Below are 72089 nucleotides of genomic sequence, written 5' to 3'. Positions count from 1 at the left end.
CTGTATTTGGTCACTTCTATTTCTGGATGGTTACGCCTTCAGTAGCCCCCAAAATTAATTATTCTATAGATGTCTTATTTCATTAGAAATTGATGAAAAGCGAGATATTCCACCTTTCGCGCTGAGGATGGTATAGCAGCTTTTTTTTTTCATCTTGTATTTCATGATGAACATAATATGGTTCAATAAGTGAAAATTGCTTTATCATAATAGGCGACATTAAACATGTTCAATCTATCGATCTATTCTGAAACTGATTTTTTTTTTACTTGAAATATCGATGGAAGGTAAGAACTTCTTCACTTTCAGTGAGAGAGGAATTCTAACAAACCACTTTCGCTCGAAGAGAAGAGGATTAGTAGAAAATTAAATTACATCCCATTTATTTTCTAAGGAATAACGCATTTCTGAATTATGTAGCGCCGTGTCGTACTTGACTCTATAGGTAACTTGATGTGCTTTTTAAAATTATTTCTTTAACTCGAATCACAGTACGTCAGCAATCTCACCATATCATCTTAACATGATGCCTTCTCTCCCCCTTTTCAGATTGCATTTGAAGATACCTTCACTGAATCAGAAACAGCAAGAGGATTCGATTTCATGAAAGATGTCAACAGCTCCATTTACAAATACACTCACGTATGTAATGATGATGATGATGATGATAACAATAACAATAGTAATGATGATAATTGCACTATCTTTAATCATTTATCAAAACATCTTTATAACGTGGATAACATGTTCACCGTGGATAACACTAGCTGATGTTTTTAAACACGGCCCTGTTGACATAAAAATATCCACAACATAAAAAAATGCATGGTGATAAGGATAATAATGATAAAAGTATGTAGTAGTAGTACTAGTAGTAGTAGTAGTGGTGGTGGTGGTGGTGGTGGTGGTGGAAGTAGTAGTAGTAGTAGTAGTAGTAATAGTAGTAGTAGTAGTATAGTAGTAGTAGTAGTAGTAGTAGTAGTAGTAGTAGTAGTAGTAGTAGTAGTAGTAGTAGGAGTTAGTAGTAGCAGTGGTAGTAGTGGTAGTAGTAGTAGTAGTAGTAGAAGTAGTAGTAGTCGTAGTAGTCGTCGTAGTAGTAGTAGTAGTATTAGTGGTAGTAGTGGAGTAGTAGTAGTAGTAGTAGTAGTAGTAGTAGTAGTAGTAGTAGTAGTAGTAGAAGTAGTAGTAGTAATACAGTAGTAGCAATAATTATCTCTCTCTCCTCTAGAAGCTTTTTTCATTCCATTTCCTTTGCATTCAATGCCGGTTTTTTTTTTTTTTGACGAAGAATAATCAAGTTTCCCCTTCATATTCTTCACTTTGTATATCACCCATCTATATAGTTCGCGGTGTATGCCACCCTGTCTCTGATCGTGGCTCCATTCATGACGTTCCTCTGGGGCTTCGTCTTCGCTGTCTCTCACCTTTTCATCGTCTGGTTCGTCCAGCCAGCCATCAAGAACACCTTCCTCTGGTTCCGTATCTGCAGTATGTTGGTCTCGGCCTCGGTTCGACTCTTCTTCGACCCATGTTTCCGGTCGGCCTCCTTGGTCCTCTCCGGAATCAAGGGCCGGTTTCAGATGGAAGACTCCGAGGTCACATTGAATCTGAAGTCAAGCCAAATCCAGAATGTCTGAGGCGGCCGGATCACTGCATCACGTATATGGCAAGCCATTTGACCCATAAAGGCGATAAACTCAGTTTTATATATCGCCGAAAAACCTAGTTTTTCGATCCAAAAACCTAGTTTTTCAATCGAAAAACTTAGTTTTTCGCCGATAAACTAAGTTTATCACTTGAAAAACTAAGTTTATCGCCGAAAAACTAAGTTTTTCATTCGATAAATATATTTTTTTTTGATAAACTTAGTTTTTCAATTGTGTATCGAAATTGACAAACCTACTTATTCGAAATTGAAAAATTGATTTAATCAAAATCAAAATTAAAAAACTAAGTTTATCACTTGAAAAACTAAGTTTATCACTTGAAAAACATAATGATTCGCCGATAAACTCAGTTTTTTCGCCGATAAACTAAGTTTATCACTTGAAAAACTCAGTTTATCTAGAAAAACTCTGTTTATCAGTCGAAAAACTAAGTTTTTCAAGAAACTCTGCTTTTCACTCGAAAAACTTAGTTTATCGGTGATAAACCTAGTTTTTCGCCGATAAACTTTTTTTTTTTTTTTGAAAAACTAAGTTTATCAAATAAAAAACTAAGTTTTTCAGCGATAAACTTAGTTTTTCAATTGAAAAACTAGGTTTTTCGGCGATAAACTGAGTTTATCGCCTTTATGGGTCAAATGGCTTGCCATACACGTTCCGGAGGCAGGCACCGGGGGCGCAGGGCCTCATCACCCATTTTCGCATTATAGTTGTAAAAATGATCATGAACGCTTATATTCCGATTAATCTTTGCACCTGTTTATATACCGTATATAAAATTGATAACGATATTAAAAGCTGGGTTAATTTATACTCGTTTTTGCCTGAGGATACAAAGTGCTGCTATTGATATACCCACATTGGAGTTATAACTGAGGGTTAAAATCAATATAATTAATTCCGTTACAATAAATAGGTTAAAGGAGCTGCAATGTATGTGGCGTTGAAAACGGAAGCCGATGTCCCCCCCCCCCTCTTCTGGGCTCTTATCTACCTCTTCCCATCCTCGCCCTTTTTTCATGCTTTTCACTTCTGCCATCACCCCCAACCCCCGCCCCCCACTCGATCAGTGTTATTTAGGGTACGCCTATGCTCGTTCCCTCCCTTTGAAAGCACCCCTTATCTCATGTCTGCCAAAATTTCTGACACCCCCCCCCCCTTTCGCGGGCTTTTCCTGCCTTGGAGACCCCCCTAAATCCGGAACACTGCTCAATGTACCCCCTATCTCAGGTGAGCTTTCATTCCAACCCCCTATCTCAGGACAGACAACCCCCCCCCCCTTCATCTCAGGTAAGCTGTCATTACAATAGAGGTTTCCTGATGTCATGGTGGAGGACAAAACAATAGCAAAACCATGAAAACAATAACTTTTCATAGTCTGATGCACAGGTTTTTATCGTTTGTCCTCCAATATGGCTGCTTGTGGGAACCCATCATACCTTAGGAAAGATTTTTAAATTTCTCAGGAGTCCAAAGAGAGAAAAAAAAACACCCCCTTTTTAAAGAAATCTCCGGGTGAAAAGTCAAATACACCGTCTTTTTTTACAATTCGCGGGCCGGACTTGTACCCCCTTACCGGACATTTTGGGAACACGCATGCGGTCCCTCCGACACCGGAGTGGGGGGGGGGGGGCCCAATCATTCTTAATTCTCCCTGGAAAGCACGGATCATGATATATATGCAATGTTATTGAAATTAATAATAAGTGAAAAAAAAATAGTTCGTAGATATATCTACTTTAATTTTTTTAATCAATATAATGACTAAATTATATAGTCATCGATGTAGGCCTCGAGTTCTGTAAAAAAATATATATATAAATAAATTCAACACTTCAGTCTATTTCATTGGGATGGGTAATAGCTAATCTCTCATTCATTATCGTATACAGGATGAAATTTTATATTTTTTTCTGTGAACGTTATTTTTGTTAATATGTGAATATGTGAATTGACGCCAGAAACGGCTATATGAATACGATCGCTTGGGGCGTGCTGCTATTTTTCTTGTAGTGGGAAAATGTTGCCCGGAGATATCTTTTATCTCGTTTTATTTCGTGATACAAGCCCAATGACGTGAGTAAAATTGCTTGATATCGAAATTAATTATATAATATTGACTGGTCTTGAGGGGAACATCAAATATATTGCCAGCAAAAGAATCATATTGGCCCGAGTCTTTAGACGAGGGCAATATGGGTCTTTTAAGGGCAATATATCTGATGTTCCCCGAAAGAAGTGCAGTCAATATTTTTATTATCATCCAAATCAGATATCTAGAGCAAAAATCATGATAACAGTGATATCTTTTAAGAATAGAGTTCTGTTGTGTCATGATAATATCAGTGTCTAGGCTCTGCACTTTACCATTATGACGTACTTGCAAGCGCCCAGATCCAGCGTTGTCTTTATTATGACGTAGATCGTTGGTGCGCGGAACATTATGAAGCGTATCACTTCATTCGCATCCTCAAAGGCCCGGATGTGAGACCAGGGAAAATACAAAGGTATATTTTGCGTCGTCTCTGCATGCAAAGTCAATACGCGCATTGAGACCGAGGAAAATACAAACATTATACCTATCCCTTCCTGATAATAATAAAATACAGGGAAATACGGTTTTGTAAATGACCAGCTCAGATGTCTGATACGGGTGATAATAAGTTATATTGTCTTTTCAACCGAGTGAAAGGATTGAATATGAAATGTGTTTACTAACATTATGAGTCAAAATTATTCCGTGATTGAGTATTTTGAGTTGTTCACCCAAAAGGCATGAGTGTACATACATGACTGACATAGATAAGATTACGTAATTGGAAAGTGCGGTCGTTTTACGTACAGTGGTCGTGTAAAGAATCATGAATAATATAAGGCCTTTGGGCACACGATGAATGCATTTTTTCTTATAAGAAAGAATTGTTGAAGGTGCTTAATCCTTTTATCAGGGGCACAATTACGTTTGATATGCCCTTAAATGATGTAAAGGTCATTTACAGTAATTTGTTGTTGATGTGAATAATTATGTGAACCTATAAAAATTAGGCAGATGAGGCGTTATTCATTTGTTTTTTGTTGTGAAATCACATAAAAAACATAAATATTACTTAAGTTGACTAAAGTTTATCCTGGGGGCCGGGGGGTGCACAGTGCCCCTCACTTTTTGAAGCACTGGAAGAGCCCTTTTTACGCAAGAAAATGCCCCTTCACGAACGCGCACTGTGCCCCTTTCACCTTAGGAGGACCGTTTTATGTGTTACCAAGTGCCCTTTCTCGTATAAGTGCAAATTTTTAACCCAAAAAATGCCCCGGCCTCGCACTCGAACGTGTTCTGTGTCCCTTTCACCTGAGAAGGACCCGTTTTATGTGTGAACAAGTGCCCCTGTATCTTCTTGTAAGCTCCTTTTTCGAATCAGTGCCCCTTTCTACCCATGAAAAGTGCCCCTCACGAACGTGTTCTGTGCCCCTTTCACATGAGAAAGAACCCCGTTTTATGTGCGCCCTTTGCCTTCTCATATAGATGCCTCTTCTTCATATTAGATAAGTTGTACGTTCTATAAACACCACTCTGTTCGTGCCCGATGAGCGCCCAGTTTCTTTATTCAGCGTTCTGCTTTCTTCTGCAAGTGCATCCTTTAATCGCATAATCCCTTTCAAAATATGATTTGCCCCTTTCGCTACTTCTTTTTCTTTTGATAAGAAATTCATCCCTTTAAACCTCTTATTGAATGCCCCATTTTAAGACGCCCTTATAAACTTTTGATAAACGCCCGTTTTCTTTTGTACTTTGTTCAAAATGTTAAGTCTTTTAATGTTCTGATGGCATCCCTTTTCATTTGGAACAAAGCAGTGTTCCTATTATATGATTCTTGAAAAAACCACCTTATTTTAAATGGACCTTACAGCCATTGCCCAAAAAAATTGTCGACAGGAACAGCCCGCGTTTACAATACTTGGGCAAATTCCCATAAAGAAACAGCATCATTGGTTATGAAACAAGAAAACAATATTCTCATTGTTATATGTTACTATTTATAAAGGAAAAAAACTTGGAAGAACAATCCTACTTGCCTTAACTTTCATGAGTCGTGAGTGGGGCACATTAGTATTTTACTTTGTTTTAAGATAGTGCCCTTTTCGAAAAAATAGGTGCCCTGTTTCCCTGTGCCGCCCCCTCCCCCCCGCCACTTTCAACCTCGCTCCGCCGCCCCTGTTTTATAATTTTTTTTTACTTGCACATTAATAAGAATAATAATAATGATGATGTCGATGCTGCCGCTGCTGCTGATGATAATGGTGATGATGCTGATCGTGTTAATAATAATAACACTAATAATACTAATACTGTCTAAATTGACGACGACGATTGTGATTATGATGATGACGATGATGATAGTAATGATCGTGATCATGATGACAATGATGATTATGATGATGATTATCATTATGATGATGATGATGATGACGATGATGATTATGATGATGATTATCATTATGATGATGATGATGATGACGATGATGATGATGATGATGATAGTAATGATCGTGATGATGATGATGATGATGATGACGATGATGATTATGATGATGATGATGATGATGACGACGACGACGATGCATGATGATGGTGAAGATGATGATAATGGTGATGATGATGATGATGACGATGATGATGATGATGATGATGATGATTATCATGATGATGATGATGACGACGACGACGATGATGATGGTGAAGATGATGATAATGGTGCAGGTGATGATGATGATGATTACCATGATGATGATGAAGTTCATATTACATGCATCATTACTTGGTGCAAATTGAAAGCATAGGATGAATGTTGTGGATTGGTAATAGACAGTTATAGTTTTGCGGTTGCGCACAACGAGCGATATGGACTAGCAGAATAGAGACAGTGGGTGGTATTCGGATTATGATAATAATGATAACAATGATAATAATAATCCGCTTTTATATAGCGCTTAATACATCGGAACGACGTGTCTAAGCGCTTTACAGATATATTATTACCCCGGTCATCGGATTTATTGGATGATTTATCCCTAGTCTAAATTATAATTTTAAATCACACTTCTATGAAATGCTGGAATTCATAATATATCTTCCATATTCGTGGCAATTCCAATTTATCAATTAATTCATAAATATTCATTTTATATTTGTATTTTCCTATTCCCATTACACGTTTGAATAAAAATGTTAACTATTTTTTTAGCATGATAACAATATTTGTAATTGATGAATAAGTTGACAACTAGCACTCCATAAAAATGTGGTCTAAGTTAAACCAGGCTTAACTAAACCATGGCTATCCGAATATGGCCCAGTTAGTTATTTCTACGGTATATAACGTCAATTTGGAGCAAACGGGAATTCCTGCCTCTACACACCCCACAATCTGCACCTGCATGATGGAGGTCCGTAATGACTAAGAATTCTTGCCAATTTTTGCTCGCTTTGCTAAATCGCAACTTTTTATACATTTTGCTCGATACGCCATATTTGGCCCCCTTATGATTTTTGGCTCATTATGCCACTACATTCTTGCTGAAGGAAATATGGCTGAGATTCGAACCCACGACTCTCTGATTGAAAGAAGAGAAACAGAACCACTAGACCAAGATGAGCGTTCACTAAGTAATGACAAAGAAAGGGTGGAAATGTACGTGCCCCCTTAAATCCCATGTGATTTTTTTTTATAAGAAGAAACTTAACGGTGGGAGGAAGGCAAGTTCGATTAAATTGAAATTGAGTTGATTTCTTGTCAAATAAATGAAAGTTTGTTTCTCGGCGATGACGGAAAAGGATGTGCACATACTAAGTATGCAACACGTCCTGTCATGTGCAAATGATGTCATATCACAATCAATATTTTTTTAAATATTCATTTGTAATATTTTGTAGTTGCCTATTCTAATAAAAGGACAATGTAGTGATACAAAACATATCCGCTTCCAGTGGTGATGCTACGGGGTGGGGGGCAGAGCGATCACCCCTCTATGGTTTTCCAAATGATGAAAAACAAGAGAAAAAAGGGAAAAGAGAACAAGGGCATAAAATGTGAGGTATAGGTCGCGTAAATTGATATCTTCCCTGACTCCTTACGCCGACCCTGTCCACATAGAGGCACCCGATCGCGACCCCCCCCCCCCCATACACATATACACAACAGTCAGAAGAGAAACAGCAACTCGAATCAGGTGCGATGCCAGGATGATTTGGGGCCAAACATTTGCTTAAAGGTGACGTCATATTTACTCTTCACCTTTCCTTCTCATACTTTTTTTTTCTTTTTTTTTTTATCTCTCTCTCTCTCTCTGTTCCCCGGGCCCCTCCTTCTTCACTACTTGAAAATCATCTGTAATTACAGATCGAGCATACCGATCTTAAGCAAATAGGAGTAATGCCGAAAATTTGTAAACAAATTATAATTTCCTCCTATTAAAGCCTCTTCATTTACTATATATTGTCCACGGCGGACGGCATTCGGATACTAATGAGTCGGAAAGAAGAGGATCGAGGTTTTTTTTTAATTCCAGTTCATTGTGGCTTAGCCGTGAACCAGAATAGCCTGGTGGTTAAGTCGCTGCCCGGAAAGCAATAGATGGCAGGTTCGAATCCCACTGGTTCCAATTTTTTTCTGACTTATGATTTTCATTACAGATCGAGCACACCGATCTTAAACAAATAGGAGTAATGCCGAAAATTTGTAAACAAATTAGAATCGAATTCATTGTTTTGTAATAAACATCTTGCAATTTTTGCTCGCAACTTTTTTACAATTTTGATCGATATGCCATAACTGACCCCCTCGTATTTCTGGCTAATGACGCCACTGCATTCTTGCTGAAGGAAATATGGCTGAGATTCGAACCCAGGACTCTCTCATTGAAGGAAGAGAGTCAGAACCACTAGACCCTAGACCATAATGAACGTTCACGTGGTGCCATTATAAGTTTCTTTCTTATATATCCTTTATGTTTTTTAAATCAAATCCCTTTAAGTAACATCATCCCTTTAACAATAACTGGAGCAATAATACATTCAATAGGGAAATCACTGCCAGGATATCAAGTCCAAAGTGCTCCGATACTAAATTCCACGTGAGCCCGTCGAGAGTATGACTATTTCCTCGTAATCTTTGTTTATATTCATAATTATCATAAAGGATTAGGCCTATTATCCAATAATGCATGGCCTCAATTTAAAAGACAGGTTACGGATTGTAGCTGTATTAGGGTGGTGATATCAATTCTGCCGACTCCTGGATCTGGGGGATCTTGATTTTGGAAACTCACCCGTTATACACTGTCAGGTTAGTATATTGACTAAAGATTTATCACTTCACGTTTGTACTAGATATAATGTCTTTATGATATGAGAAAAATATTCGTGTATATATCATGTAGATTTGAAAATTATCGGAATCATATTAGGAACAAGAAGTGAAGTGTTGCGGCGGTGCTAAAGAGAAACCCTGATCAATCCAGTTTGAAGACTGAGCGGTCTTCTCAGTCTTTACGGGAAGATATCCAACAATGATGCTACATGTAGTCTAGTTATGATATACATGTATAATGAAGAGTAACGAAAAAACAGAAGAAAATTGAATATCATTGATACTCAAATATTAATCATTTATGTAAAGCTTGCAATGGGTGTAACAATATTGAACGTAACATCTTAATATTATATCGAACAGTGTTTAAGCACCTACCAATCTGATTTTATTGTTGTTGTTTTTTTGAGCTTATAGTTCACTCCTGGTACATGAAAACAGATCGACATTTAGCAGGCTACAATTCCAAATTTAATCCGTTCGGAAGTATGAAATTGGATGATTGATTTTTTTTTTATTATAGACTTTGCTATATCATTGCACCAAAGCAAATTATCATCAACTTCATTGTCATCATCATCATCATCATCATCACTACCACCACCATCCCCACCACCACCAACAACCAGTGTTGTAGTGCCTTGATGCTTGGCCTTGGCCTTTAATAAGGCGCCTTAAGGCCTATTTTATCAAAACCTTGGCCTTGAACTTTCAAGCCTTGGCCTTGAGAGGGCCTTGGCCTTGGCCTTGAGGATTTTGAGCCTTGAAATTTCAATGCATTTTTTATTTTGTACTTTCATTTGTTTGTATACAAGTAATTATAAATGTTTTAATTGTTCTGTATATTCAATGACACTAATGGTCAATTCTACCAGTCACCAGTAACAGCAGCAGTATAGTAAGTGAGCTAGCAGGGTCATCAATTGTAATCATTAAATCACCATTACCAAGAATTATCATCACATATGTAATAAAGAAAACAGCAGTGACGAAAAATAACATTATTTATTGGTAATGTGTTGTAATCATGACTAATGATGATAAGGACAACATTAATAATAATGATAATAAAGACAGTAATAATGATTATGATCAAGAGTATAGTGCTTTGATGACAGGAATAATTCTGACAGATCTGACTGCAATTTTGACATCAATTTTCATTCTTTAAATATAGCTAACTCTAAAGAACGATTTATATCAAGGTTGATTTCTATTCCATTAGGATTTTCCTTGTATTATTTTCTTTGGCCAACAAGAATGTTTTAAGTCTTAATGATATTCTGAAAAGATTTGGTAAACTTGAACACAGTCTTCAATTAAGTCATATCCAAATGGGCTATGTAATGGCATGATGAGCCAAAAATTTTGAGAGGCCAAGCATGGCATATAGAGCAAAATTTCTGCCAAAAAAAATGAAAGTGATTGAAGCGAGCTAGCGACCAAAATTCTTCACCCTCTTGCTATAAGAAAAGCTAATGATAGATTGTGACAATATGTTTAGAAAATAATATCACATTTACTCCACCTTTTCCTTTCCCTTTTCCCCCTTTTCTAAGTTTATTCTTGGTGGTGGAACTTTTTTTTTTTTTTTTTTTTTTTTGGGGGGGGGGTTCTGATTTATTTTTAAACAGGCGAGAAAGAGGAATGGGAAGAGAGAGGGAGAGGAGAAGGGGGAGACACATGTAAGGGCGTAAGAAAGATGGGGGTGGCTGGTTAGGCAGAACATACTGAAAATTAGTTAATAATGATAGGCAGTACATCTTTTCTAAATTGTATACATTTTGTTTTGGGTCAAGTGTCTCAGATTCAAAGGAAATTTTTTTTACTTCTTTTTAATCATATATGGTTCGACAGTGAATTTCATTTCTCTACAGCTTCAAGGAAATAAACAACGTGTTTGTTTTTGTGTCAATATGGTTTCAAGAAATAATAATTAACAAAAATAATAATAAATGATTGATAATTATTGATAATTAATTAAATGTTTCAAGAAATAATAAAGATTTACCGTCCCCCGCCCCATTGACCAAAAATCAAGTTTTACAACTTCAGAATTGATTTTTCTTTTCAAAACCGCTTGTGCGCTACGCTTTCTCGCTGAGAAGTAAAACCTAAATCAAAATATCTATCTTATCAATTGGAAATCACTTTAAAAAGGCTTTGCTCAACTTAATTTCTACAAAACACACAGCTACTTCACGCAGTTGATAATCTCATTTTAAAAATACATGTATCTGTTTGCACCAAAATGCCCATTTTGATATATAAGTGCCTTTTTGGCTTTGAATCCCCCCCCCCCCAATAAAAATAGGATCTGCCGCCCCTGTCTCAGGGAGTGGAGAAAAAACATACGTTGAGAATGCCAGGATCAGATGACCGTGGTAATAATCATTATTGCAATGTAAATCGCCTAGAAAAATAATGTATTAAATGTACAAAGGTAAATATATATTCATTTTAATATGTCTAAATCTTTCATGAAATTATTTTCTTTTAAATGTATAAGGGTGAACATTTTTTATCGCTCAGTCCGCTCGCTTCGCTCACATACATTTTGCCATGTGTGATGTCTGCCACCTAAGCATTGTTAGCTAATTGTTCTGTATATCGTAAGTTTGAAATGCCTTGGCCTTGAGGTTTTCAGGCCTTGGCCTTGGGTTTCCATGCCTTGGTCTTTGGTATTGAAGCCTTTGCCTTGTGTATCAAAGCCTTGGCCTTGGAGGTTTGAGCCTTGACTACAACACTGCCAACAACATATCATCGTCGTTATCATCATCATCATAACCACCGTCATCATCATCACCATCATCGTTATCATCATAATCACTGGCATAACCATCATCATCACCATCATCGTCATCATCGTCATCATAACCATCATCATCACCATCATCATTATCACCACCATTACAACAATCACAGTTATCACAACCTTTAACATCACTATCAGCATCTTCGTTTACCACACCATGCACTACCACTATCTTCGTCACCACCATCACCATTCTTCGCCATCCAATCACCTTCTTGTAATAATCATCGTCGTCATCGTTGTCGTCATAAATTCAGAACCCACTGGAGTAAAGAGTGATAAAACATCGAAGCGATGGACCAGCCCATCAATCCGTACATAGGCCCCCAAGGCACCAACCCACCGGTACCTCAATATGGTTCCACTGTTGATAATAATTCGGATCTCACTCCAAGAAGTGCAAGCTCTGTTCATGTCATCACAGACGACGACAACAAGGAGAATGAGGATATATACAAGTTTACCCCTCATGTTCCGGTATTACGTGTTTTCAGTTTTCCTAAAAATTTATTGTTGTAGGCCTGTTTGTTGTTTTTTTTCTTCTTTTTTTCTTCTTTTTTTAGGGGGGGGGAGTTCTTTACCCTGTAAGAGGAGAACGAAAGAAGAAGATATAGGGGAAGAAGAAGCAAATGATAAACATGATAAAGAGGAAGAAGAAGCAATTATACTTGCTTTTTCCTTTCCGGGGGGGGGGGGTCTCTCTTCCTATAAGAGGAGAACAAAAGAAGAAGATATAGGGGTAGAAGAAGCAAATGATAAAGAGGATGAAGAAGCAAGTATACTTGCTTTTTCCTCTTTATTTTCTTCTCTTTTCTTTCTTTCTTTCTTTTTTTCTTTCGTTCGTTCTTTCTTTCCTTCTTTCTTTCTTTCTTTCTTTTGCTTCTTCTTCTTTTTTTTTTTCCTTCTTCTACTATTTCTTCTTTTTCTTCTTCTTCTTCCTCTTCCTCTGCTTCCTCTTAAAAATAAAACTATAATAGATACATTTTAATTACATAAAAAAACTTCGGTGAATTGTAATAGGGGTTCGTACTCCAGGATGAAAGTCGTTAGACTTTATGAATAAATTTCCTAATAACCCAATTTGAAAATGTGTATTTTTGGTTAAGAATGAATTATATAAATTCAGTAAATATCTCAAGAAAGAATATCATATTTCTTTCATGTTGATAAAGCCTTTGCATGCAAAAGACATAATAGACAAATAATGATGTATAATGTGTTTTTTTTTAATGTAATTTAAATCGTCTCTCGTTTTTAACATTATCCATTATTTTCACTTTCCTTTTCCTGTAGGTAGCATACGATGAGACTTTCAAGGAATCTGGTTCTGTTATGGGATTTCCTTTCATGAAAGAAGTAAACGAATCGATTTTCAAATACACTCACGTAAGTATGATATCATATCAATAACAAACTTCTAAAATGAGTGTCAAATTCACCCATTAAGGAGTGAAGTAAGACTAAAGTTGAAATGAAAATGATTACATTTTAATCATTTTCGAGTGACCTCATTAATCGCCCAAAGATATTCCCTGAAGTCAACAGAACTGCATAATATGTATTCACTATAGAAATTCACAAAGATTTACAAAATCTTGATCAAACAATGATGACCTCGCAGAAATGACTCGGTCGAGAGCGGATCATCTCTTTACAACAGAGCTGCAATAATTCGACTGATGCTGCAGCATGCTCGACATAGCAGCCCATTTATTCCTATCGAATCCTATGTCATGTGCTGTGTCGTAAACAGAATGATCATCTCACGATCTCATTAATATTTTTACACAATCTGTCTCTTGTAGAATCTTACTACATAACCCAACAGAGGCGGGTCTGGGGGGGGGTTAGGGGTTTAAATATCCACCTCGGGCTCCCTAGAATAATAATTAAAAAATTGTGGGATCAAACTCTAACTCCCCCTTCCCTGTTTACTAGACTCGCACAAGCAGGACAGTGGCGGATCTACGGTGGGGGTAGGACGCATTACGTCGCAGCTCATCTGTATTGGGTCCAACCAACTTGTCGACCCCCGCCCCCCCCCCCCCCCCCTTAGCAAAAAGCTAGATCCGCCACTGCGTAATTGACATAATGATGTCTCTGCAGGAAAAACAAGTGTTTTATATGTCATTATGATACATCAAAACCGTTGTGCTGTTTTGACAGGAAACAAGAGCAGTTTTGATGTGTTCCATATAATATGGCTTGAACGTTTCTTCATGGCACAATTTCAAAATCGTGTCCACTTGCTAATTAATCTACGGCGGCCTTACGGCGAGTCAAAAACAGCCATTTTATTCCTTTTTGCTTTTTTTTGCTATTAAAATTATTATTATTATGATTATTGTCAAAGTTTAATTAGGACACTAGTATTGGAATGCGATGCGTCCATGCGTACAATGATTCGCTGTCGCCCCGGGCTGTCGCTACGTCAGGGGTGAGCGTTATTCGCGCCACGTAGGCAGAATGCTAAAAGCCGTGTATGGAGATTTTTTGTCAGAATCCAATTTTTTCCGTTTATTAGCCGTCAGAACCAAGTCACTACAAAGACCAAGTCAACGCTGTTCTGCAGGGTTTTTACACTATTGTTTCGACGAGATAAACTCTCATCCTTGGTAGGCCTGTGATACTAGGCCGCCATTTGTGGAACCGGTTTTGTCTGCATGATCAATGACTGGAGGAAATCTTCCTCGGCACTGCGAGTGAGTTAATTCGACCACCCCTTTGAAGACGTCGTAGCCCACGATAGGCTGGACAAGACTGACGTCATGCCAACAGCTCAAAGATAATATTAAATCATCCACAGACTGCTAACCTGTATGTATTTATCGCGAATGTGACTCTTTAATACTGCTATTAGTTTATCAAGGATTGCTTCATACTTCGAAAGGAATTCATCATAAATTGTATATTATATTTTCTTTTGTATACAAAGAAATTGCAACGAATTCCAAAGGTCATATGTTTGAATCATTGTAATCTTTGTGAATCTAAATCCTTGTTTAAAGGTTAACCTTAATGTTGAATTGAACCACTGTGAATTATCGAGATATGTTTGTTTGTTTTGATTAAATTCACCAGGCATATTCTATCAGGCGCGTAGCCAGGGGGGCGGTGGGGGCGGTCGCCCCCCCCCCCCCCCCAAAAAAAAAAACGCCCCCAAAATGAAAAAAAAAGAAGGGGAAAAGGAGAAAAAGAAAAAGCGAAAGAAGGAAAGGGAAGAAAGTTATAGCTTTGTTGTTGTTTTTTCCTTCTTTTTGGGGTCAAAAGAATAAAAACCTAAAAGAGACGTTTTCCTCTCTTCATACAAAATTTTGCTTCCGCGCTCTGCGCGGGAAAACTATATTAAAAAAAAAATTGCCATTCCCTTTCGTTCCCACACTTTTTTCTACTCCGTTTTTACCCTCCCGGTTGTGGGAATCGTATATTCTTGCCAGAAGTTATAAAGTATGCATGGGTGCAAAGAGTATGAAAAGGTTTTTTTCATATTGCATTGACACAAAATTTTGGCTCTTCACGCTCACTCACGCATGAAATTTCAATTCGATTAACACTCCCCGAATCCCGAAATGCTATTTTTCTTCCGCTTTTCAGCAAGTAATTTTGGCAAAGCATCTGCTCAAAGGGGGGGGGGGCATTAAATTAGTGCCGTGCTATATAAAAAAAAGTATGTACGATACTAAACTTTATTCTATATCGCTGCACACCCATCTCCTGTCTTGTTTTGCACCATTGACTTGAAATTTTGATTATCTCTGAAGTTTCTTAAAGAAAAGGAAGCGCTTAATATGAGCGAAATTACAAAAAAAAAAATTCTTCAAAAATAAATCACAGAGGTTTCCGTACTTCGCGAGCATGGGAAAGGAAAAGTCCCTCTTCTAGCTTGCACCATCCCTTTCACATTTCGAGCTCTTTTTTCTTCTTAATCGAGTTATATATAATCTAAGAAATATCAAAATTAGAACAGGTTAAAGTTTCCGAGAAATTTCTTTAAAAATCTGAGCCTCAATGCCATCGCGGGAAGGAATAGGGCCTATTTCCATTCTTTATATACCCGTCTTCTACTCAGCTTTGCGAATTGAGCTAACAAAATTTAATGTGGATAAACTTTTTACAATCAAATCTGATGTGACCAAGGTAAGCACAATTGTAGGCCTATCATTTCTGTTCTCTATTTATATAAAACGTTTTAAGCTTCCGCGCTTCGCGCAGTAAGAGGAATTGTTTCAAATTCTTCAATCTTTTCCCATTTTTGGGGCGCTCATAATGTTTTTAGAAAACTATTTTTTGTAATCACAGCAAGTCAATATTCGAGTTGAGGGTATTAAGGACGCCTTCTTTTGATTTGAATCTGATGAGATATCAAAAAATTCGCGCACCCTCCCCCTAGGGAGCGCGCTCTTTTAGTGTTCGCACGCTTCGCTTGCACTTACCGCCCCTCCAAAATTAAACCCTGGCTAGACGCGGTTGTATTCTATTATTTCTCTAAAGAGTAATAGAGATGGTAAATGATTTTACCTAGCTCATAATCACTAAACAAATCTACAGACTTATTTAATTCGTGTTTGTATTTCCCGAGACCAGTGGTGACAATTATTATTATTATTATTACTATTATCATTATCATTATCATTATTATTATTATTACCATTACTATAATTGCAGTTCGCCCTGTACGCCACTCTGACCCTCATCCTCGGGCCCATCTTCTCCTTCGTCTGGGCAATCGCCTTCGCCCTCTTTCACGTCGTCATCATCTGGCTGATCCAACCCGTCATCAAGTTTGTCTACTTGTTGCTCAGGATCTCCAGTCTCCTCTTCGCTCCAAGCATTCGACTATTCCTTGACCCGATCTGGATTTCGACCTCCTTGGTCTTCTCCAACATCCGGGCATTGTGTCGGCTGAACAATTCGGATATAACCTTAAACATGAAAACCAGCCAAGTTTAGCGCCCATTTTTCAAGGCTTTGGTGAAGGACCATGATTATGCGCCAGAATCGTCCAGTTCCAATATTACAACAGTGTATCGTGGTCATTGTTTAGCTTTTTTAATATGAATCTTTAGAATGTAAATATAGCATCTATGTAGCACCATTTCTCGGTAGTGATTTATTTTCATTCAAAATATTCTTTTCAACACTTACTTCACAAATATAGAAATTGGATATATTAGGAGCTATAGCAAGATATTGTATCCTGCAATTTTCAGCCAGTTCCGTGCTTGAGAAGGAATTTTATGTAGGCAATACAAAATTACACAGATATTTTAGTTTGATGGGGTGCCCGGTCAAAATATATTTGGATGTAAAGTCGGTAGATTTAGCCAATAAAGCACATTTTTATTTTGTGTCCTATTATTGTAACCGTTTTAGGGCACTGTCATATTGATATGAATTTGAATAGAGACATCGATTTTTGTGGGGGGGGGGGGATTTATCAAAACTAAAGGATAGGCCTTTATAGTAGCGTAACTCATATTTGAGGGGGCCAGACATGGCTTATTGGGCAAAATGTCTTTAAAAGCTACACAATTTTGACAAGTTTGCCTCGCCTGCAGCGGATAGAGCGAGACTAACGGCGCCGCTTTTCCAACGGCGGTTGCGGTGTTGTCAACATTGAAATCGTAACCAAGGTTAAGTTTTTTAAATGCCATCATAACTAAAAATGTATAAAGATCTAGTTCATAAAAATTGGACATAAGGATAATGAAATATCACTGATCATCTTGCATTAGTTTCAGTTCACATGACCACGGTCAAAGGTCATTTAGGGTCAATGAACTTTGGCTATGTTTTGGTTGTCAACATTGGAATCTTAACCAAAATTAAGTTTCTGAGATATTATCATCAGGAAGTGTATGGATCGAGTTCATGAAACTTGGAAATATAAAGATAATCCAGTATCACTGTTCATATTGCATTAGTATTAGGTCACATGATTAAGGTCAAAGGACATTTAGGGTCGATGAACTTAGTATTTATCACATTTAGGGTCAATGAACTTTGACCATGATCGGAGATTTTCAAATGTCTATATTTTCAAAGTGCATGGATCTATGGCATGAAACTTGGACACAAGGTTAGTCAAGTATCACTCATTCTTTTTCAAGAGTTTCAGGTCACATGTTTAAGGTCAAAGGACATTTAGGGTCGATGAACTTAGTATTTATCACACTATGAATGGTGTTTTTGTGAATCTTTTTTTCATCCTAGTTGTTTCCATATTTAACACTGCTGGTTAATTAAATCGCGTAATGCAGGAGAGACTGCCAGAGGCGTTCCATTTATTAATTTTATTCTACTTTATTTATTTTTATTATTATTATTTTTTTTTTTTTTTGGGGGGGTAGATTATGACATGATATTCAGAGAATATTATAATATGTCACTCTTTTCTTTTCCTTTCCTTCATTCTCTCCTTTATTGTTCTCAGTCGTTTAGATCCGGGGGGGGGGGGGTCTATATGTCCCCAAGCCCCCCTTCTGTACGCTAGTGGGACTTGACAAGGCTTCCATCATTACCTGGGACGTGAATTTTATCCCTTCAACATGTTTAATTCGTTGTAAATTAATGCAGTTTCCTAAAAACAGATATTGACATAAAAAAATTGGGCGAAACGAGCGAACTATAAACCGATAAGTTTTAAATCAGCGATTAATGATGTAATAATCATGACTGTAAGAAGGACTTATCGACCAGACATTAGAATAAATGGGATAAAAATGTTATTGCTAATGTACAATGCAACAGACCTAATTAAAAAATGCCTAAATTTAGACATTTTGTGTGTGTGTGGAATGCGGGGGGGGGGGGTGGGGCTTCAGCCAACCACCCCTAAACATTACACCCATGAAGTTCGGTAACACGACATTTGGTAGGCCCCTATTACCTATTTGATATCCATAATTATAATATATGTATATATAGAGATTATAACTGTTAAGCAATCTATAATTTCCATGACAAAATGTTCATCTATTTGAATCACATTAATCATACGGCCTATACAAGATATATGCTGTAGTGTATAACATAATGTATAAATTTCTTTTACGTGTTTTTTATTTTAAAATATACAAATATGATTGGAAACATTTTAAGATGGTGTTTTGTCATTTTCTTTTTGTAGTGATCAATCTACAATTGTTAATCATTACATCGTTGTTATAATCCACCATGCCATTCGCACGCACACTTGCAACAAATACATACAGATTCAATTTAATGAAGTTTTACTTATCTTTGATAAGTCTCTTCTATTTAGCTAAGTTCAAGTTTAAATACTTTCTCAAATTGTTGCATGAATTATGATTGCCATGCTTTGTGATACATTTAACTTTGTAATATTGTGTTACTTTCTTTGTATTTTGTGAACGGAAAACAATAAATACAAAATAATACAAAATGAATTTCACTGAACGAATGACAAGTCACAAGCTCATAATTTCCTTATCACTTATTGCTTCTTCTGAAATTTTTCTCGGTTTTTACCTTTAAAATAGCTTTCTATATATGGTTCGGTTTCCCCTAACCCAGGGAGCCCAGGGGCTTACCGTGTATTTTACCATACTCACGGGACTAGGGTGATTTATGGTCTAAATATTTCTCCAAATGAATTGTGAAAACAGAAATTATGCACTTACCACGATTATATGGATGAAGGTCTAACGAGTGGCAGTTTCCTGACATCTGGGCACAAACTGGAACCTCAAAAAAACGAAAAGTTCTCTCCTTCTACCCCAGTCTCGATCGGCCATTTTGTTACAATTCATAACAACTGGGTTAGGTTTCCCCATGCAGGATCCAATGCTTATAGGTCCACTAAAGACAAACTAACTTTCATGCAAAATATATCTTACCTCATCCAAAAGAAATCAAGCATTAATTTGATAATTTTTTTACCTCCCAAAGAAAATGAATTTTGTGAAAGTGCAATAAAAGTATTAGGCATAATAAGTTGATCAGATCGTAGAGTAGTTACACCAACTGATCAAAATATATTCAAATAAAGATAAAACCCTTTTTTACAGTTTAATCTTAACAATAATGATCAAATTAATTTTTCTTGTATTGTGAATAATGTATCATTCCAAAAATCGAATTCGCTAAAATTTTAGGGGTTTTCAAGATTGAAGATTCAATAATTCTATACACAACAAAAAAAGTAAGTCCCCCCTAAATCAAATTACTATAACTTTTGAACGGAATTATTTTGAGATATGATATTTCGTAGGTGGTTTTCTACACTCATTAAGCAACTCCTAGGAGAAAATGAAATTGATCGGTTGAGTCATGCATGAGTAATTAAAGATTGAATTAAAAATGAGCATTTTTGAAAGTCACAAGAGTCGTTTTTCAGATTGTGCAAATACAAAGTTTGGCAAAAGTTGTTGTTAGGTGAATTTTATGGTGTTAATGCTGTTTTACTATCCATCATTTAGCCACTCCACACACAATTTTGATATCGTATGTTCATGGTTGAGTGAGCACAATATTGCGGGGGCCGCAGAAGCAGGGTGGGGGGGGGGGCTGGGGCCCCCAACTTTTTTCCAAAAGCATGTACAAAAATGAAAAAATTACCACACGATTGTGATTTTTTTTTTGCATGGGCAGCCCCCCCCCCCCACTTTTGGCTAAGCCCCTCCCCCACACTTTGAAAACCTTTCCGTGGCCCTTGTATTGTGACGTATCATCATAGGGGTTTTTGGTAGTATCCTTAACAACTTGTTAGGTCATATTAAAATTTGAAAATGTTGGTGGCTCCCACGATTATAGGCCCCTCCCCCATTTTCAAATTCTGGATCCACCCCTGATTTGTCCATAAATCAAACTGATCATGAGAAACTGTTAGGAAAAGAATACATTTATGCAGTATAAAGAGTATTCATTCCTAAGTTTTCGAATGTGCTCGCTCAACCATGAAAATGTTAAAAGTTCGGAAAGTGTGTGGTGATAGAAATGATGGATCCTAAAAACAACAGCAGTTAAAGTCACATTTGAAACCCAATTTGCCCCCAATATTCACCATATCACCCTTTAAAATGAGTCTGTGACATTGAAAATACAAATGTTCCCACTTTGATGCGTGCTCACTCATCCGTAAATAAACAAATCGATTTCATTTTTGCACAGAATTCTGCCCATACGTTGATAAACATTACTGCCAAATGACATTGCTAAAGACATCCTTGAAAAAAAGTTCCACCATATTGAATAAGGGGTTACTGATTCTTAAACATATGCACCCATAATGTACACAAGTCTATGAGAGAGGAAGTCAACATTTTAACAAATATGAAATAAGGGTTTGTTTCATGGACTGTTTTTGTTACTTCTGCAAACATTTATTTCATGAAACTTTGCACATGGCTTCAGAGTAACACTATCCAAAAGGCGCGCACACCAAAATAACAATTCGATACGGCACAGAGTGGGGCCAAGGCCTTGAACTTTCTTCTCATTTGCATAATTTTCGAATATTGTGTGCTCACTGATGCATTAAACATCGGGATTTTCATAAAAATCAAATCAAATGAACCATGCAAGGAGGTTTGTGACATATATCCATAGTTACAAATTGTAATTTTTCCAATAACGCAAAAAAGAGCTAATCACATTCCACGTGTTCATTCAAGCGTGAATGTTTAATTAAACGCCTTTGAATCATTGAAGCATGTTAATTGGTCATGAACATAACGAAAAAGTTGATAAAAGATCAGTTTCAGTTACCAAAATGAAACAATACTTGCCTATGATATTTGAAAATCATATTTCTTGTTGTCAATAAATCTTCATTGAACCGTGAAACGATGAATATTGTTGGAGATACTCTTCCCAAAAATAACTGTCATCATATTCTATCATTTTTATTGATAAAAATGTGTGAAAAAAATCCAATTATAGCAAATTTGGACTTGTGTTTATTCAACCGTGAAATTTAGCCAAAAAGTTGTATCGTCTTTTAGAAAGTACCTTTTATAAGTCTTCTGACTATTTTTCATGATGAGAATGTGGAATCAGTTCCAATAAAATGGATTCAAAGTCATGATATTTGGCTTGTGACTTTTGAAAAGTGACATTTTTTCCTTCTGACGGTGCTCACTGAAGCATGACGTAAAATATGTCCATAACTTTTACTCAGATGGTAGCTTATAAAATTACCTACACGCTCATGTAAAAATATATCACAAACTCGCTTTGGTTCGGAAATTATTGATGTTTGTTCAAGGGGGGACTTACTTTTTTTGTTGTGTATATTTCGATTCCATCAACAAAAAAACAAGTACAAAAATATGTTTAAAATGTACATGAATAATAAAATTTACCATAAATATACCATTTACCCTACTCGATATCTTGTTACAATCAATTATAGCTGCCCAAACCCAAAACTGAAAACAAAAAACGTTCTTTCTCTTATATTGCAACCAAACTTTTCAACTCCCTACCACTTCATAATCAAACACCTCCTTCCCTCCAAATCGTCAAAAGACGTCTAAGACAATACCAGAAACATTGAAAAAAAATCCTCAGTAACCATCCAAAACGATCAGTGTCTTATGTTTTCTTTTTTTCCGTTACTTGAATTGATTGTTGTCCTTTACACTTTGTCTTTGTATTAATTATTTTCCATGTTTTATATTCATTTCATATATTTTTTCTATGAAATGTCATTATTTATTTTCAATCACTGTTTTTATTTCTGTATGTGTTATGTTACTATGTTTATTTGACAGGGCTCCCCTGAAAAGCAAGCCAATTGGCTTGAACAGGACAACCCTGTCTTTTAAAGAAAACGTGATAAATAAATAATTAAATGATAAATATATAACACATTCTACATAAAAATACAGAGGGTGGCTTTATTATTTTTTGAAATAGATTGAGAGCTTCGCAATTTCACCACAAAACATAATACATGAAAGAAAAATAAATGAAAACTATACACCGATGTTAATCTTATTATAAATATTCAAGAAATTGTACAAAAAACCCCAATGTATACATATTCACTACCCCAAAAATTTAGAAAATATATAGTTACATTATAACACACACAGGCGAGAAAATATCCCCGGTTAACCTACATTAATATTCTTTTCCTAAACCATTGATGAAAGCTAATTTACAATACATACAATTTTTTTTTGCGATTTCGTTCAAACAATAATCCATGGATAAAATTTCAAGTTGATATATTCATACTGAATTGAAACTGTAAATACAAGTCTTTATCTAGACAAACGAAATGTCTAAGAATATTTACATACTTGGAAAATCTTAATTTGTTATAATTTTCAACTTGATTCCAATGTTTCTCATCAGATCAATGAATTTGTGATCATGCATATAGATATTGCATATTTTAAACAAACCGAACACAACCATTCCATTTCCAAATATAATAATCGGAAATTTGTAACACTGATTTGCAGATAACTTTTGATTTTGGCTCAACACTTGTATGAATTTTATGCATGAGTACTTTTAAAAATGCGTGGATCGAGGAATTGCAGCTGGTCAGAAAATCTTGGTCGTGAAGCGCTTCCGATAACTGGAGATCGATGACCACATTTTTTTTGGGGGGAGGGGTTCGGTTTTTTTTTTTTGCTTCTCAAATTTCCCCTTTCTTTCATTTGCCCATTTTCTTTACTATCCTCCTTGCTTTCCAGACAATTAGTGAAAAACACATTTCATAATAAAATTGCCCCACCCCCGGTCAGTCCTGGTTCTGCGCTTGGCGCCTGATCATGAATATACGGCCCATACCCTATATGAGCTGGGGGTTTTTTAACAGGAATTTCTGCACTTTTTGATCAAATTACGAATTGTAACAGTTAAATGATAACAATAGATAAAAGACATAATGCACTTAAATAAAAGCAAGTGTTAAATCATTATTTTTAAAAATACAGGGGCCAGCTATAGGTAAAATGCTTGATGGAATAGCAGAAAGGGGCTACATGAAAACCGTAAAAAAAGTCACGGGTCTATATTATAAAAGTGACGTCACTGTTTGCAGTCTGACGTTTGTTCGGGATCAATCTAGCAGCGAAATTCGGAAGCAAGGGTTTTGAGAAAGTTCAGGTTTTGGATATTAGATTGTGCACTGTTTTGAAAATATGAATGCGAGAGAAGGGAACGAGCCCCCCCCCCAAAAAAAAAAAAAACAACAAGTGGAATGCCTCTGGCCGTCTCACCTGCATCACGCGATTCAATATAGCAGCAGTGCTGATTTTGAAAACTACTATAACTCGCACAAGATGTTCAGTGATACTTGGTTACTCTTATTTCCACGTTTTATGAACTAGACCAATACACTTATAGAGATATGATGGCAATTCAACAAATACCCCCAACGTGGCCAAAGTTCTTTGACCTTACATGACCTTTGACCTTGATCATGTGACCTGAAACTCGCACAGGATGTTCAGTGATACTTGATTACTATTATGTCCAAGTTTTATGAACTAGACCAACACACTTTCAAATTTATGGCTGTAATTCAACAAATACCCCAATTTGGCCAAAGTTCATTGACCCTAAATGACCTTTGACCTTGATCATGTGACCTGAAACTTGCACAGGATGTTCAGTAATACTTGATTACTATTATGTCTAAGTTTCATGAATCAGATCCATAAACTTTCAAAGTTATGATGGTAATTCAACAGATACCCCCAATTCGGCCAAAGTTCATTGACCCTAAATGACCTTTGACCTTGGTCATGTGACGTGAAACTCATGCAGGATGTTCAGTGATACTTGATTAACCTTATGTATAAGTTTCATGAACTAGGTCCATATATTTTCTGAGTTATGATGACATTTCAAAAACTTAACCTTAGGTTAAGATTTTGATGTTGATTCCCCCAACATGGTCTAAGTTCATTGACCCTAAATGACCTTTGACCTTGGTCATGTGACATGAAACTCAGGCAGGATGTTCAGTAATACTTGATTAACCTTATGGCCAAGTTTCATGAACTAGGTCCATATACTTTCTAAGTTATGCTGTCATTTCAAAAACTTAACCTCAGGTTAAGATTTGGTGTTGACGCCGCCGTCGCCGCCGCCGCCGCCGTCGCCGTCGCCGTCGGAAAAGCGGCGCCTATAGTCTCACTCTGCTATGCAGGTGAGACAAAAATGACAATAATAATTCAACGATTTATTATTAATTATAATATAAAAAAAACTCGTCCGTAGAAACAGATGCTATGGGCCAGATAATAAAAGCGATTCAATGAAATTCATGATGCTAAAATACATTAAAATGGTTTAAATACCGAAAGTTGTGAAAATTCGAGGAGGGGGCAGCTATAGCAGCCCTAAATCTCAATCAGTATGCCTATGCGTGCCGTTCGGTTTTGTTATGATACTCAATGAAAGGATTGGTTTGACCAGGGAACGGATCCCTGGTTGTTGATGTATAAAGCTCTGTTTGGTTCTCGAGATCGAGATCGAGAGATGGGCGATGGGCCTATACGATGACAAAAGGCCCTAAGCATTGCCTGTCATCCAGGGGCTGCGGAAGCGAGGGGGGCTGGGGGGCTTCAGCCCCCCCCCCTCCCCCCCCCCCCGCTTTTTTCCAAAACCGTGTACAAAAACGTAAAAATGACCAAAGGATTGTGATTTTTTGCATGGTCAGCCCCCCACTTTTGGCTCAGCCCTCCCACTTTGAAAACCGTTCCGCGGCCCCTGTCATCATCTTCATTCAATTCAACGTCAGCTGAGCCTTGACACCGCGTTTGCTAAGCGGATCAAAGCATTGTCGAACACAAGGCCTGTACACCATATGGCAAAGCCTGCAGGCGATGTAGAACGTCCTATAGCAAGGCTGGATGCACCACACTACCCCGTGGTTGACCGATGCGAAAAATAACGCCCAGAAAAACGCAATCATCGGGGTAAAGACAAGGGCGAGGAAACCGTAACACACCAACTGGAAAAGAATCAAGAATAAAATAATGAAAACATCATTCGATTCCATAGACCAAAGACTATTTATGTCTGCGAATTGGAACCACAGTTTAATTCGTCCGTCGTTCCAGAACTGACGAAAGAGCGCAAATACGCCGTTTGTCTAGAGCATGGACCTATTCGTAATAGGTCCATGTCTAGAGTCACTGACAAAACTGCAGTTCCGATTCACCGACCCTCGACAAAGTTTTATTGAGATTTGACTTACAACGCATTTGCTGCATTGTAGAACCCAGGACCAAAATCCAATTGAAACCAGTTGGATTTCCAACTGGTTTCAATTGGTTTCAATTGGTTTCAATTGGTTTCAATTGGTTTTAACTGGAATATAACAATTTCCAATTGAAACCAATTGGAACCAGTTGGGCAACTGGAAATCCTAACTGGAACCAGTTGAGTTACTGAAAATGTCTTCCAACTGGAAATGACTTCTAACTGGAACCAGTTGGGTAACTCATGGAAATCCTAACTGGAACCAGTTGGGTAAATGGAAATCCTAACTGGAACCAGTTGGGTAACTGGAAATCCTAACTGGATCCAGTTGGGTAACTGGAAATAACTTCCAATTGGTTTCTAATTGGAAATTTTTCCAGTTATCCAACTGGATCCAATTGAAACCAGTTGATTTGCATATTATCTGCCAATATGTACAGATTGACGTTTTATGTGATTTATCATCATTTACAATGTATCTATTCATTTCTTTTCATTCTCATGTGCCACACTTTTTAAAGATAAGTTTTTAATACTAAGCAGTGAAAACCATGTTCATAAATATTATAGATTGTAATTACAATAGATTAAAAGATAATTAGTACACCACTAACTGTTACCAAATTACATCAAATACAAATACTAGTACATATATTCGAAGCTCTTCCATATAACTATATATGTATGAGAGTTTATATTTTATCTATGCCCTTTACTGGTATTAATAGACATATAACAACGCTTCTGTGTTGGCATGAGCACTAGTTAGTACAAATGTTAATTAAATTGTAACTAATTAAGTTCATTCCAACTGGAAGTTCCAATTGGATCCAGTTGAAACTAATTGGTTTCAACTGGAACCAGTTGCCTCCAATTGGTTTCAACTGGAACCAATTGAAACCAGTTGCCTCCAATTGGATTCAATTGGTTTTAATAGGGAAATTGGAACAACTGGAACCAACTGAGATGCAGTTGCCTAATTGGTTTCACCTGGAACCGATTGAAATTCCCCGTCGCGAAAACTCTCTACTGTCCTTAGGTCTACTCACATTGATCCAGTGCCCTGGGAAAGATTTTGATTTTGAAATTTTACAAGAATTAAAAGGGTCATTGCTCCCCAAATCTCCGTCATTTGGGAACAATAACTGTTTTTATTTCATTTTATTTTATTTTTTGCTCTACTAATTTTCAACCTGATTTGCAGGTGTGTATACTGCCTATAGCATCCTCGCTTCCTGGGGCCACACATCAGTGGCGTAGCTAGAATATTTTTCCTGGGGGGCACTGGGGGTCCTTGCTTTTTCAGGGGGGCACCATTTTTTCCGTTGTGTGTGTATGTGTCACAAGGGCGGATCCGACTTTCGCCAATAGGGGACGGGGCCCGAAATTATCGTCACCTATATTTCCCCCGATCAGTCAATTCTTAGTTTTATTCTTATAAAACAACATAAACATGAAATAATCTCATAAGCCTTATAAAAAGTGCGAGCGCGAAGCGCGAGCGATTTTTTGTTGTTGTTACTTTCATGTATTTTGTCCTGAAAATTTAATATTCTGGGCAATGTTATGTGTGATCCTGAACAAGATTCATATGTAACTAGATGGTTACTGCGAACGCCAAACGCGAGCAGAAATTTGTATTAACTGTTCTAGCATTATCGAAAAGGGACCTGTTAAGGACTGCTTACAGTTACCCACGAAGACGGTATATATTTCAATAATGCGAGCGCGAAGCGCGAGCAAATTTTTTTGACATTCCGATCTAAAAAATTGTCATTCTAAGCACTTTTTGTATTAATAAATGGAATAGGTATGTAACTAAAAAATTGATGCGAGCGCGAAGCGCGAGAGGAATAAAATTGAGATTTTAGACCTAAAAGCGGGACACTCTTCATATTTTGTAAATCATAAATAGGATAGTTAATTGGGTATCATTAATAATGCGATCGTGAAGCGTAAGAAGACAATTATTGATATTCTGATGTGAAACTGGATAATTTAAGTACATTTAATATAATATAATATAAAGAACATGCAGGCTATCGCGCATGTTTTAGATTTAGACCTAGAATCTGGGCAGTCTGAATACATCTGTTTAATGGAACATTATGGAATACACGTAGACAATAGGAACTTGGCAAATCAAACAATTTGACCACGCAGCGTGAGCTTAAAATTGCTGATATGTACATTTTACAGCTAGAGCACTTAAATTTGTTAATAAAAAAAAATTGATGAAAGCTCGATGTCCGAGCTAACATATATTTTGTATATTGACTTCAAAACTTGCTCCATATCAGCCTATTGAGCAAGATATGAATCTCATCGAACATGCAATTCTGGCGCGAAGCGCAAGCAAAAGTTTTATAATAGTAACATGAAATATTTTTTTTTTTGCAAGTCTTCCCTTCACATTATTTCATTCACTCGTCTTCCTCCTCTTATTTTCCTCTTCTTTTTTTGCTTCTGTCTTTCTTCTTCTTTTCCTTTTTTCTTTTCTTCTTTCTCCCTTTTTTCTTTTTTTTTGCTCTGCCAATTTTTTCAGGGGGGGGGGGGGGCACGTGCCCCCCAGGCCCCCCCCCCCCCCGTAGCTACGCCACTGCCACACATTGGTCCACTGATATATACAGAGTCACACAGGCAGTGGCGTAGACAGGTTCGTGCACCTGGGGGGGATGACTGGGCTGCCAACGCTAGTGAGGGCGCGAAGCGCCCGAGCGAGGGAGCGAAGCGACCGAGCGGGGGGAGGGTGTGGGAGGGGGTTGTCCCCCCTCCCACGGTAGGGAGCTTTTGCAATTTTGAACTTGAAATCGTGCAATCTGATGCATACTTAATGAGGTAAAATAACACACACAAGCGCGCACGCACACACACACATACTCACCCCCCACACACACACACGGGTGCGCGCACCACACACATACTACGCCTTAATTGAATGGACAGACATACATCGACAAGATCTACACACCGTGGCATACGAATACAGAATGGACTGACACATAGTATTGCATATTGAACCACACTACGTATTTATTTATCTCTGTGAATTTTGCTGTTACACCTCTTCAGAAAAAAAAACCAATGTCAACTGTGTACACGCAGGTATAGTCTTTGTTGTCTTGATATGGGTATGTGGTTATGAATGAAAACAGCCTCTGTGGCCATTTGTGAATAGAACACATAAACAACAAACAAATAACAATATGTCTGTTCATTATAAAGCATAATGAATACGTACATACTATGCTTTTTTTTTACCTCAAAGAAACAGGCATAGTATCCATAGATGGATATTGGCTGGCGGCTCATTAACATACAGATACAAAAAACATAAACAGTATCACTATGATCCATGGAGTAACAATACTGCTTTGTAAGTTTGTGAAGAAATCGGAACCATAACGGCATTGCATCGTTTCAAATTAGGGCATTATTTACTTCTATTTGATCTCAGTCTTATAATAATAATAATAATAATAATAATACAAATAAAAAATAATACTAATACAAATAATAATGCTTAATACTCTTTTATCTCGCATTTCAAGACAGGGTAAATTCACACTGCGCTTTACATGAAACAAACTTCTTTAAACATTTCAAACTTATGTCTTCATGCATCAATCAACATACTTTAAATGAATACAAAACAAAGTGCATCTTAAATAAAACAAAAATAAATAAATAGTTAACAATACAGAAAAGATGTAGCTGCTGCAAGCTTAACAACAAACTAATGTATACCAGTCAGTCCTGATATCAGTATTAGTGTAACAATAGTCATATAGTGGGAGCATGAAGTTGAACAATTCATGATTATACATAATTATATATGTTATAAAGATAGTAGTATGGTACTCTCTGTCACGAATTATTATGTATACTGTTGTATCACATTCATTTTCTATTCTGTTTTAGATTGCGCTGATGCATTTTGCACACAATGTATAATGCCTATAACACGTGGTTTGCCCCATTTGAACACGCAAAACTCGTGGTTATCTTTTGGTTTCCACACCACGAGATTGCGCGCACTGCAAAATATGCGCGATTAATCTTGTGGTTGTCTTGTGGTTTCCAAACCACAAGATAACCACAAAATACTTGTAAGATTTTCTTTTTTTTACCGTCTGAATTGGCTTTCACCGTGTGAATGCGGCTAATAACAATAAACACAATTATAATAATGATGAGGATTATTATCATCATCATCATAATTATTATTATCATTAATATTATAATTGTTATCATTATTATTATTACTATTATTATCATCATTATGACTTATTAAGTAACCAAAAATCATTCCCCAAAACCTGGGGGGGATGATTGTACATGCCATCCCCCCCACCTTGTGAGGTGGGGGGGATGCATCCCCCTCATCCCCCCCGTTGTCTACGCCCCTGCACACAGGACTTATGTCTGTTGGAGATCATTCGCTTTTTTGCGCTGTGACACAACATTCAGGTTCTGGCATGAGGTATATGGCGTGCGGCGTGCGGGTCGAGCGGCGCCTTTTTAAGTAAAAATTGTAAATACATGGTTATTTACCAGGTCGAAAAATCGAGCTCATGATAATTGTGTATTACAACCAACGTGAGGTGAAAATTGACGTTTTATCATTAGAAATACATCTTTTAAAGGATAATTATTTTGAAAGCCTGAAACTGCATAATCTGGTAAATTTTTCCAGACCCGTACGGCGAAAACATAAAAGATTTTTTGACTAAGCATTCAATATTGGGTTTAGGCGGAACAACATTATAATTACGTGTTCTAACACCATGTCTTTCACAAACCATTTCAATATTATAACATAAACGAGATGGGGCCAGTCCATGAATACATTTATACATTAAGTTTGATTAAAAATAGTCACTTTTTTGTTAAACAGATGTCCATTTAATCTCCTTAACAATCTGTTCCCCACTACATGTATAATTCATAAGATCGAAATTTCCAGTAACATATCGGGCAGCTCGTTTCTGAAGTCTGTTAAGTTTTGAGTGTGCATTTGAGCCAACTTTAATTCCCCAGACTGATATTGCATAGTCGAAACAGGGTTGTATATTGGATTTGTATAATATATTCAATAGCTTTTTATTTAGAATATGTCGTTATTTACCAAGTGAAAAAATCGTATAGGCCTAAGCTATTTTTTGACAATTAAGCAATGTTTGAATTCCATTTCCGATTTTCGTCTATTTCGACTAAGATATATAGAAGTTTTGACTTGTTCTACTGGCTTATCAATGAATAAGTGAAGTTTATCCATGGATCTATTTTTGAGCATCATTACTTTTGTCTTATCAACATTAATTGTAAGATGATTAGTGTCTTACCACTTTTTTATATTTTCTAAATTATTTTGCATATCAAATTTATTGTTGTTATATTTGGACCAGTATTATACATGACAACATCATCCACAAATATGTTACATGTGCCATTTACACTTTCAGAGATATCATTAATCATAATTAGGAACCACATATGACCCAGAACACTTCCCTGTGGGATTCCAATAGTAACATTTTGGTAAGATGATAAAATAGACCGTGGCAATATACAGTTTTTTATTCTGTTGCGAAGGCAAGACTTCAACCATTCCAAAGGGATATTATAAATACCACATTTTCTCCATATAAAATGAATCTAGTAAACATTTTGGGTCTAGGTTAATCAGTCAAAGTGTCTGACCTTATAGACGACAGATATTACTCTCGGCCCTTTTTATCAAAGCGGAGACGATGGTAGAGTGGGGATTCGAACTCACAACCTTGCGATTATGAGTCCAATGCTCTAACCACTGGACCACACGTTCCTCTGCCCCTGTTGCTTGCTGTGGTAAAAGAATGTTGCCTTTGCTATCTCAAACTATTTACGATATTTTATTGGATAAATTCATAAGTCCATGAAAGTGGGAAGGGGAGGAGAAATGGATACTTACGTGAGTGTATTTATAGATTAACCCGTTACATTCGAATCCTTTGAAATCCTCAGACTCCTTGAATGTGTCAGTGAAACCGATCTGAACAAGAAGGAGAATGTATATCCAGAATAAATCAAATTAAAAACCTGAAATTGAAAATTCTTAGTTGTTTCCCTCATTCGAAGCAAGTGTCCCGGAAGCAAAGTTTACATTTTAAACTTGACCACAGATGATAACTGTCAATTATTATCGGAAAAATTAGTTTTAAAAAACTTGAAAAAAGGCTGAGGGAAGATCAAGATGAGCGGATTATTTTCAAGTCTGAATGAACAATGGCTTCTCATGCTCAAGACTGCCCTGAAATCGGATTCCCATTTGCCTGACTGTTAAAATCCACAATTTTGAATGTGCTGATGATCTGATCAAATTGTGAACAATTCCATGCACTCGATCGTATATCTGTGTAAATAATAACTCTAGATATTCATATTGATACGCTTGAACGAGTAAAAAGTGAATTTTCGCACAGTGGCCGCAGAATGAATTTTACAACGAAGTACATTTATTGAAAATGCAAGTCAAATCACAACGGAGTCTTTGTCGAGGGTTGGTGAATCGAAACAACCGCATACATTCGTAATTCCGAAGCTTCGTTATTCCGAAGGTTCGGATATTCCGAAGGTTCGTTATTCCGAAGGTTCGTATTTCCGAAGGTTCGTAATTCCGAAGATTCGTTATTCCGAAAACAAAACGAGGTTCGTAATTCCGAAGGTTCGTTAGTCCGAAAACGAAATGATTAACAAACCTGATTTCGTTTTCGGACTAACGAACCTTCGGAACAACGAACCTTATTTCGTTTTCGGATTAATGAACCTTCGGAACAACAAACCTTATTTCGTTTTCGGATTATCGAACCTTCGGAACATCGAACCTTATTTCGTTTTCGGATTATCGAACCTTCGGAATAACGAACCTTCGGAATAACGCCACAAATGTTCGGATTAACGAACCCTTTTATGTTTTCGGATTAACGAACATCGAGGTATAGGCAATTTACGTGTTTCGGAATTACGAACCTTCGGAATAAAGAACCTTCGGAATTACGAACCTTCGGAATTACGAAGTGTAACCGAAACAACAGCAGTTTCGTCTGTGACTCTGGACAAACAACACAACATATTTGCGATTTTCCATCAGCTCTGGAACGTAGGACGAAACTGCTGTTGAGATTCACCGACCATTGACAAAAACTTTTTTGTGATTTGACGAGCTTTTCCAATGCATTGGCTGCGTTGTATTTTGTTCTGCGTCGGTGTGCGAAACTCCCTACTGACATTTCACTTCATGGTGCTGCGGAAGATATAGTGGAGAAAAAAAAACCTCATTGATCAATAAATGCACCCAGTAAATTCATAATTGAGCAATTTCAAAAGAGCATTCTGTGAGATACTTCAAACAAAATTTGATTGAAAAACATTTCTTTCATAGGATGAATAAAAAAAAATATAGGCCTATATATATACCGAAACATGTTCAGGGAAAGCGTATATCATTTTCTCAGCTAGATCAGAGGCACCGCCATCATTTGGCAACTGTTGTTGCGATCTCGGCGTTTGTAATGGTTGCAATGGTATCTCTGTTTGTTGCGATGCTGGTTCTTGAACTTGTAGCAGTGTCGGTGGTGTTACGTGTTGCAGCGGCGGTAGATGTATTTGTGATGACATCCCTGGTACGTGTTCTTGCTGCAAGTGTTGACTTTCTCTTGATAGTCTCTGTCCCACAGGAGCAGTTTCCGCTGGATGAACCTGATGATCCATGTTTTTCTTTTTTAATCACTGTAAATCCTCCTGTCCTTAAGATCAAGTGTAGACAAGAAACGTATTCTAATTCGTTATGATAACAGGGGCGTAACAGGGGTCGGTGGCCAGGGGGGAGGGGGCAAGAGCCAAACATTTCCCGGTCATTTCATGGTATTTTTAATGATTGTGCCCCGAGCTTGATAAGTGGCCACAGCATGGCGCGTTGTTGATAAAGTTGATTTTCTTTCATCTTTTCTTTTTTGTTCTCGGTTGTAGAACTTTTGGGGGCCAGCAAGTAAAATATGTGGATTTTTAGCCTAAGGGAGGTAAAAAAACATTTGGGCGGGGGGGGGGGGGCAACACACAAATATTTTGCATATTTCTCAAAATCGAGTGAGAAGCGCGAGCTAATTTTTTTTAAATGTAGACCCTACTGACTTGAAAAGGGACCAGCTGTTTGTATTGGGTCATGAAGATGATATCTCACTTAATGAGTAATGCGAGCGCGAAGCGCGAGCTGAAATTTTTTGATATCCTGAGAAGATAACTGAACGTTCTAAGCATTTTTGTAATCATTAACTGGATGGCTCTCTAATTAAATAATTGATGCGAGCGCATAGCGCGAGCTGAAATTTTTAAAATGAAAATTATGAATTAGGATGTGTATCTCGCTAAAACGAATAACGAAAACTCTAATCGCGAGAAGCATATTGACTTGAACATTGGATTTCTTAAGCCCCATGTGAACAGATAGTTTACTTATCTCAGTCAACCGTTATTTTCAATTTTATGTAATGACCTGATAAACTTATGTTAGTGGCAAAAATTGTTGGGAGCTAACAGTGAATGAACATGATGAATGACTATTTTTTCAAAATTTAAAGTGCGAAAAAGCTGTTTTGAAGCACTTTGCAGCTTTATATAGTAAGGATGCTTATGACAACATTTTCTATACATTTTTATATCTTTCAAAATTTCGGGGGTGGGGCCAACTAACTAGGGGTAAATGCCTCCCGTGCCTCCTCCCCTTGGTGCCGCCACTGGTCTGGGGCGGAGCCCCCGGAAACTCGTGATATTTTTAAACATTGCAGATGACCACTGTTTTATCAAATCGCGGGTACATACACAACACATAACTTCAACGCAATTGCGGATAATAAACGAAATCTTAGTAGGCAGCACAACATAGCCGTGGAAAATTTTGTAAAAGTCGCCAGCGAGCAAAGTGAGCCAGAAAAATTTGGCCTACTAAAATTTAGCCAAAGTAAACATTAAGAGGCTTTTTACGGTAAATCTAGCCAGCGTAAAGCTTTACTTAGGTTAGGACATGATTATAGGGGGATATAACTAACCCTTGGCTAAGGATTTTTTTTGTCCTGATTGCGACCATTATTGCATAAAATTTAGCAAGCTTATAAAAAACAGACGCCATCCACCTTTCTTCCCGTTCTTTATATTTTTTAATCATCAGCAGCCAGGTCGTGTTATTAAGTTCTTCTCTTTTTTCTTGTCCCTTTTCTTCATATTCTGATTTTCAAATTTAGATTTTGGCTCTACCTTCATTTCCCGTTTCTTTTCCCCTTTTCATTTTCCCGCCATTCTTGCCCGTGCCATGCATTGGGTCATATATCTTTTGATTTTATATACCTCTCTTGCTTATCATGCTAATGTACTATATTTTGTACTTCCTTGCATGTTCTTCTTTCCTTCCTTTTCCCGCTTTCCTTCCATTTTCCCTATTATGTTTTCCCTTTCTTTTGATTTTGTCCCTTCCCTTTTCCCTTTCTTCTCTTTCTTTTTTCTTCCCCTTTCCCTTTCTATCTTTCCCTCGTTTCTCTTTTCCCGTTTTTTATTTTCCTGGTGAAATCTGCCAGTGGGGGGGGGGGGGGTGGGGGCAGCTTGTCCCCATGCCCCCCCCCCCCCGCCTGTTACGCCATTGTATGATATAATATGATTTACAGTGCCTTTCACATTTTTTTAATTTTCTTTTTACTTTAATTCACTTGAATATATGACACAAATACTTTCAATATTGTCACTTTTACATGTTTACATGTGTGTGTTCCAAATGATAATTATACTGAGAGTCTGAGATAAAACATATATGCTTTTTACATTTTCTCTCGGTAATACCATTTATGATTATAATCTTTGTACTACCACAAATTTTCATTTATCCAAGATAAGAATAAATGTTGCAAAAATATCAACTTATTTTAAAGACCCCATAGTCTTGAAAAATATCCTTGTACATTAAAAAAATATCTCTTCTTCAAAAAGTTATAAAAAAATTAAAGTCTCATCTTTTGAGTTTGCATTATGTTGATTGAGTTACTACGTTTCTAAATATATTTTATTTGCTTGCATGTCTTTTCTCATTTCCCCCCATCCATCTGTTTATGGTTTATTGTTTTTATTATGTCATATACCATGCATTCGCTTTGACTTTTGTACAAAGGGGTCGGCGTTTATAAGGCTTCTAGTTCTGTTGTCGTCCCCAATTCCCCCCAAAATTGTTTGTTATGTAATTGTATTTGTCCTTTCTGTTTACCTTAAATTCTTTATGATATTCTCATTTTCATGTACTCATGCTTTATGGTGAATGAAATAAATAAATATTCACAAATTGCCCCTTTTACCTAAAAAAATACCCCCTTACCAACATATTCAGTGTCCCTTTTTATCTTAGAATGACCCGTTTTGTGTAATAAAAATTGCCCCTTTGCCTTCTGTACACATTCTCACATAAGATGAATTACCCTTTTTAAACCGCTCTTTTCATTCCAAGATCAGCGACTGTTTTCCTTTTTTTAGGCCCGTATTCTGAAGTCAGGTTTAACTTAAGCTCAGGTTTAAACTTGTGGTTTAAGTATGGACAGCCAATTGTTACATAATCACCAAACAATAGAGATATCATAATTCAGCTCAATTGGCTCTCAAATCATTCATAATTGTCTAGGAAGTATAAATAGAGTGATCGTCTTCACCATCGATGATTCAGGAAAGAGCACAGTAAACATAAGAAATGCACAACTTAATAAATTTTTTGAGACATTTGGCTTCCCATAATTTAAGTACAGAGTTAGGCCATGGTCTAAGTTACACCTGACTTCAGAATACGGGCCTAAAGCGTTTAATTCCCTTCTGCAATCGCATCTTTTAATCCCTTTCGAAATGAGTTTATAAGCTCCTTTTCTTTTTCATTGTGATTTTTTTTCCTTCTGCAGTGTGTCCCTTTTCACTTTTGATTAAGTGCCCCGTACCCCGTTTGAACATGCCCTTATTTACTTATGATAAATGCCCCTGTTCGTTTCTATAAAAAAAAAAAAAAAAAAAAAAAAAAATTGAGTCATTTAGTGAGCGCGCGAAGCGCGCTCAGGTGCCACGTATACTGACATAATATTGACATTTAAGGACAGTGCCATTAAACGGAGTATATGTATCTCAATGATCAAATAATGTGAGCGTGAAGCGCGAGCTGAAAACTTTTGATATTCAGACCTACAAAGGGACATCATAAGCATTTTTTTGGTAATGATACGTACCTGTCTCCCTAAACAAACGATGCCAGCGCGAAGCGCGAGCTGAAAGTTTTGTATATATTGACCTAAAACAGGGACATTTTAAGGACTGTAATATGTAAGGAATCCTTTAAGAGTATACAAATCTCACCACAGTCATCTAATGCTAGTGCCAAGCGCTTGCTGATTTTGTTAGAATTACATCTAAACACATGAAGCACTTGTAGTCATTGTAATCATGATTAACATACGCATCTCACCAATCAAATATTGCGAGCGCGAAGCGCGAGCTGAAAATTTAGGAAATTCAGACCAGAAGAGGGGCATTTTAAGGCTTGTTTGTAGGAATTCACGAAGATCATATGTATTTCACTAACCAAATGATGCGAGCGCGAGCTAAAATTTGTGTATATATTGACCCAAAAAAGGATAAATATTTTAAGGACTATTTTTAAGGAATCCATTAAAAGTATACATATCTCACCACAGTCATCTAATGCTAGTGCCAAGCGCTTGCTGATTATGTTAGAATTACACCTAAACACATGAAACACTTTTTGTAGTCATTGTAATCATGATTATCATGCGCACCTCACGTCAATTATTGCGAGCGCGAAGCGCGAGCTGAAAATGTAGGAAATTCAGATCTGAAGAGGAGCATTCTAAGGCTTGTTTGTAGGAATTCACTAAGACCATACGTATTTCACTAACCAATTGATGCGAGCGCGAAGTGCGAGCTGAAAATATTTGATATTCAGATAAAAAAAGGGACATATTAAGGACTGATTTTAGGAATTTATGAAGAGCAGAAATATCTCACCAATCCACTAATGCGAACGTAAGCACGGACAGGATGTGTTTATATGTTTTATGAATGTTTTATATACTGAGACCTTAGACGGGGCAATCACTTAAAGTAGTCATGAAAAAGAAGCATATGTCACTGCATAAAACAATAATAACTCGAAGTGCGATGAATATTTGGTGTATATTGACTTGAAAACGGGAGGTTTTAGTACAACAGGATTATATATCTCGTTAAAGTTATGAAAAACATGTTTCTTATGTGATAAAATATAACGTAATTATAATATAATATAACATTATAATGAACAATAATTTCTTCTTTCCCACTACGTTTTCCTTCTTTTCTCCCTCTTTTTCTCCCTTTTCCCCGGTTTTTTTTTTTTGGGTGGAGGGGAGCCAGCCGATGGGGGGGGGGGGGGGGGGGGCACGTGCCCCCTTATTTACGCCACTGTGCCTATAAATCAGAGTTGTAATTAGCGCCAGAATAGACCATGAAGAAAGTTCTACGATTTAAGATTTTTTTTCTCCAAACATCTCGCTCGCTCGCGGAATTTATAGCTTAGTATGTAAATACTCTTTATTAAGAAATCTCCTTCGGAAAGGTTTTGCCAATTTTACATTACCACGAGACACACAGCTACTTCATGTAAAAACGAAATCTGTAAGTTTATGCTTAATGTCATTTCGTGGTGGGTAGATATGCAAAAAATATCCGTTTTAAAAGAGGAAATTTCTTTTTTTTCTCTGACCCCCCCCCCCCCCCACTTTCAACTTCGCTGGAAATTGCATGGCTTAAGTTTGGATGACATTACATGTAATATTATATAAAATTCTCAAAATCGAAAAATATTCTCGACTTACCTACGTAATAAGCGTCAATTTATCCCTAAAGTGCTAATAAGTTACCGCTATATTGGTTCAATTTTTCTCAATATGACTGCATGTGCCCCCAAAGACCCCCTAAAGATCTCTTGAAATGTTTATACGGTTGCCATGACTAGAGTTGACAATGTCTTGCCGAAAGATTATTGTCTACCCCAGGCGATATGGATATTAATTATTATGACTATTGTTACAACGCACAAGAACTTCTATTCACATGTTCAGGTGTGAGCATGGTTATGCTTTTTGGTTCCAGCTGTTGTTTTATGCGTACTTCAAGTAGCATTGTGAATGACGTGTAAGGTATTCCCCCTCTTTCCCCCTGATCATCGAGTCCGTATTTCACAAGGCCGTCGTTGAACCCCGTCGGGCACTTTACGATCAAAGGCGACCAAAAATTGCACTCTACGATCAAATGCAACCAAAAATTGAAAAATACCGCGTCTTGCATAAATATTAAAGTCCGAACAAGAAAGTTTATCTAACAAGCAGTTTTATCTTATTTGATATTCGAAGTAATGTTAGGAGTACTAAACGCCAAAATTCTGCTTTTATGCCTATAAATCGTAACCGTTTCCAAGACAATATGACGTCACTTCCTTTCTTCTTTTTATGCTATCCAACGAACGTAGAGGGCATCAACAAATGAGCTAAACTTTGGGCGGTTGAGTTAATTTGTAAATAAATCACTTGACGGTGGGAATTAAGATATAATTCGGCCTAATCTAAAAACATCAATTTACGAGTTTCGATACGTGCGCACTGGTGGTTCAGTGGTAGAATTCTCGCCTGCCACGCGGGTGGCCCGGGTTCGATTCCCGGCCAGTGCATCTTCTTTTTACTTTGATATAATAAGTATGATTTTCTTAATTAAAGGACAAGTCCACCTCAACAAAAAAGTTGATTCGAAGAAAAAGAGAAAAATCCAACAAGCATAAAACTGAAAATTTCATCAAAATCGGATGTAAAATAAGAAAGTTATGACATTTTTAAGATTCTCTTAATTTCACAAAAAAAGTTATATGCACATCCTGGTCGGTACGCAAATAAGGGAACTGATAACATCACTCACTATTTCTTTTGAAATATGAAATATTCTAATTTTCTCCTCATTTTCATATGAAACAAAATTGTATTCCTCCCTGAACATGTGGCATTACCATTTTTATAACATTTTATGGTTCGGTTAAGTTGGTCCTTAATGTCAAATCGGTAAAATATGAAATATTGTATGATTCAAACAATGAAAAACAAAAGAAATAGTGAGTGATGGACATCATCGACTCTCTCATTTGCATGTCACTGATTTGTGAATAGAACTGTTTTTGAAAAATAGGCGAAACTTCCAAATGTCATAACTTTCTTATTTTACATCCGATTTCGATGAAATTTTTAGCATTATGCTTGTTTGATTTTTCTCTCTTGATTCAAATCAACATTTATCTGGGGTGGACTTGACCTTTAATTATTATCCGATCGCCGGCAAAAACGCAGGCCAATACGGAGTTTTTTCTGCATGATGATTAAAATGGTAAACTGACTAAAAATCTAGAGTCTCTCTTTCCATGCTTTTTGGTGGTGTTTATTTCCCCCTTTTAGTTATTAGGACCACGGTAACATATTTTCCCCTAACATGGCAATCTCGACCAAATAAGAGACAAGCCGACTGTGTCATTCTCCTCTGCAAATAAAAAAAGAAAAAAAAGTCGAATTCTTAATCTGGAATTCAAGAAACTCATCGATCTTTTAAAGTTTTATAACAGAACTACAACCTTCCTGTCACTTAATTCAGGCTGATATATAACAGGGGCCGCGGAAGCGGGGGGGGGGGGGCTGGGGGGGCTTCAGCCCCCCCCCCCCACTTTTTTCCAAAACCATGTACAAAATCGTAAAAATGACCACATGATTGTGATTTTTTGCATGGTCAGCCCCCCCCCCCCCCACTTTGAAAACCGTTCCGCGGCCCCTGTATAAGCACGATATAATAAAGCATAATAATTTCGAAACCTGCTGAGATTATCTGTAATGAATTATTGGTCCGAAATCACCGTAATTTGAAAATCAGTTGATGATTACTGTTTTATTTGATAACAAATATTTCATGGTCCCCTTCCCTGGTTTATGGTTTCAGTTACGGCGCTCTCCTTTTATATGAGAGACTATTGTAATAAAACACAAATCAATCGCTTATCTTCTTTGAATTGCATTCAGGCGCGGATCCAGGAGGGGGCCGAGCCGGCCCCGGCCCCCCCTATTTTTTGACAACCTGCAGAAAAAGTGTACTATAGGAAAAACACTAAAGAAAAGTAGGAAAGAGGTATCATACCCAGGATGTGTAATTTACAACCTCGTAACGGCCCCGGCCCCCCCTATTTTTTGACAACCTGCAGAAAAAGTGTACTATAGGAAAAACACTAAAGAAAAGTAGGAAAGAGGTATCATACCCAGGATGTGTAATTTACAACCTCGTAACGGCCGGCCCGACCCCGAAAGGAAAGAAAAAAAGGGTGAGGGGAAGAATTGGAAAAAGAACTTTATATAAAAAATTTCGCTCGCGCTTCGCGCTCGCATTGCCTGTGCCAATGAATCCCATTCAAGAGGATTAAATGACACTTATATATCCAGATCTGAAATCAATTTGCACACAATATTTTAGCTCGCACATCAAGCTTTAATTACTTTGTTTATTTTACACAAATTGTTTATATCAAAATTTTCAGCTCGCGCTGCGCGCTCGCATTGTTTGATTTGTGAGTTACCTATCCTCTTTGGAAATTCTTACCAAAATTTGTCAAAATGCTCCTTTATCATGTCAGTATATAAAAAAAATTGAGCTTGTGCTTCGCGCTCGCATTTAATTGTTTGAGACACACAGCTTTTTCTGTATTTAAATAAAAACGCGCTTAGACTGTCCAGTTTTCAGGTCGGAATATCAAAAATTTTGAGCTCGCGCTTCGCACTCTCATTATTTAATTGGTGATACTTGTATCCTCTTCATTAATCACTAAAAACAATCCTAATTGATTCCCTTTTCACGTTACTATGATAAAATTTCGGCTCGCGCTTCGCGCTCGCATTGTTTAGTTGGATACTTTTTCATGATTATAAATTCTCCTCAGAATCTTTAGGTCTAAGGACATAAAATATCAAAGAATTTGAGCTCGCGCTTCGCGCTCGCATTATATATTAAGACCACATGATATACCTTATCTTGTTTATAACAATAAAAACTAACATATACTTAAAACTTCAGTCTCTAGTTAGGACTACCCCCTGAACCCCCCCCCCAAAAAAAAAAAAATCAGATTATAGCGGCCAATCGAGAAAAATGTTGATGAAAATATTTTTCGGCCCCCCCTATTGGCGAAAGCTGGATCCGCCCCTGGCATTGTCCCCCCCCCCTTTTTTTTTGGGGGGGGGTTCTTTCCTTCTTCACCTAAACTTATTTTGGGCTATCTTTGATTGTTCTTTTATCTTGTAATATTTTCTCGTCCTATTCTGTTCAATTATTTGGAGACTGACGTCACAGTACAGTACAGGCGCAGCGCAGGCGGAGATTTCGATGCATTGACCGTACCAGTTGAGGGCGCTTTTGGCTTAGTGAATTTTCAGTGTTAATATTTAGTTAGGATCCTGTCCGACGATGCCATCGATTTTTGTCTAAATTTTGCAAACAGTCCCGATGATGTGAGTAAATGAGCATTTAATCTTAAATTCAAATATTTATTTTGTTTAAATAAGCTTTTCCTTGTATTTTCATGAGATTTAAGTATGATAATTTGATAATTTCTAGTGACTGTGGACGGGACTTGTGCCATTGTATAATTTGTAATCGTAACCCGGCCAGAGAGCACACGGGCTGCGCCCGGGCAAAGGCCTGGCGCTCTCGAGTCTCGGAGGCTCTGCGTAAGTGCCTGTGTGGTGAATAAAAAGATGAATGCGCTCGTTATGTGAATAGAAGCCATTGTTTATTCAGACAGCTGAAATAAATGGAAATGAATATCATACGTAATTTTCTCAGGGTGGTCATTTCAAATTGAATTGGTATCAGGGTGACCAGATTTCACAAAATGAAATACGGGACAAAGCACGATGCACAAGCGGATCGACCAAGGCCAAGCCGGTTTGACCGAGCCACTAATGAAAAAACAAAGAGGGCTACACAATATGTCAGAAAAGAAAATGAAAGGAAGGGCGAATGAAAGAATGAAGGAGAGAAAGAAAAGAGATGAATGGAGAGGAAAGAAAAACAAAATTAAAATAAGGGGGAAACGAAGAAAAGAAAATGAAGGGGAAAAAATAAAGTTATAATAAAAGATCGGATGAAAGAAAATAAAAGAAAGAAAAAGGGTTTCTGTCATTCTTTGAAATGAATAAAAACAAGAAAGAGGAAAGAAAAAGAAAGGAAGGGAAGATGAATGAATGTGTGAACAAGATAAAGGAGAGAAAGGAAAAAAGAAAGTAAGAAAATGGGAGGAAGAAAAATACTGAAGGAAAGAAATGTTTCCTTCATTCTTTGAAAGAAAGAAAGATGATAAAGCAGAAAGGTTAAAAGGAAGGAAGGGAAAGAATGAATAATTAGGGAAAAGAATAAGAAAGGAAAAAAGAAAAAGAATGAAAGAAAAGATGAAGGGAGGGAAGAGAAAATGAAAAAAAGAAAAAATAATAGGAGTAGGAAGCAAAGAAAAGTTTAAGGAAAAAGAAAGAGAGAATGAAGGAAATAAAAAAAGGAAAGTTAAAAAAGAAGGAAAGTAAGAGAAATCAACAGAGAGAAAGTATCAGAAAAGAAAGCTAGGAAAGAATGAAACTGTTTGTGTAAATTATGGGGCAAAAATGTTATGATTTTTCATATAAAATGTATATATACAATGTACATGATATGTCACAACTGTCACTTGAAATTCCACAAAATATTTTTTTCTAAAGAAATGCGATTCTACTTTTTCAATCCTTTCTGCATTTCATGAAACCATATGATTTGTATTATTTTCCAGATATTTTTTTGAACAACATGGTTTGTCTTATTTTCCAGATTTTTTTTCACAACTTAAAAAAGTAAGGAGTTTCAATACTGTATATAAAAAATTTAGTGATCATCAAGGAAAGTCCACATAGATGATTGATAAGTGAATATTTTTTTTTACATCTTATAATAATTTCACATTAGCATGCAAGAGGAAGTCATCTTCCAGGCTAGGGTGAATCAATCATTAATGTTTTCTTTTCATGCTCAATGACAAAGAAATTAACCTGCTCTGACCACTGAAAATCACCAGTTTAGCTGAAGGGATTCACAAAAGAATAAGCCTACATGAAGTCAATTAAAATGGTTAGAATCACCTATTTCATGTTCTATGTCGATAAATAAAGTACTTTTTCAGTTCACTTTATGTCAAATCAATTACTTAAATTAAAATAGGCCTACTATTTATAGTTTCTGAATCCAAATCCTGCAATTAAATGCAGTATATATTGTGTGTCGTACGGGACAACTTTTAATAGGACAATTATTGAAAAATGAAGGGCAGTAATTAGATCCTTATGGGATAAATCGATCACCCATGGGTCAAAGATAGAGAAACTGATATCGTGAAATTGCATCATCAAAAATAAGATTGTAGCAAAAACTTTTGCATTTTCATGTGTCGTACGGGACATTGTCAAAAATGGGTTCAGAAAAATCAGGGCTGCCCCTATTATGGATCGTGGAAATGTTGTAGATATTATTTGGAACCATCAATGATACATTATTCCATTGACCCGCAATATTTTCAATCTTCTCGTGCTTTATTACCGATAATCGTTTCAGGCAGTGTTTGTACTTTACTATTTATTTAGCAAAATTATTGAAAATTGAAAATGCCATTGTTTCCCCCCAAAAAATATATATCTGACTTCACTGTTGGTTAAAACCCATAATTTTCATAAAATTTAGGTATCATAGAAAAATATTACACTACTAATGACTTATTGAAAGCATGTTGAAATTTATGATATTTTTGAAGTTCTAGTGTGGAATCGCCCGTAATGTCTAACTTGACTACTGCTTACTTGATTTATATTCCCCCAAAAATGAAACCGACTGTGTAATTATGATGCCTACTCAACATTAATTTGAAGTTTATTTCAATCAGAGTTCAAGTCTTACTCATCTGCTCGATCTTGCTGAGATGATGAATTCATGTATAGAAGTTATTGCCATTGATCGCGCATGCCGGTACTGTGCTTTAATCAAACTAGAAAATTGACACGATCAACGTAAAATAAACCTTGCTTTCATGAACAATATTAATATCATGACCATAGAACATTATTTAATTGTAATATTTAACAATAATTTGCATATGATAATCATTAATATGAATTTAGAGCTTGATGTGAAACATTTGTATTTCGTTTAAATCTTTAATGATGGACATCACATCATGATCGATGTGAGTGCTCTTGTCTAAAAAAAAAGATTATCACGACAGTATTGATTCTCGAACATTGTCAACATGCAGAAACTCTTTTCAATATTGTTATATCACCATATAATAACATTTTACATTACAAAAGAGAGAAAGTTATGTTTGATATTTTTTTCTATCAATTTGAAGCTCGTTTGTGCCCAACTTTGGGCTCTGAATTCATGAATAGAAAATATGTCATACGTCATGGAACGCACATGTGCATTGTGCTTCTTCTCTTGGAGACACCCAGAGATGGAATAAAAATAAAAATAATGACAGAATAAACATTTCCATAAGAACATAACATGACACAGCTAAGTATCTACATGTAGGTGTCCATCTCAAGAGCAACCTAAACTGGACTCATCATGTTAAAGCAATTACCAAGAAAGCCAGCTCTATCAGTGCATTTCTTCAGCGAAACATCAGCCCTTGTCCAAGGAAGACTAAAACCTTATGCTACCTGGCTTTAGTACGCCCCATTCTAGAGTATCGTGTACATGGTCATGGAATTCCACACACGTGCACAGACTTGATCGGGCGTGTACATGTGTAGGCCTACCTGAAACAGGCCTACTGTACAAGTTGAAATTTTTACAGTATGAAGAAGAGAAATTGTTCTTTCAGATAAGCTTAGTTTCTAACTTTTGCTTTTCGGAGGCCAAATTACCGTTTTTGCTATTTCCAGAGAAGTCTTCCCTTGCGACTTATTGTTGGTTTGGGGATGGCTAGTCAAATAATGCTTTAAAGAATTTTTCTTTGAACATATACATGTATATAAAAGAAAAAAAAATACAAAAAATTAAAAAACATAACAGGATGGACCCCTGGCCCTATTCAAGAATGTCAAGCCATTAATATACCAATAAACTCATGAATACATACATGTGTTTTGATGGAATTGTGGGGGTTGGGAAAGTAGGAGATCATTAATATTTATTGATTTTTCCTTCTTTGCTATGTTTTTCTTTTAAAATTTGTAGATAATAAGACGGCCATCAAAAGTGAGTTTGCAGGTAGCATCTCCATGAAAGTAATGACAAGTTTGGTGCAAAAGCAAGAAACAAATATTTCTGCATAAAGAGCTGGAACCTGACAACATGGAAGAGACCCATACCATTCTAACCTCGGAAAATGACCGGTTGGTCAAGAGCAATTTTATTACACTTCCACCGAAACTTGAGTCATTCATGCGTTCCAGTCCTTGCTACTCGTTGACCTGGTTGGATTATCTTGAGAACCACATCCCTCTGAGCCATGCCTCTCGGAGCATATCCCCTGTATCCACTCCACTGCACCGCCTGCAAGTTCACAAACCCCTAGCAGGCCTGCCCTAGGTGCACCGATCTCTGCCCCTTGAGCCATCCACCTCGGCAGGTTTCACCATGAGGGACAAGGAAGCCATTTTGAAGCGGAAGCTGTCAAGGATTCGAGGAGTGGAAGGGACAAGGAATTCCAAGCTTGTGTTCACATCGTACTGAAGAAGTCTCCTGTAGTTGCGGCGGAAAAGGCGACTGATGCGAAGCCTTCTCTCAACTAGTCCAAATGAAGAAAGCTCTGGTAGGAAAAGTTTGATTACTGAGAAATTAGTCAAATAAGCTGGACAATCCAGTGAGATGAAGGGGAATTTTCCAAACAGTAATAATACACTGCCCCACATGTGCATATTTTTGGCCTTCCTCTGTACAAAAAGTATCGGAGCTCTTTTATTTCAGACTTTTTCAACACTCTTCAGCTTTTTTCAGATCTTTTTATTTGTGACCACTCACACCCCTGGTGTTAGTGATCTTTAATGTAATCAGATTTCATGATAACACCAAGTTACATTTACATGTAGGTTTGGGTAAATGTGCCAGATATAGGTCTTCAATTAAATGTTAACAAATAAAATCTTGATTTTAAAAACTTTTTTAATGAAATTATTGTTTGATGTATAACCACATTTGTTTAGCTATATTCAGAAAGAATAATCTTCATTATTGTTGTCTCTCTGAACTAGCAGCAGTTGGAACTAGATGTGACCTTACCAGGAGAAGGGAAAGACGGGATGTTCAAAGCTTCCATTAAGTTTGAAGGCAAAGTTAGTATGGCCCTGCCAGAGTCTGCCTTGAAAGGAGAAGTAGTCAATATACCACACGATGCTGTGCAAGCTCTGGATGTTAGAATGAGACATTCACCTTCTCTTAGGTAATGTAGAAATACATATGTTTTGCTATTCAATTTCATATTTATTTGAATATAATGATGATGCAATATAGCATTTATAACAGGCAGAAAATTAGAGGTTTATGGGGCTACTTTTGAGCCACACTTTGCTGCATTGTATTACAGTTTACATTGGACCGTAAGGCCCATATTCTGAAGTCAGGTTTATTTTAAACTCTGGTTTAAAGTTGTGGTTTAACTATGGACAGCCAATAGTGGCATGAATCTCTAACAATATAATATAAATGTAGAACAGCTTATTTTTCGCTCAAATCACTCGTACCTGTTTTGGAAAGATAAATAAGATAACTTTCTACTCCATTCACGAGTTAGGAAAGAGCACAGTAAGCATAAGAAATATGCAATGTAAGGAAAATTTTGACATGTTTGGCATTCAATAATTTTAGCACAGAGTTAGACCATGGTCTAAGTTAAACCTGACTTCAGAATACGGGCCTATGGGAACTTCAGATGCTCTTTTTAAGCTTTCTAGGGCTCTTGGGTCATGTAAGTTTCCCCTGATTTATAAAGCATCCATGGTCTAGTTGCCTATTCTATTGCAGACTACATATATATTACTCAGGCTTTACTTCCAGTGCTAATTAAAGTAAGAAAAAATATAGATAAATAGAAAGTGGTAAATGATGTAATTTAAGAATGGTTGAAAAGACAACATGTTCTGTAAGAGCCTTCATAGAAGCCCTTGATAAACTACATGTTTTCTACTCTCTGAACATGCAATTAAGTCTATAGACTTAAAATGACAAGTTTTAGCTCATCATTTTAATTACATAACGTAAACTCTGTTCCTATCCGCAGAAAGCACAGAGTCCCATTCATTAGAGCAAGGACCTGGAATCAAAGATACATCTGGCAGAAGTCGCCCAACTGGGAGCATGCAATTTGGGGCTAGATACTGAAGAATCTGTTCTCTGCTGGAAGATGAACTACACAAATTCAGGTCAAAAGTCAGGAAGATGCATAGAAATGTGCTACCTGTGGTAAGTTGCGCAGTATGTATGATTATTAAGTGTCCCTGAAAAAAAAAATGGTTAAAAAGCTAAAGGCCCAAATTCACAAAGGGGGTTTTGAAAACCCACGGTTGAATCCATGGTCTATGCAGATTTCCTTATAAATTAAGCCTAATTTAGCGTGTATCGGGCGCGTGAATAAAACAAATTGACGCCTGTTACATGTGTTTAGTCATGTGATTTTCTTTTGAAAATTCAAATACCATCCAATCAGTGACTTCTTGGTATCATTTTTTTCAAATTTTGCTCACTTGAAGCATGGATGAAAGATGAATAAAAAGACTATAAAGCTTTAAAATGATGAGTCATTTATTATAGATCTTTGAGATCAAGTTATGATAAATCATCAATAATTCTCAGTTTGTTTTAATTGGGATGCACCTTGTAAGGGCATTTGTACTAACTTAAAAGTGCATAGTAAGCATGAACTGCATGCGTTATAAGAGGGTATTTGACAGATTCCCCATACAGGCAACTTGGTGTGCATTGTTGTTGCTGAAGGCATATTACATGGTCTCATGAACAAAATATAATAATAATTATACTGGATGTCTTTTTTTTCATGGAGTACTCATTCGGCACATTATTGCATTCATTGGGATTAATTAGGTTAAAATTTTGCGGTTTGAACTCCGTAATTAGTATTTAACAAATTCTTTTGAAATTTGGCTCACACATTGGTCTTGGGGCAAAGATGGGAAATACCTATTGCATTGCCATGGTAACAGCATATTACAACAATTAATGTGTAAAAATACATGTATGGATTGAACTGCTTCATGTTATTAAGTATGCTCATGAAATTTTGTGTACACATGGGTCTTGAGATAAAGATGTGCAAGACACACTTTCTGGCGTTTCTGCATTTGTCAGGAATTTTGTTGCCATGGTAATCACATATTGCCAAAAATCCAGGAAAACTCATCATGGATCAAACTACTTCCCCAATTTTAGCCAGTGCTCATGAAAGTTGGAACAAATACTAATCTGGGTGTAAAGACATGCAAGATTCACTTTCTAAATGTGTTGGAAACTACATTACCATGGTAATGGCATAGGCAAGGGTATTTATCACATATTTTGTTACATTTGATGATCTATAATTAATATAATGAATCGTAGAATCAGATTCCACATTCAATCGCTAAGCTTTACGTTACAGGTGCCCAGGATTGCATTTTTGTCTTGCCTGAACAAAGTTCGGCAGAGATCTATTGATCAGTTTTCCTGTTAGTCAGTTGGTCTTTTGACCAGTCTGTTAGACTGTTAAACTGTTGGTTTGTTTAGTCTGTTACAACAATGTTGAAGTTTTGGTTCAACTTGCTCTCATTTCTTTATTTTTGCATCAATTATGATCACTTGGTGCAAATGATCCTTGGGTAATAACACATGTATGCGTTTATGAGGATGATTAACTGGGGGTCAAAAGATCATATTGCATATTTTATTGATCGCGAAATCAGGCGAGACTCATGGTTCGCGAATCTACTTGTTCCCAGCGCAAACTTTAAGTTGTTTCCTATGTATATAGTATTAAGATGAATGTATTTGAAAAAGAAACTGTTGGGAGAATGATATCATTTGCTTTCTTTCACTTTTCACCTGCAGTCATGCCACTCAGTGTACAACATGGATACACACCCTTATCTGATGCCCAGCTTTTTCAAGCAGAATGCACAGAGAGTCTACCAGAGACAAGGATGTGGCACCGATCTTGGAATCATCCTCTACAAGGGGACTGCGATGTGAACAGTTATTGGTATTTATGTGATGCCAAGTATGGACTAAACTCTCTCTCACTCTCTCTCCCTCTCTCTGATGTTAATGCTTTTTTCAATGAAAAAATGTGTATTTTTTACTGTGTTTGATGAAGGCTTTATGTAGCTCCAAACAGCAGGTCCAAGCTATTATTTATTTGGTGACGGTTTATTGAATATGAATTATGTGTTCATTGATGGATGCTTTTACTATGTAAGGCATTATTACTAGAAGTAAATAATTATTTGTGCTAAGGTTGGAAATGATTTGCAATTATTTTGAAGATGGTGTGGTAATTAGGCTTGTACATTATTTTAGTTAAATTTATAGAGCGTTGCAACTTTCTCTTGATGAAGTATTTTTGTTCATTTTTTGTGTTGACAATTCTGCAAAAGTGGGTCCAAAGGTTTTCCAGAGTTTTTCACGATTGCGTTTTATCTCTGGTTTTTTACCCTGGATCTACTTGTCGTAGAATTGTTCAGCACCCCCCCCCCCCCCCCCCGCAAATTTTTACACAATGCCCTTGTTTTTCCATGAATATTACATGTATACTGATATTTTCTGTAAATAATTACACCAAGAAAGCTTATAAGAATTTTATCAGTCGCTAAATTAGAGATAAAGGGTGTTTCAAATGCACAGAATACCATTTATTTTGTTTTATTAAATTTCAACCTATTTGATTAGGCCTAGCAATCATTTAATAATTTTCTCTTCATTTTTATTTATCAAACAATTTCAGTATCATTGGCATACATAATGATTTTTTTTCATAGGACTTTAATGTCGTTACTGGTTACTAAAAACAACATTATAGGTCCAGGTATACTTCCTTGCAGGTATACTTACAGTACATTGCATGTTTATGGGCAGAATATGAGAAGAATTAAACTAAATCCCTTACAAAAATTTGATGCATGAACTGTGAAAATTGTAATCGCAATCCATCCTCAAATTCTACTACTGAAATCAACAAGTTTTGCAACAATCAAATTTTTACATTGCTTCATATTCTCTAGGACTGTATGTTTATGATTATCCTAGCGTAACAAGTATTTCAAAGTCAGTGCTGCAAATCCATTGAATTCATGTGCAAACTCTTGGCTCAAAGCGCATGTGAACAACTACTCCATGCATTAATTTCATCTCATTCAAATTATGGTAATATAATTATTTTGGGAATTCCTAGACAGATATTAGCAAAGCAGAATACAATCTTTTCAAGCTCCAGTAGATTCCTTATTTTAACATCTAGAATGTCGTCTATCACATCAGTGCTATGTTCTCTTCAAAGATCCCATTTTAAACTAGTATTACTCGTCCATCGGGCTATTTACAGGATGGCTCCATATTACATTTAAGACATGTCTCACCCCTACAAAAATTTGATGAAAATTCCCTGTATCAGTATTAATGGGGTGATAGGTCCTTCTCACATGCTGTGGCCAAGTTGTGGAATCATCTTCCCCAGTCACTTCACAAAATTTGCCCCATTTAATATGAGAACAAATCTTTTATTGTAACATAAATTAGCATAATTAATTAGCTATTTATTATATGTCAATTTCAGAAATTGGATTATCGTCTTATAGAGGACATCTTAGGCGATATGTGTGCCAAATTTATTGATTGTCACCTGCTCATTAGCTATGCCTCTCAAACCATACCCTGGTTTATTAGAAAATAACTATTCTTGTTTATTGTTCACATCTAAACATTGTTTTGTCATCACTCACTGGTCTGATTGGCGTCCTGTTGGGGAGCTGTTGTCCTCATTTGCTAGAGCTCCTGTGAGTAGTGAGCTGACCGGGCTTGTCCCTTAAATTGTCGGTGAACGGGGCAGCAAGCACGAGAGCACCAGGCCTCGTCGGGATATAGCTAAGAACTCCAGTGAGTGCTGCAAAGTGTGTGTAATTTAACTTGAAGATTTATTTGTAGAATTTATTATGTTTATATCTTTACGTACAAGAAAAACTTTAGATGTGGAAAAAAGATCTTAGGGTTCATTTGTGATCAAAGAGCTAAATGGGACCAGTTATCTAGAGCTCAAATGAGAAAAATTATACAAGATTGACAAATTTACTTTTTTGTAATTTCAGGTAACTAGACCAATATCAAAGGTTATTTTGGGTTTGGGGTCAGTGAACAGAAAGGCTAACCAAAAATTGAAAGCACAAGTCTATATTCCATAAAGCTTTAATGTAATGGTTATTAACTATTAGCAAATTGATCAATGCAATTTCTGACCAGTCACTTTTAAGCCAGGGTCAATAGTGGAAAATACAGGGATCAAGATATACAGTTTCTCATTTCCAGACTTTGACAGAGGTGCCCTGTTGCTGGAGTTCTAAAGCTTGTTAGTAGGCCTATACTGTGGTCTGGTGATTCAACAGTGTTGCTTAGGTCAATGAAAATATTCCAAGGAATTTTTACTAAATTTTTATATGAAATTCTACTTTTCTATTGAATTAGTCATCGACACATCAATTATAGTTTAATAGATACAGCCTAAAATGTACAATTTCAATTTATATTAGAAGCGAACCTATATGTAAAAATTTCACACAAATATTTGTCAATAGTTTACCCACTGTACTAGTTCAGGTGATTATAAGGGGCACGTCCCTGTATAGCCTCTCTGTTTTAATCTTATTGAATCAGAATTATGAAGTCAAATAGTCAATGCCTGACAAATGTTTTATAGGTGAAGTGATGCATGCTGGACTGTATCTTGGAAATGTTAAATACTGGTGAATAATTTTTTTTTTTTTTTCGACTGACCATAGGTGGTTGCCATAGCCATTATTCTTCTGGGTTATCTGTCTGTTTATCTAGCTACAGAATGGTTTGAACAATTCAAACTTGGTTCAAGTATTGATATGGAAGTGGCAATGATCCAAGTAGAATTTGGTGCCATGCATTCAAATGTCACATATGTCATTATATGTTGCTTTACAATTAGGGTATGTCATTTAAAGAGAAATTCCAGTAGTTGCAGTAAACACTGATTTCATGAGAAAGTCTGTAAAACCAGGCTTAATTGTCAGTATATCATCGAGGATCTAGATCTGGTACAGTTACATAAACTGAACTTTGTGAAATCTTGAAATCTACGCTGAAAAATGTTCAGACTGAACTTCCCCAACACAGATAAGCGCACGTGGGACAGTGTATAATTATTGCTTTGAGCGTCGGGCCCGACGCTCTACCCGAATCCTTTGCTTATTTGCTGATTTCTCAGCAATTACACAATTTCTTCCAGAATCCTTTGGCACATGCGTTTTATTTATACAAACAGACACTTTGGTGGTCATTTCATTGGATTCTGCACGAACTCATTTTGATATCGTTACCAAAACTAGCATTTACCTTTAAAAAGCCATGTGCATCTTAAATAAAATCTGTGTACAATATCTCAAAATCTATGATAGTAAGCTATTGGGCACTATGAGACCAACTTGAATTTCTCAAAACTGACCATATCTGGCATGTTAGGCTAAAACTACTGTCTCCTTTTTTCAAATTTTTAGCTGATGTCTTTATTTTGAGCAATCGTTTTTTCTTGGTCATGGGGTCAAAGGGCTAAAATATTATTATACACTGCATATCTCATTCTCTTAATAATTGAAGAACTTGGTTCCTGTACATGCATACCAGAAGGGCAATTATTATATTACCTTTGGGGGTTATAAGGTCAAAGGCTAAAAAGGTCCTTTTATATTCCAAAATATCTTCTTTTGAAATGACCTTTTGATGGTGCAACTTCAAACTTGGGTCATTGTATACCTGAAAATAAATCTTTCTTGCGATAAACTGAAGATTTGTTTGAGGGATCAATGTCAAACTTGGGTCATATATGCATTTGTGTGTGAAGATCTGATTAGATTATTCTGGTCACGAGATCATAAGTCACAGAAGTTATTTGAAATTTTTGGAAGTAAGCTGTGTAAAATATTCTTCATCTGGCAATGTCAGAGGCATAAGTTTGACTGCATGCAGTGGAGGTTCCATCTAGTTTCTTTCAAATATTCCACAGTGCTATAGTAATATATGGAACCAGTCATGTGCTTTTTTGGAGGAAAACAAAAATAGTAGGTAGGTCTAGTGTTAAAAAGTGCTTTCATATTGTTGGATATTTTTTGTTTTTTGGGGAAGAGTTTTATTACACAAGCAAAACAATTCTGGGAAGTGTTTCACAAAAAAGGTATAAAATCCAACTTGATTTTTTTTTCTGAAGTTTTCAACTAGCTCATGATATTTGATGCACAGTCTCATCATTTCATAGACATAGTACAGTGCGTTCTCTGAGCGTGATTCAATCAATCCAGTGATCCATTATTTTCTTTAAAAAAGTATAAATTTGAGAGTGATTTTTTTTAAATTATGTTTAATCTTTGTGAAACATCTCTTTGATTTGTTTCTTAATGTCAGATAGCTTGGACCTGCTTTACATCAGGCGCGGATCCAGGGGGATGGTGGAAGCTTCGGGTCACCCAGTAAAATTGTGAAATGAATTGGTGCACCCCATGGATGCCTTAATTGTGCACCCTGTTAAATGAGCAATTACCTTTTTTTTTTGCTTGTCAAGCTTTTCAGAAGAAACGTTTTCATTTTGTACTGATGACCTTATACTGTTTATTTTTTTAATTGTCAATTTTTTTGGGACAAAATTGCCCCGTAAAAGTCTGACTCTGGATCCACACCTGTACAGTGTATGATTATATGTGTTACATACAAAATGTACTTGCTTTGTATTCATTAATTGTATTTTTCTTCTTTAAAAAAAAATAAATTGTAAGACCAGCAGCCTGGAAGATTCATTCAAGTTGCAGGACCATAGCAGTTGACCATATCGATCAATGGTGTAGGCCCTACACCCTCACAAACATGGCTTGCTGACTTGGTTTGAGCTGGGGTCTTCCTGCCAGAATCACACACTTAGTGACATCGCTACCGAGAGATCTATTTTTCAGTGTGCAGAGAAGGGCACTGGACACTGCTGTGCATGGTATGCAACTTACCACAATGTAAGTGCTTTAATAATGATTTCAATGATATTTTGTGTAGCCTAGAGTATGCAAGACAATGCAACGGGTTTTCCAGTAATTATATACTGGGGGCAGTAACCTTTGTGAAAATATTGAGAAGCAATAGTCCCCATATCAGGATTTTCTCTCGTAACGACTGTAATCCCTTCTCTTTTACTGTTATTTCTTCCCCTTCCCGTATCCTTTTGTTGGGTATGTGTCAATCCATCGATTACAGTCTATTTATATACCTCCCAGTACTATCTGTTCTGGCTGCTGCTCTAACCACATCTTTATTTCACATTGTTTCAACATGATATTTACCATGACTGATTTAATAATGTGCTAAAAGGATGAACAATTTTTATAAACAGAATTTGATCTTATTCTTTTTTTCATTGCTAAGCAATGATAGAGCAATGTGAATTACTTTGCAATATATTTGTTCTTTTCTGTATGTGTTATTTTTGGGGGGTCAGACTAATTTGAAGCAATATTTCAAGCTTTATTGCGGGCATTTCACCATGTACCTACATGAACCTTCTGATGCTGAGCATGTATCCTTCGTGTAATCACAGAATGTGAAGAGATAATGTGGACTGCACGAATGTTTAGATATGTGATGATCAGGGTGGATCCTCAACATAGGTTTGTCTACCCAAATCTTCAACCTCGGATGAAAATTTTTCACCCATTTTTATGAGGGTTGTGCACTTCAATGGTTTTTCCACAATGTGTAATAAAAAAAACCTCCTCCTTCAATCAGAGCCATATATGTAAGTCTGGAATCTTGTTTTAGAAGTGTAATGTCAAATTTGGATTTCTAGAGCCTTACCAGTATAGTGTTGCAAGTTGACCCACATTGAAATATTGGTGGAGCGGTTTAGCCAATATGGCTTTGGAGTAGTCTGCTGGGCAAACCCTTCACTCGAGTTAAGGGTGTGAATGTGCAGCCTACTCATGCCTTGTGTGCTGCAAGTTTTGTATGTGCTAGTCTTTGCGTGGAGGCACACTTGTTGATCAAAGGGTCTGTGCCCGCAGACTAGCTTTGGAGCTCGGTGACATTGATCAAGATCGATCAAAACCTGGTTTGCACTGTCTGGCCACAAGGAATGATGTTCCTCTCAGCTTTATACACAATATCCAGAGCTCTTCCAAACCTCATGCAAGTCACACCCTTCTTGGACTTACAAATGCTGATATCTTGCGAGAGTGTTGGCCTCTTTGTGGTGGCGTTAGAGGAATTCTCAGTGGATCTAGTTCCAGTTTGTCAATTGTGTCTTTTTTCACCCATTTGATATTTTCCTGTGTTTATTGGATTTTCCAGGATTTATTTGACTCTGAAATGAAAGGCAATGTGAAGTCTTAATATTATGGAGTCGAAGTCAATAAAGACTTTGACTCTATATTGGCTTTTTTGCTCCTTATGCTTGCCAATATTGTTTACCAAAAGGGAAGCTATGTATATCTGCATCCATTTTCTGCCTTAATAGGCTGTAACTCTAAACCACAATGCATTTTTTTTGCTTCTGATAAGGCAGATTTTTAAAAGTCTTTGTCGACATTGAATATCTGCGTCCAGGAGGAAACGCTCTTTCTTTGGAAAGAATTTGAATGGATTCCTGTGTAGAGCGAATTTCATCACGTTCAGGTGTTCAGAAATATAATCCCTTAAAGTGAGGGGAAGTTACTCTGTTAACCCCATGTAGCCCAGGCTATTTTGAAATTTGAAAGCAAGGGAGAGGGTAGGCTTTTTCAGCCCCCCCCCCCTCCCCTTAGATCTCGGTCGTTGATATATAGGGCCAGTATTCATTTTGATACTTAAGCCAGAATTTTAAGTATTTTACTCAGTATTTTGCTCAAGTAAAACACTTATCCGTCTTTGGTATTCAATTGCATTTTTTTGGCTAAGTATTTGGCTTAAATCTAGGTCAGCCACATACCAGACTTAAGTCTAGCTTGCAAACTTGGTACGCACAGTAAAAAATTCTGTGCACAGATGATAACATTGCGCATTATTCGGCTCAAACTTTATCACGACGTCAAAATGACCAAGTCCTTCCCAGAAAAATGTTGATTTGAATAAATAGAGAAAAATCAAACAAGTGCAACACTGAAAATTTAATCAAAATCGGAAGTAAAACTTATTTTTCACGGAACAGTTATATGCACAATTCAGTAATCTGCAAATGAGAGAATCCATGATGTCCCTCACTATTTCTTTTTTAAATTGTTTTAATATCTTTAATATTTCAATTTTTACCAATTGGACATTGAGGACCAACTTGACTGAACCATATACCGGGTAATATTTTTTTTATAAAGTAAAATACTTAGACGTGATCTGAATTGAGTATTTTACTTTGCCAAATAAAATGCTAAGTAAAATACTTACAAAATCAATACTTTCAATTTAATACCAGCCATGGACACTCTCAAGAGGATTGTCAACAATTTTTTGCTTACCTATGTATTTCTTTGTTTTTATTGTTTTTTGATGGAAATTATCATCAATATTTCATTCATAAAAACATAAAGTCAATAGCTTGTAATTAAGGTAAAATAATTATACATTTATGAATTTTGGCTACATACAGAAATTGCATTGGTGTAAGAAAGGGAGACAAGTTTTAAAGGGAGATATTATTCACTAACATCGTCACTATTGGTGCCCTTGGCACTGTTAGTGATTTGTATTAACATTAGTGCCACTGTTAGCTTCTGCTGGCCTTTTATTGTTAGATTATTAGGAATTCGGCTAAGCTTCTGTGAGTTTATCGATACCGGTAGACCTACTTTTAGTGCCCTGTTAGTGAAAACAATGCGTCTAGGCAGTGGTCGCCCGTAAAAGATGTGACTGGCCCTACTGTTAGCGTTCTGTTACGATAACAACGCTTCTGTTCGGCCGCCACTGATCTTTACAGATTTATTGCAGAAACCCTCCCGGGCTTGATAGGTAATATGTACCTGCTTATCATTGCCAGTTTGGAGAAGGGCCTCCACTCAATGATTAATTTGCTTATCCTTTGATCTTGTGCCATCTAGAAATCTTTCAAAGGAAATCGCGAGTCTTTCACTTTCTTTGCAATGATCATACAATGCATAATTCCAAACCATCATAGAATTATTTCCCTCTTTGCTCATGGTTCCTGATCCTCTGATCATGTCAAGAGAGGTTTTATCAGCCAGGTCCTGAAGCTTGACATGAAGTAGTGCAAGGCTGTTCATTCATCCATCTTCCGGTCTGTTGGTAGGGCAGTGATTGGTAGATTTTTCCAGGTGTCCCTTTGGCTAAAGAAATGGTTTCCTATATCCAGTGTGGTTGGGTGCTGTTTGACATTGCATGTTTTTGGTAGATTGTTCCAACTCCCCATGATCCTTTGGGGAAAGAAGTGGTTTCCTCTATCCAGTCTGGAACAAGATTGGGCAATTTTATTGGGTGCTGTCTGTGAGAGTTGTCATTGGTTGTTGATGACGATTCGGCTGAAGGAATGGTTCCTTATATCCATGGAAAGATTTTTTATTTTTTTATTGGTGTCTTCTCTGAAATTTGATGTTTTGCCTTCATGACAATGGTTCATGCATTGTATTGCAATGATTGATGGGGGATTATAAACCATTGTGGGATATGAAGTGTACTCCCTCAGGACAAGCCTATGTTAGGGTCCCTCCCTATTAGATCTATCTATCATTGTCGGTGCCTCGCCTGATCACTCAGAGTTCATGGTTGCATGATGGATACAGTATGCAAGCAAACATTTGGTTCATGTATGATGGTGACTCATTAGATTAGCTTAACAAGGGAAAAATAATTTTTTCCCCTATTGGTTTCTATTTTGATCAAAATGCAGTGTTCAGAAACACAATTGCATCATGTGCAGAAAAGGGTATATTTATTTGCAATATATTTGTAATATATTCCATTTGCTCAAAAAAAAAAAAAAAGATAAATAGATAAATTTTAAAGAAATAAAATTAAACGAATAATAAAAATATGAAATGTGAATATGATTAATAATCAGAAATATTAATTGAAAATTAGAACACTGTAGTATCAGTCATGGATAATTTATGTTGAAATGATGTGAAATGATTGAAAATGGGCAGATACAGGGAGCATTTTTTCATAACAAGTTTTTTTAGTGATTATCACTAATTTGCTCCAAAATCTTCACAAAATTCTTCCCTGGATGGATAGTACAAGGAGGTATGGGAAGAGTGCACAATCGGTGGATCTACTGCCATTTGTGTTAAAGGGTTGAGAGGGGAGGGGGTGGTTGTGAGAAAGGGAGCAAATTAAAATTCATTTTTTAGGAAAAATAAATCCCCCCCCAAAAAAAAAAAAGAGTAACTGTTGCCCCCAAACTTCAAAAATCAATGCATTGTCTTGCATACTATTGGCTACACAACATTTCATTGATAAAAGCACTTCCATTGTGGCAAGTTGTATACCATGCACAACAGTATTCAGTGCCCGTCTCTGTACATTGAAAAATAGGTCTCAAGGTAGTGATGTCATCATGTATTGTGTGATTTTGACAAGAAGACCCAAGCTCCGACTAGGCGGCTGGTCATTTTGTGAGGGTCAGGGTTTGCCCCATTGAATCAAGAGGTCGGCTGCTATGGTATCTTGTATACTTGAATGAATCTTCTGGGCTGCTGATTTTTTTTTTGTCTATTTTTTCAATAAATCCATTGGAAAATAAATAAAATATTTCTTTTTTCCTCATTCGTGTATTTCTCTACTGCCTAGTACTCCCCTTTTTGTATTCTAAATTTGGCACTATTCATAACCCACCCCACCCCCTCTCCCCCCCGCCCCTGGGCCCCATTGCATAAAATGTACTATTATAGTAATTTTAGTGTCGTACTAGGTTTCACAGTACACCATGTATCTTTTTGGGGAAAGTGTTGGTCTTGAAAAGGACCACCCAAACACTTGCCTAAGATGCATGGTGTACCATGAAACCTACTACACTATTATTTTTCTTTTTTGGCCAACCTTCAGAAGTTGCATCATATAGTATTTTTGTTCTTACTTTAATAGTACACAAATTATACACATGAAGGGCATTACTAATAATTACACACACACAAGGTACCTTTGTCAAAGTGAACGAGTGTGTAATTATTCTAATACCCAATCAAAATGTGTAATTTTGCTATACCAAATGGTGATATGGATCCTTATCTCAAAACCATGACTGGTCACATGATAAATTTCAGCCAATCATTCGATTAGGATCCATATCACTATTTCGTATTAACTTTTATGCAAAACGGGGCCCAGGACTGGTCCCAGGTGGCCACTTAATTGCATTGCTTTACACACGTGTGACCACAGCTTTTATAAAACCATCCCTAGGCAAGCTTTATCCATTGGTCAAATGTATACCCTATTCATGTTTTTTCCCCCTTAAAAAATAAGTTTTTTTCTCCAATTTTGGCCTTTTTTACACCCTATAAACGTGCATGAAAAGCAAAAAGTACCCTTTTTATGCGTTTTGTTTGTCGCCAAGTGTACAGCAATACAGTTGAGTGGCCCCCAGGTGACTGGTATTTTGAATATCGTGTTATCTCAGCAACCCCACTATCAGCTTAAGGTGTTCGTTGGCAGCTTGTAATTTTTTTTGGGGGGATCTTTTTCTTTGAAAAATATATCAGTTATGCTTTATTTCTGCACATCTTTATACTGTGAAACTTTGTTCAGAAATAGACTTGCTTGCACTTTTTATCTCGACATTTATGCAGTATAAAGCAAATATAAATATCATTTTGAAAAAATATGAAATTTGACACAAAGGGTCATGCTAAAGATAACACGACTTTCAGTATACCGGCCAGCATTTATGTTGTAGAATGTGCAGAAGGTAAACCAAATATAGAAGGCTAGTATTTATTCAAATTTATCAGGCATCTTCCAAAATTTGAGGCTGGTCGGCCTAGATGAAATTTTAATTAATGCATTACTGACCGATTCGTCACTGAACATTTGGTGATTAGTAAGCAGGGATTTCTTTTTTAAATTTTCATTGACAGACCCTCACTATTTGGATTACCATTTTCTGCACTTAATAATCATATCCTTTTTGTGATGTACGACCCCCCCCCCCCCATAGTTAATTGTTGCAAAATGGATTGAAATTGATGGCAAACTTTTCCTCCTTTCAAAAAATGATTTATGATATTACAGCAAATACTGCTTTATCCTTTTGTTTTGAGAAGTAATTTAGTATTCATGCACCCAAAATGTTAGATTTTTTCATAATCTAAAAGAAAACTCATGAAAAGTAAATTGTCACAATGAATACCTCAATGACATTGCACTTTGCAACATTCCCGGTGAAATTGTGATTGAAAATAGGGGATCATCTTGTTTTATTTTACAAGAGCGAACTTCACTGCATGAAAATAATTTGTCAGAAATATTTTGAATCGTACAATGTACTGTTAATTCTGTGATGATAATCAATGCATTTAGAGACATTAAGAAAATATATGGAAGAAACCAAGCAAGAATAATTATTTCAAATTTGCAATGCGAAAAGTTAATCTTCTGCGGTAGGATAAAGTTAAATGTTTAACATCTATCATGAGGTTTTGGATCTAAGGATAACTGAAAGTTTGCTAAATTTGATTGCAAGTGATTATTGGATCAGGGTTATTAATGTGGACATGCAATTTATGAAGTTCACTCTATTCTCCAAGGGCTGTGTGGAAAAAGGGTAGAGAGGATGCACTTTAAGGGACTTTCAAAAATTGGTCGCTCGACCACTTTTGAGAATTGCTTTTTGTGCAAAGTATATCGTAACTCAAATGGTCGCACTACCAAGTGTGAAAGTCCCTTCAGAGGTAGACCATCATCTTTGCTGATGTGCAGAAAAGAATTGCAGAGACGGAGGATACAAGAGGGAGAGAAGAGAGACAACGGAAGGAAGAGACGGCGGGACAGAAGAGTAAGAGATGGTGTAGTGGGGGTAAAAGTTCTGTACGAGAATGAATACAAGTAGACAAAGGTAGGTTAACCATAGGCGGCGATTTCACGATATTTTGGTCCATCTAGGGGGACGAGACCATCCCCCTCCCATAAACTGCTGAACAAACTTTGAAAATCGATGGGAGGGGGCATGTTTTCCCATCCCCTGAGATCGCCGCCAATGGGTATAACATATTAATTTAATGATCAATCATCCTAGCAAAATAACAAATTTTAAAATTTAGCCGCATGTCATATGCAGAGAAAACTTCTCGTTCTGGCCCCCTTCTTACAAAGAGTTACGATTGATCCAATCAATCTCAACTATGGAAATCCATCCATACCATGTTTTCCTCTACAGGAAATGTGTATGCAAAATCTCCTTAGCAAACAAAGAGAATCACACTGAATCTTCAAGAGAACGATGAATGTATGAATATACATCATATCTATAAAATATTTTGAACAAATTTGCACTTTAGATGTTGACGTTGCTGGCCGTCCGTAGTTGTGGTTGATCGGATCAATCGTAACTCTTTGTAAGACAGGCCCCAGATTTACCAAGTGTACTTTAGAAAAGAGGCCTACCATAATTTATTCTTAACTAAAGTTCTGTGAGATACCAGCAATTGAAAGTATTTAGTGATTTTCTTTTTAATTACTAGACAGAGGAACAAGATATACAGGCAAAGTAGATTAAATTATTCATTTCGAGTAGATTTCAGAAATCTGAATGTGCCTCTGAGAGGGGTATAGGCCTACAAAATAATATTCTACACTTCTTCATTTAACATGTGAAATAACCATATTTAAAGGCTTCGTGAATGAAGATAATAACCCTAAAATGGTAATCACAGAGTACTATAAGCAATTAATTTATTTTATTTTCAACAAATGCCTATATCAGAAAACATGTATTAGTCCACGTTAGCCATCTATTCTCTTTGCCTTTATTAATTACTTGATTAATTCATATAATGAATGAATGAATAAATAAATGAATGAATGAATGCTGCATACATGAATCAATGAATAAATGAATTCAGGAATCAGTACCATCATTCATTCATTCATACATTTATCTTTTCGTTCATTCATTCCAGTTCAAGTGGGGTTTTGTTATGATCAGGGTATATATTCAAAAGGGTCTTTTGTGAATCATAAAATATTATGTGTATTGTAATCTCAAATATACTATGGCAACTTATTGGCATTGGCCATTGTTGGAAAACGAGAAAAATATTGAGATATACGTTTACTTCTCAAAATGGACCATATCTGACCTTTTAGGGCCAAATTTACTGTAGCATTTTCTTAAATTTTCGTCCAATGCATCTTTATTATTATCCATCATTAAGCATTGTTTTACCAATCACTGCTTTTATTTTTGAAATGCCATTGTTAACAATGAAAACCCCCGCGAAACCCCAGAAGCTACAGATTACTGATTTTTTGTTCAAATGTTGTCAAATCGTTTTTCGTCAAAAAGTGCCCTTTTCCGAAGAATAATCATTTGACAGAACACATAATCAAAAGGTAGAATTAGACATTAGAAACCAAAATCAGATGTGACATCATGCCTCACAGCTTAAAAGAAATATTATTAGGTTTATTTCCAATTGGTCTAATTGACAATTAACTCATCTACTATCATTTGGTCTATCATCAATTCGTCCACCATACACATGGTCTAATTGACATTTCGTCCACTCACCATTTCGTCTAATTACCAGTTGGCCCAATAGCCATTTAGTCCATAAACCATTTGGTCTAATTGGATAAGTGTCAATTGGGCGAAATGAATGAAAAGAAAATGGGTATTAGACCAACTGGTTATCAGACGAAATGGTCATAGACGAACTGGCGATTAGATGAAGTGAATATTGGACCAAATGGTTGCCAGACAAAATGTTAATGGACCGAATGGCATTAGACTAAACGAAGGTAGAGCAATGAGATAAGTGGACGAGTTGGCAATAGACGAATCGGCAATTTACCTATTATTTCACCTTGATTTTCGCCATAAAAAAGGTGAGGAAAACAAAACAGCTTTTTTGTTGTTCAATAAGATAGACTGGTGTACCCTGATTGTAAACCAAACCTCATTTCATTTCAGTAAGTTTTAACAGATTGCACAAGATATTCTTGATTCAAGCAATAGTAATAATAAAACAGAAATAGTGGAAAATATTCACCTAGTCAAATACAATTGTAAATAATAAACAACATTTAGGAGGATAAAAAATTCATGAAAAATGTAAGGAGTAGAATTAACAATAGTGGCATTCAAATAGTTAAGGCCTACTTTTTGGCAAAGCGGTAGCAAGGCTTTAATGCCGTAAAATCCTGAAAGGAAAAAAAAAACACTTGGTGAGGAAGCAAAGCGACTGAGCTCTAAGAAAAATGTGGAATTCAAATACTTTCTGCATTATAAAGATTCTAATTTATATTTTTTCTCTCTCCATTTTCTGTTTAATGCGCCCGCAAGAAGCATTTTTTTTAGATTAATTTAAATTTGTTTAAACTTATTTAAAGGAATGTTGCAAACACTGAGCCTCAATTATGCCAATGAGGCTAATAGTAATAGGGGCGCGAAATTATTAATTTTTTAGAGGAATTATGCGGGAAAATGAAGCGACCGAGCTTTACAAAACATATTGCCCATTAAAGTATAATTAAGACGAGATTTGATGGATTCATCTTCAACAAAGTTAGCATTCCTTACGGGATCACCATTGAAATCATCATGACTATGTTGTGTTTTTACCGAAATCTAAAACAAGCCTTAAACAAATTTGGAGAACAAACTGATCAACTAAATAAAGCCTCCTCCTTAAAACTATTACTAGTAGATACTTTACATTAAAACATTGGAAAGTCCCAGAGAATGCGGCTTATATGCTAAAAAAATCCCCGCATGCGTGGAAGGTGAATTGGTGAACCGATTTTGTTAACCTGTTTTGTACCAACCAATCTTAATATATAGTATTTAACATCCTCAGGAAAATGAAGGAAAATGTCATCTGGCTTGGGAAGGCGGAAAACCAACTGGATCCTAGATCAGTCACACCCTCACCATGACGAGACTGCACTGGGTGATCTTTCAAACCATGGTATCCACATGGTACCACCCTTCAATAGTTTCGGAACACCTGTATGGATATAAACAAGCGGGAGATTTAAATTTATTTACCAGTATTTCCTTCCATATAATCATAAAAGTTGGTCTTTCTGAAACCATGCACGTAGGAAAATTATTGTAAATAAGACTGCATCCAAATTTTGCTCGTACTTTCGATACGACCTTTTACCTACAGACCTGAAAGGGTCCCAAAAGGTTTGTCAGAGGATGTCCAAAGTGTCCAAATGACAGGCCATGTATTGTTACGAGAACCCACCATGAGAGAAGAACCGCCAAAGAATCGTTTTATGAATCTATTTACAGATTATACTCCTGTTAGAGTCCTTGTTCGGGGTGGAGGAGAAAAGATGTAGCACTGATTTTTACCATTTCAAGTATAGCAAAACGGTACACTCTAAAAACAAATCAGTTAAATGAGACTAGTTTATAGGGTCAGCTGGGTGCAACTGTTATTCTAGTCGTATTTAAACATTTTCTAGTCGTCTTTTAGTAGAATTGAGTCATTTCTGACTAGAATATATGTCAGAAATGTAACTAGACTATCAGTTCCACCCATGCATCTGACTACTTGTCTAGTCAATTTGACTGATTTGTTTTAAGAGTGCAATGTTTCCTTGAAGAACCTATCACATCTATAGCGTTGCACTTTAAATGATACGATGTTTATTTTATTCTCAAAACAAAACTGCACCCACTCTCTTTAATACGAGGTGTGTTGTTTGTCCTAGTATGTTATATAGGCGTTCCCAAACTTTTGATGGGTGGTGTTTCGTCGACGGCGAAGACCACGAACCATCCACATTCTCCTTCTCATTAGTCCTCTCAATTGAGAAATCTTAGCGAAAGGACAAGTCCACCCAAACGAAAAGTTGATTTGAATAAAAGGAGAAAAATCCAACAAGCATAACACTGAAAATCTCATAAAATTTTTTGACATTTCGGTTAATTTCCCAAAACGGTTATAGGCACATCTTGGTCGGTATGCAAATGAGGGAACTGATGACGTCACCCATTTACTGTTTCTTTTGCATTTTATCATATGAAATATTCAAATTTTCTCCTCATTGTCATGTGAAACAAAGTTTTATTCCTCCCTACCTTTGTGGTATTACCATTTTTTAAACATTTTATTGTTCAATCAAGTTGCTCCTTGTTGTCAAATCTGTAAAAATTGAAATATTAAAAACAAAAGAAATAGTGAGTGAGGGACATCATCGATTATTTTATTAACATGTAACTGAAATGTGCTTTAACGGGTGAAAAATAAGCAAAAATTCAAAATGTCAAAACTTCTTTTCATTTATCATCCGATTTTGATGAAATTTTTAGCGCGATATGCTTGTGTGATTTTTTTCTATTGATTCAAATCAACTTTAACAATTACATCAGTAACCACATGCGGGATGCCTTCCAAGCAACGGCTCCGAATTAATCAACCTGACCCACCATCGCCTCCTGATGAAAACCTGCTCCAGGGCAGTGGGAGTTCCTCGCCTGCTCCAGGGCAGTGGGAGTTCCTCGCCTGCTCCAGGGAAGTGGGAGTTCCTCGCCTGCTCCAGGGAAGTGGGAGTTCCTCGCCTGCTCCAGGGAAGTGGGAGTTTCTAGCCTGCTCCAGGGAAGTGGGAGTTCCTCGCCTGCTCCAGGAAGTGGGAGTTCCTCGCCTGCTCCAGGGAAGTGGGAGTTCCTCGCCTGCTCCAGGAAGTGGGAGTTCCTCGCCTGCTCCAGGAAGTGGGAGTTCCTCGCCTGCTCCAGGGAAGTGGGAGTTCCTCGCCTGCTCCAGGGAAGTGGGAGTTCCTCGCCTGCTCCAGGGAAGTGGGAGTTCCTCGCCTGCTCCAGGGAAGTGGGAGTTCCTAGCCTGCTCCAGGGAAGTGGGAGTTCCTCGCCTGCTCCAGGGAAGTGGGAGTTCCTCGCCTGCTCCAGGAAGTGGGAGTTCCTCGCCTGCTCCAGGAAGTGGGAGTTCCTCGCCTGCTCCAGGGAAGTTGGAGTTCCTCGCCTGCTCCAGGGAAGTGGGAGTTCCTCGCCTGCTCCAGGGAAGTGGGAGTTCCTCGCCTGCTCCAGGGAAGTGGGAGTTCCTCGCCTGCTCCAGGGAAGTGGAAGTTCCTCGCCTGCTCCAGGGAAGTGGGAGTTCCTCGCCTCCTCCAGGGAAGTGGGAGTTCCTCGCCTGCTCCAGGGAAGTGGGAGTTCCCCACCTGCTCCGGTCCTCCATTCATGACCAGGCCGCATGGATGGGGATGTGCACCGTAAGTCCTGGAGCATTTCATAAACATTTTCATCCGACAAGTTGTCAGGCCCGAGTCCCGACAACTTTCCTTGATTTTGATTGTTACTATGGTAACTGTGGGACAAAACAGGACAGGTCAGATAAAACATCCGACAAGTCCTTTCATGAAACGCTCTCCATGTCTCTACCAAGCCAAGGATCCCGAGGTGACTCCACGAGGCGGTAATTGATCATATCCAATGTGGGGTAGACGTCTTAGTCGACAACAGATTCATTCTTGCGCTGATGGGAAAAAGCAACATAAGTGAAACAGATTTATAGCCCTCTATCGTTTCGTTTCTTTTCTATAGCCTCGTTATATAATCGGACTAAAATTATATTATGTATTGAGTAAAATTCCAATATAATGGAGCAACTCTGAAAATGATCACCAAAAGAAAGGAGTGAGAGGGAAAGAAGAGGGAGGTAAAGAGAAATGGATACTAGAAAAGAATGGAAAGAGAGAGAGGAAATAATGGAGAGAAAGATTTCAAGGAAAAGGGGGAAGGAAGCGGGGAAGAAGAAAATGGTAAAAAAAATAATGAAGACTAGAAAAGATTCGTAAGCTAAAGAGGAAATAAAGGAAGGTGGAAAAGAGAGAGAGAGAGAGAGAGAAGAAGAAGAGAATGGAAAGGAAGTGCCAAAAGAGAGAACGAAACAAATAAGGTATTGGGAGAAAGGAAGGAAAGAGGGAGAAAAAGAGGACGAGAAGCTAGTGAAAGGGAAAGGGGGATGAAGGAATGTAAAAGAGAGAGAGAAAAATGCACGGGGATTATTTGTTCAGAGATATTGTTATCCTGTAATATTTATGAATTTAAACGACGTTTGAAATTTCCCTTTCTGGTGGGTGTTTCATTAAGCTGTTCGTAAGTTAGGAGTGACTTTAAGGAGGACTGGTGATTCTTTCTTGTGGTAAATGATATTCACCATTAAATGTACATTGGTGACTATTTAGCACCTAAGGAAGGATCACCAGTCGTTCTTAAAGTCGCTCCTAATTTATAAACAACTTTATGAAACACCTACCAGGACTCAGTAGATCAAAAACAAATTAACTCGCGCTTCGCACTCTCATTATTGGTTCGTTTATCCTTATCCTATTCATTTAATCAAACTGTGCTTGACATTTCCCTTTTCAGGTCTGAATATAAAAAATTAAACTCGCGCTTCGCGCTCGCATGTTTTGTTAGTGATATACTTACAAGACCTGCACTGATTATTTCTCTCTGACCAGACGGCATGAATGGTGTACAAGGTAAAAAAATATTGGGTAAAATTTTTACCACCACGAGGGTAATTATGTGTCCAACCAATTTGGGCAGTATTTTACCCAATGCGGGTAACATATTGTCCAGTAAGATTAGAAAAATAAGCAGCAATTACCTTAGAATGGGCACAATTTTCATCACACTGGATAAATAAAAATGCCGAAAAGAAATGCCCAATGTTGGTTGGACACAATAATTATCCTCATGGAGCACTTTTACCCAATATTTTTAGAGTGTACTCGAGTATCGTTGTCCACTTCCAACTGTGGCTCAGGATGTACTTGCACTATACCCAAAGGGTTGGAGGGGCTGGTCGACATCAATAAATATTTGCGCTTGTGGAAAAAAAATAGAAAAGAAATAATCTAGTTGCATCTTTCGTTTCTCTTTAATATCATCATAAAAACAGACACAGAGCCCGTTTCATACAGCGCCGTTTTCAGCTATTTCAATTGGAAAAACATGATATGACCTTTTGGTTGCCCCCTTCCCCATCAAAATACTACCAGAGACTTGTTTGGAGCACAAATGTTTGAGGTTAAAAATGTTTATACTTTCACAAGCATTAATTGGCTCTTCGTTTTTTTTCTAAGAAGTGTACTCGATTTACGTTTCGAGAAAACTTCTTCATCCTTCATAGTATAACCCCTAATTCAGCTCTGCAACATTTGCCATTTACGAGCTTCACTATTAAGTTAATACCCAAATTTGGGAGCGTTGTGGTCTAGTGGTTATGACTCTCGTCTTTCAATCTGAGGGACGTAGATTCGATTCCCAGCCATGGCGTGTTCTCCTTCAGCAAGAGATTTACCGACATTGTGCTGCACTCTGCCAAGGTGATGTGAATGGGTACCCGGTAGGAAAAAATTCCTCGAATTCTTGAGCGCCTATATGCCTGTGTAATAATAGCAGCGCTTTGTATCCTCAGGCAAAAAAACGCTTTATAGATCCAACTATTATAATCAGAAATTTGACATGAAAAAACATTTTCAACTCAAACTCACTCAAAGACTTGAGGTTTTTTAAAGGCCATGTTATCAAAAATTTAATTTGAATGATAGAGAAAATACAAATTCAAACCATAATGCTGAAAAATTTCACTAAAATTCGGAGGTAAATTAAAAAAGTTATGACATTAGCTTATTTTCACCTATGATATAGTAGCAGGATAGGCGATGATGTCATGCACTATATTTCTTATGTATTTCATTTGTAAATGATGGAATATTTCAAATTTATATATTTGATAATAGGCCTAAGTAAGCTCTTCGTTGAATGATAATAGGTAGTACTAACGGCAACTCTATATGTAATTCCACACTATTTCATTGTGATGAAAAAATGAATAACGCATATCAGTTGGTAATTCAAAGGGTTCTCCAGGCTGAAAATATTATGATTTGAACAGATATAGAAAAATCAGGCATACAAAACACTGAACATTTTTTTCAAAATCTGACAAGAAATAACAAAGTTATGACATTTTATAGATTTGCAGTATTTCGGTGAAACAGATCTATGTACATGTATATCTCCACGAACACACTTGTTCTTTTTTATTTTATCATATGTTTGTTGTTGTTGTTGTTGTTGTTGTTCATGGTTATCTTGACATGTATTTTAAACTGCAGGGCGCCTTTGTAAAGCAGTTTTAAGAACTGAACAGGCCTACCCTGCAGTATAAAATAAATAAAACAAAATAAATAGATAAATGAATAAATGAATAAATATATGAAATTATGTTTCTTCAAATGTTGTCCTCAAAAGACTAAACAGATTGGATATAAAAAGTGAGTTAACGCATTAGATAGTCATTGCTGCAACTTTTTTTATTATAAAGGAGACTTATCATACACACATATATGAAAATATGAAATAATTATGATTTCATGTAATAACCCGAGAAAAGGAAAGTGGGGATGTGACATCATCAGCCCACCTAATGAATATTCATGACGAGGGTGCATATATGTTTTCACACAATATTGCTTAACTTTAAAATTCAATCATTTCGTTATTTTTTTTTCAGATTTTGATGCAATTTTTAGAATTTTGCTCGGTGAATTTTACTCTATGTAATTATTTAGATATGATTATTTTCGATCCAGAGTACACCTTTAAAGGTTATAAAAGATCGAAATGGATCACGGTCCTAGGTTAATGTCACATGATATTTGGAACATGTTATGTAGTTTCTGACTTTGTACCTTAGTTCTATATGGCACACTGAGGTAAAAACACACAATTCTTACAACAGACGTTACGTATCACTATTTTTACAGTATTCCAAAGTTATTTAACCAAATCACAAACCAAAGGAAAAATACATGCATTAAATCTCTCTTTTGGTCACATTAGTTACAATTAATACCAAAATCCTTTCATTTCCATTCAAACAATTTGGATGGTACTGGCAAAATATTATACATAAACTTATACATTATCACAAACATATTTTAATTTGTATAACCATAGCTATTTGAACTGCCTTGAACTTGATGAATATATATAATTTTGTATCAAACTATTAAAAAATCGATCTTATTTCACATACGTGGACTGATTTGATGTTACACGTATTTTGTTAAATATGATAAAGACTGTTCAAGACATTACATGATGTTTAAATATATCTTCTAACCTTTATAGTTACATTCCATCTGCAATGAGTTAAATTTGATACCAAACATGGTCTGTGGGGGGGGGGGTCTTCTTATTACTTGGCATCAGTCAATTTGAGTTGATTATACTCGTAAGTCAGATATTTCTTCTGATGAAGAATTTGACTATTTGACAATCATAAATATTCTTCAACTTTGTTTTCTATTAAAAAAAAAGTATCAAATTAGTGACTTTCTTTTTCTTTCGTCTCTCTTTCCCCTTTTTTCTCTTTCTTCCTCTTCTGCATTTTCGTTTTAATTGGCTTCAATTTGATATCAAAGGTGATGTTTACTCCATGGACCTGATAGGCCATAATAATATGGGGAGGC

At 36.7% G+C, this 72089-nt stretch overlaps 5 protein-coding genes and 1 non-coding gene across 7 annotated transcripts in view; 4 read left to right on the top strand and 2 right to left on the bottom strand.

The window, feature by feature from the left end:
- Nucleotides 1–1637, top strand: part of LOC129277318 (caveolin-3-like) — a 3401-nt gene extending 1764 nt beyond the window's left edge. The window contains exons 2-3 of the mRNA XM_054913539.2: nucleotides 550–642; nucleotides 1344–1637. Of these exons, the coding sequence (XP_054769514.1) occupies nucleotides 550–642; nucleotides 1344–1637 (387 nt within the window). The remainder of the gene's footprint in view (nucleotides 1–549; nucleotides 643–1343) is intronic.
- Nucleotides 1638–8836: 7199 nt separating this feature from the next.
- On the top strand, nucleotides 8837–18941 carry LOC129277216 (caveolin-1-like). The gene is made up of 4 exons (XM_064105503.1): nucleotides 8837–9004; nucleotides 12101–12320; nucleotides 13137–13229; nucleotides 16509–18941. The coding sequence occupies exons 2-4, from the start codon at nucleotides 12138–12140 to the stop codon at nucleotides 16791–16793; spliced, it is 561 nt and encodes a 186-aa protein (XP_063961573.1). The 5' UTR covers nucleotides 8837–9004; nucleotides 12101–12137; the 3' UTR covers nucleotides 16794–18941.
- Nucleotides 18942–25518: 6577 nt separating this feature from the next.
- LOC129265597 (caveolin-1-like) lies at nucleotides 25519–33788 on the bottom strand. The gene is made up of 3 exons (XM_064104232.1): nucleotides 33495–33788; nucleotides 31990–32070; nucleotides 25519–25785 (listed from the first exon to the last, which is right to left on the bottom strand). Exons 1-3 carry the CDS (start codon nucleotides 33786–33788, stop codon nucleotides 25558–25560), a joined length of 603 nt encoding a protein of 200 aa, XP_063960302.1. The 3' UTR covers nucleotides 25519–25557.
- A 5951-nt stretch (nucleotides 33789–39739) lies between these two features.
- Nucleotides 39740–39810, top strand: TRNAG-GCC (transfer RNA glycine (anticodon GCC)). Its single transcript has one exon. It is a non-coding gene; the product is annotated as a tRNA-Gly (tRNA).
- A 2769-nt stretch (nucleotides 39811–42579) lies between these two features.
- LOC129277146 (protein argonaute-2-like) lies at nucleotides 42580–52410 on the top strand. 2 transcript variants are annotated; one of them, XR_008586168.2, is made up of 5 exons: nucleotides 42580–42667; nucleotides 46416–46992; nucleotides 47435–47619; nucleotides 48457–48638; nucleotides 50277–52410. XR_008586168.2 is itself a non-coding variant. In XM_064100173.1 (4 exons), the coding sequence occupies exons 2-4, from the start codon at nucleotides 46978–46980 to the stop codon at nucleotides 48548–48550; spliced, it is 297 nt and encodes a 98-aa protein (XP_063956243.1). In that variant the 5' UTR covers nucleotides 42580–42667; nucleotides 46416–46977; the 3' UTR covers nucleotides 48551–48638. The 2 variants fall into 2 exon arrangements, 1 of the variants encoding a protein (XP_063956243.1); XM_064100173.1 differs by lacking the exon at nucleotides 50277–52410 and having other exon boundaries at nucleotides 47432–47619.
- A 10851-nt stretch (nucleotides 52411–63261) lies between these two features.
- Nucleotides 63262–69113, bottom strand: LOC129277049 (uncharacterized). Its single transcript, XM_064105496.1, has 3 exons — nucleotides 69034–69113; nucleotides 67018–68074; nucleotides 63262–65581 (listed from the first exon to the last, which is right to left on the bottom strand). The coding sequence occupies exons 2-3, from the start codon at nucleotides 67939–67941 to the stop codon at nucleotides 65564–65566; spliced, it is 942 nt and encodes a 313-aa protein (XP_063961566.1). The 5' UTR covers nucleotides 67942–68074; nucleotides 69034–69113; the 3' UTR covers nucleotides 63262–65563.
- Nucleotides 69114–72089: the final 2976 nt, after the last annotated feature.

The sequence above is a fragment of the Lytechinus pictus genome, chromosome 1 (genome assembly GCF_037042905.1).
Source record: "Lytechinus pictus isolate F3 Inbred chromosome 1, Lp3.0, whole genome shotgun sequence".
Taxonomy (NCBI): Eukaryota; Metazoa; Echinodermata; class Echinoidea; order Temnopleuroida; family Toxopneustidae; genus Lytechinus; species Lytechinus pictus.
The sequence above is the reverse complement of the archived record's forward strand: the minus strand, read 5'-3'. Positions and strand labels throughout refer to the sequence as shown.

What these genes read in the sequence shown, in the direction of transcription:
- LOC129277216 (XM_064105503.1), top strand. Translation starts at nt 12,138, where the DNA reads ATGGACCAGCCCATCAATCCGTACATAGGCCCCCAAGGCACCAACCCA. An exon ending in AGTTTACCCCTCATGTTCCG is followed by an intron (nt 12,321 to 13,136) that starts GTATTACGTGTT and finishes CTTTTCCTGTAG; the next exon opens with GTAGCATACGATGAGACTTT. An exon ending in CGATTTTCAAATACACTCAC is followed by an intron (nt 13,230 to 16,508) that starts GTAAGTATGATA and finishes CTATAATTGCAG; the next exon opens with TTCGCCCTGTACGCCACTCT.
- LOC129277049 (XM_064105496.1), bottom strand. Translation starts at nt 67,941, where the DNA reads ATGTTTTATCTGACCTGTCCTGTTTTGTCCCACAGTTACCATAGTAAC.
- LOC129277146 (XM_064100173.1), top strand. An exon ending in AGACATTCACCTTCTCTTAG is followed by an intron (nt 47,620 to 48,456) that starts GTAATGTAGAAA and finishes TCCTATCCGCAG; the next exon opens with AAAGCACAGAGTCCCATTCA.
- LOC129265597 (XM_064104232.1), bottom strand. Translation starts at nt 33,788, where the DNA reads ATGGATCATCAGGTTCATCCAGCGGAAACTGCTCCTGTGGGACAGAGA. An exon ending in CTTTCCCTGAACATGTTTCG is followed by an intron (nt 32,071 to 33,494) that starts GTATATATATAG and finishes CTTCTTGTTCAG; the next exon opens with ATCGGTTTCACTGACACATT. An exon ending in TAATCTATAAATACACTCAC is followed by an intron (nt 25,786 to 31,989) that starts GTAAGTATCCAT and finishes ATTCTTTTCCAG; the next exon opens with TTGGTGTGTTACGGTTTCCT.